The following is a 55,947-nucleotide window of genomic DNA, read 5'->3' as shown; positions in this document are numbered from 1 at the left end:
AATCTTAAAATCTAAAACTGGAAAATTAGAAAACCAAAAGGCAGTATTTGCAATCATTGGCTCCAACAAATGTGATTGAATATCTTCACCGGCTCAAATAAAGTGTAATACTTATACTACCTAGTTATTATAACTAAGCAACTCCAACTCCATACAAAACTACACTCATGTATTTATATCTACGACATTTTTAATTGAATTGGTCGTCAACTCAGTTGAGTTTTATAAGATAATAAACATTATTATAAGGTTTTTTTTTTTATCATTTTAATTCATATAAAATCTAGAAAATATACTTGATGGGTTATCGTGAAAAGTGTTTGGTTCGTCAAATCTTAAATTACGTTTTGTAATTAGATTATAGGAATATAAAATTACGAGTGGAATGTGAGATTACATGGTTTTGTTCATTTGGCTGGAATGTAAGATTAACGTGTTTGGTTGATGGAATGTAAGATTATACATTTATTTTATTATATGAAATTTTATTGAAGTATCTTATGAATTCAATTAAACCACCATTAAATCTAATTATGAAAATTTATTTATACGAGTTTTCTCCTCACCGCATGCCAATCATTTTAGGAATGACTCAAATCTGTATACGAGACAGCTTCGTCAGTTTTTGGAGGTCTGTGTTTTTACTTGTTGCGACCATTCTTAAGTACTGCATTAAAGCAGTAACTGTGACCAATTTTTTTTTTTCCAAACAAGGAAAATCTTACGATTTATATATTCACATAACTTGTACTCAAATAAAGATTATGTGTTAAAACTGTAAAATAAGATCTAATATAAAACTTAATAAACCACAATCTATCATATCAGATCACCAATATCAAAACTAAATGCAGAAGCGTACCTGAATCTATCAATTTCTTGAAATCTTTAAATCTTATGATTTTGATCTTCCAAATTAGCACCTAAGTAATTCAGAGAAAGTTACTCTCTCTTTTTTAAATGCAGGATATTAGAAAAGTTACGTGTGTGTAATTCGGGGACTATAACCCTAATATATATAATGTTTGCACATTAACCATAATTTCTAATCAGTCTATCACTAATTAAAAATTAATTACTAGAGTATCTAGATATATTTGACCCATACTATGTTTAATAATTAAAGCCTAATAAATTTTAATCAAATTATATCACTTTTAATTTTGGCTAATCTTTTATGATAGTAAATAATAACATGTAATTACTCTTATTATATATATAATTTCGTATTTTTAACATCGTGAAGAGCTGCTCAAATTTAATGACAATGATATACTTTACCCTAATATTTACCCTTTTAACCAAAATATTATTTATGTACAAGAAAAAAAACATAAAACCTTATTTATTTTAACATTTTTTTTATAAATACACTTGTTACGTAAATTTTCACCTACATGATGTACCATAATTTAATATATTTATTAAATCTGTTAAAAGAATAATAATAATAAATTACTTCAATTTTACCATTTTCATATAACATTTTATAATAGTTTACAATTAAATAAAATCATTTGATTTTTCCGTAATTGTCCATAACATATTAAAACAATCTATTTTTATCACTTAACCACCATATAAAGTTTGACGTCACATTGATAACTTTTAACATTTCGGACTAACCCTACTACCTGCTGCGTCATCGGAGGGACATAACGGAACTGTGATGTCAACTTTTGAGGTTTTGTCGTGGAAATGGCTTTCTTTGTGGAAGGGCACACCCAGTTAGGGGACAGGTAGGGGCTTAATCCCCGCTTGATTTAGGAAAATTGTCTTTTAAATCCTTAAAATTTATAATATTCAAGGTAAATTTTCTGTTTAGTACAACTCAAAATTGGCCACTGTAAAATGTTCGGCTCGCCCCTAATTTTGGCGACAGTTGGCAGCGACTCTAAACCCACGTTGGTTTGGATGTTCTTTCCCATTTCATGAGCTTATGGTTTTCTTTGGGCTAGGCTTGGATTTTGTCGGTCCACTGTATTTATCTTTGTATATTTTTTGGACATATTCAGTGTGCTTCCCTCAATAGATAGCCTTTTTAATAGAGAAGGAAAACTTTCTAAATACTTTAATAATGTATCAAAATACATAGGGTTAAAAGTGTAAATTTACCATCATATTATAGGTGAATACTGAAATTTGTTATTTTCATTGATGTTTTGAAAATACGAGTAAATTTACCATCCAACTCTCATGTGAAAGAAATTTACTACAAACTTTTGAATTTAATTTATTAAAATTTGTCATCAACTTTCCACCACTCAATATTAATTTTGATGATTTGAAAATATAATTTAATAAAATAATTGTTTTAAATATTTTATTGTAACAGTTAACAATAATTTTACTTATAATATTAAATTTTAATAAAATAAATTAGAATTTCTATTCAATGAAATAAAAACATGAAAAATAGAAATACATATATCATAAAAAATAAGTTAAGCAGTTTTGCTTAACTTTAATAGTATATTAATTAACTTATTGTTTTTATTATTTTAAATTAAAATTGAATAACAAATACCAATCAAAATGAAATATGGTGATAAATTTCAATTTTACTTAAGTTATAGTGACAAATTTACATATTAACCCAAATATAAATAAATTTATAATCTTTTAAAGAGTTATTTTCATTAATTACTTAAAATTCCATACTCAATTTACCTAAACAACATATAGAGTGATAGAAAGATTTCATATACGATTTTAATCTATATAAATTAATTTTTTCTAGATTTGCGATTGTTTCTCTCAATAATATTTTTAAAATTTAAATTCAAGTTTTTATCTTAAAAGTATAATGTATTTTATCATTACAGCCTTAAAATTTCTCAAAATTTGTAATGAGTTGAGTGAGTGGGGCATTTTAATAGGCTAAAGGCCGAAATCATCGATACGCTTTAGTTTCAGTGTATGTGGACTTTAAATGAGCTTTAATCTTATTTTTATAGTTGGTTTCATATCGGTTCTAGTTAGTGTGCCCTATTTTAGTAATAAAGCATTGAAACCAACCTTCTTTTTTGCACCAGTTAAAATTTCGGTTTGTACTAATTGCATTGGCCTGTTCCATCCAATGCCAGTTGCATCGGTCAAAACATTATACACAATTGGTGCATGAATAATATTGAAAATTATAAATTTATAACTTTTAACCGAAATGGTAATAAATGATAAAAACTTTTTATTAGAACATTGTGCATAAGCTTATGCATGAATATTTTATATTTAAAATTTATTTAATATCATTCAATTAATGTTTGTAAATATGTTCATCTACATGTATTAAATAATTTTTTAAAAAAAATATCATTAAATTTAAAACAGTACACCAAAATAAATCAATACTAATATGCACCAATTTCAGGTAGAAAAGCGGTGCATCCACCGATGCAATATTGATTACCTTACGTTATGTCTCCAACACTAAACTAAAACTAATATTTTTATAAAACTTATATTCTATATATTCACTAATAAACGTTTAGCGTAATAGTAAATTACATTATATTATCGAATTTTGTAAATGACGTTATTGAAAATAAGAGTCATGGATTTTGAAATAATTAATAACCTTAAAAGAAAATAAATATTTTTAAAGTCACAGTACATGGAAATTTGCAAATTAACTTTTTTAAGTTTTAATTAAATTTAAATCTAATCAACCAAATTCATGATATAACAACAAAAATATATAAATACATATAATATTAGTACAAATAATTGGTTGAAGAAGGATAATTTTGATAATATGGGAATTCGTCCACTATCAATTTAACCGTTACTTCAAGTAGAATATAAAAATTGAAGGATTTAATGCCTCCCCCATCTAAATGAGTGCTGTCCTGACTGCCATTCCCGGGAGTTGAGCGAAGCATGTGACAATAATTGTGACTCAACTCATCAACTCAAAGTACATTTAAGGGCACCGCCAAAACAAATATCAAGTGGGGACTTTAGATTTGAGACTAGACCTCGCCCAACTGCACCACCCACAGCCTTTAATCACAAACCATGGCCCCCCTTCCTCTTCTTCTTACAAACAAGCGAACAAAATTACTAGTGGAAATTACCAACTTTTTTTTAACTTACATAAAATCTCCAACGTCAATTATGAGTTTACTCTTTCATGCATGGCCAAACAAAATCCCCCCAATCAAAAAAAAAAAAGAAAGAAAAGAAATTCATTAGTTTATTTTCAGACAAGAAACGATTCGGGAAACTAGACAGGAAAATCCAAGTTTGACCAGTCCACCATGGAGATGAAGCCAGCCAACTCATTCAAAGAGGGGATTCACTTTGTTCAAGTTGGTACTTAAAAGGGTGGTGTTTTTGGTGGTCTTCGAGGAATTTTTATACACTAAAAAAAACAAACAAAAAACACTTGATCTTTTCTAATGAATCACTGGTCTTTTTTGCTGCTGATAAACACGTGAAGCCAATGAGATTTTGTCAGTTTGGTTTTTGAAACCCAAATAATATACACACACTCTCTCCCATCAATCGAAAAGGGTTTAACAATTTTCAAAGTGACTTTGGATTCTTATGTAACAAAAACAACATTAAAACACTCCAGTCTCTCCTTTCTCATGTCATCTTCTATCATATAATATGATAGTATCTTACAGTGTTATTTGTGACAAAAGTATCTGACACTTCCCCCCACCCCCCATCAGTTCTTTTTTTTTTCCTCCCAATGCCACTAGAAAACACCTACCGCTTAGCAGATATATTGGAGGTCGTACCACCTTGTTAGATTCTGCAACAAATGAATATCATCTTCTCTTCTCTCCTTTACTTAATATATTCATGATCTGTGAAGGAATCGATTGGGACAAATACCCATCTTCTTAATTATCTATACCCTTTCATTTTCTCCTCCTTCTTGGACCTGACCATGGGAAAGAACTCTGCTACCTCGTGGTTGTCAATGGTGAAAAAGGCCTTTAGGTCTCCAGGTAAAGATTATGAGAAAAAGAGTAGCAGAAGGAGAGAAGAATGTGGGCATCAGGAAGAGGATGAAAAGGTAGTATATAGTAATTAAAAACTTCATCATTCTCTTAAATTTATTTTTTGTAGTATAATTTATTTAATTGAGTTGGTGGTGGGTGCATGGCTTTTTTTGGGGTTGTGCAGAAGAGGGAGAAAAGAAGATGGCTGTTTAGAAGGGGCAGTAGTAATATCAATCATGTCCAACAGTGTGAAGCAAAGACACCAACACCAACAACATCGACAAGTACTGCTGCACCACCTGCGAACAATGCAGCAGAAACAGCATTGGGTTTTGCAGAACAACGGCACGCAATTGCCGTTGCAGCTGCTGAAGCTGCTGTGGCAACAGCACAAGCGGCTGTTGAGATCGTTAGGCTTAGTTCTAGACCTTCCAATTATGCCAATGTTAGAGAACACTATCACTATGCTGCTATTGTCATTCAAACAGCTTTCAGAGGTTACCTAGTGAGTGAAGTTAATTATTAAATTAGTCATTATCTGCTACAAACTGTCGGGTCTCAATCTAACAACTTTTTTTGTGATTGTTAAGGCAAGGAGAGCATTGCGGGCACTGAAAGGGTTAGTGAAGCTTCAAGCATTAGTGAGAGGACACAATGTCAGAAGGCAAGCAAAGTTGGCACTAAAATGCATGCAATCTTTGCTTAGAGTACAAGACCGAGTGCTAGATCAACAACGTGCAAGGCTTTCACATGAAGGGTACAGAAGAAAGTCTATGTTTGATGAAACCAATGCATTGTGGGAGACTAGATATCTTCAAGATATTCGTAGGAGGAAGTCCATGGTAAGTAGCTGTAAGTAAGTCTTAATCAACTTTTTTTTTCTCTTTTTTATTTATTGGTTATTTTATGCTACAGTCCCGAGACATGAGCTGTACAACAGATGAATGGGACGATAGACCACAAACTAGTGAAGAGATCGAAGCATTGTTGCTAACCAAGAAGGAAGCTGCATTGAAACGTGAAAAGGCACTTGCTTATGCTTTCTCTAACCAGGTTCTTTTTTTAATTATTATTACTATTTCATGTTGGTACCAGTGCATGTTTAATTATGAACTAATAATTTTAAACACATGTTGAAGATATGGAGATCTAGAAGAAACCCATCAGCTGAAGATGAAAAGGAGGTTGAAGAAAGAACAAAATGGCTTGACCGGTGGATGGCTACAAAGCAATGGGATAACAACAACCGGGTATCAACTGATAAAAGAGACTCCATAAAAACAGTGGAAATAGATAGTTACAAGCTACAATCCTACTCTTCACCAACAATCAGAAGACCTCATAGTTTCTTTCTGAACCAATTCCCACCCACACCTTCCCCTTGCAAGACAAAGCCTTTGCAAGTACGTTCAGCTAGCCCTCGGTGCTTGAAAGAAGAGAAATGCTACACCTCTGCAGCAAACACACCTAGCTTAGCTTCCACGTATTGCACCACAAACGGAATGTCTCGGTATGTAAATGGCACTGCCACGACGGTGCCGAATTATATGGCAGCCACAGAGTCTGCGAAGGCTAAGGCAAGATCGCAGAGTACACCGAGACAAAGACCATCGACACCAGAGAGGGAACGAGGTGGATCGTTAGTGAAGAAGAGACTATCGTATCCAGCACCTGAAAATCATGTTGTTGGCATTGGGTGTAGTAGCTTTAGCCAGAATTTGAGAAGCCCTAGTTTCAAGAGTGCATTTGAGGGTCATTATGGGATGGAGAAAGAATCACTTTACTCATCTTATTATACTGAAAGTTTTGGGGGTGAAATTTCTCCATGTTCTACTACTGATCTAAGGTGGTTGAGATGAAGGAGATTATTCATGTATGGTTTTCATTCTTAGCACATTATTTTTATCTGAAAATGCATCATTTGGGCTTAGAAAGGTGGTATGTTTTGTATGGAATTTAACAAAATTTATGATCTCAGACTCTGAGATGAGATTTGGCCCAATAGTTGTATGCCTTTGTTTTCTGTTCCCAACATCTAATCATGATAAGCCCAAATGCAAAAACCCTGTTTTTGTGGATAAAAAATTTTCATCCTTTTCATGAAAAGGTTTTACCTTTTTTGCCCTTTTTAAGGTTGGATAATTTTTTAATGAATTAAATGATGATAAATCATTAAAAACTAAGTCATAATTTTTTTTAAATGTTTAGCATTAATTTTTTAGTTTTTTTTTAAACAATTCCTAACATAATAATCATAACAAATTACTTAAAAAATAGCGGATTCTTTTTGAACAATTACAAACCCTCATTTCTGTCGAAAGTTAACTTTGCGATGCGATTAGTTTTTGTGTTCTAATTTTTTTTAAGAGACAGATGGAAGAGATTCTCAATATTTAAATTTGAGATCTGATGTCAACAAATTCAACTTAATATTATTAGTAGTTTTTTTTTTCAAAACGAGGGTGAAGGGTTTAAGTGCGTTTGTATCAACATTAATTTGGAGGAAAAAATGTGTTTTAAGTATATTCATATCTACATCCTCCTATTTATTGCAATAATAACAATTCCAATTAAGTTAAAGACTTAATCAACTTGAAATTTAATCCTTCACTTTTATGAAAATAAAGAAGTTAATGTCTTTAATTTATCAAAATTCGATTTTAAAACTTTGTAGATACTTCAATTGAATGATACTGTTAAACATGAAAAGAAAACAATTCTAAGTTGATGTAAATACCAACTAGATTGATTTCACATAAAATACAAAAATCAAATTATTTTGTTAAATAAAGAGATGGAATTTGGATTTAGAAATTTTATATATAAACAATTACATTACATTGATGAATGGTAGGAAAAAGGAATGGTTATTAACAGGAATACAATCCTAGTAATAACACCAATTAGCCAACTTGATTTATGACTTGATTGATGAAAAGTTTATCTTTTTCTTCTTCTTAAGAAAAAGGTTAAAATGAAGCAAAATTTCATTCTGACACCCATGACATAGGAAAAACATTTATGGATGATAATTAATGGATTCCTTATTCATAAATAGTACTCTACTTACTAAATGTGATAAGAAAAGACAAGTGATAGATAGTTAACATGTTCCTTCTGTAAGCTTCTAATGATGATAAATGATAGAATCATTGATTTTTAATGGAAAAATTAAACAAATCTACTCACATTCTTACACTGCAATTCAAAATCACTGATATTAATGAGCTATGAGATGTAAGAGACCAAAGCATGCATACCCCCCCTTTTTCCAAAAAGAAAAAGAAACAAAGGGAATTCACCCATTCCAGAAAGCTTAGGCCTTTGGGCTTAGCTCCAAAAACCCAAATGGAAAACCATTCATTTTAACACTAACATTCAAAGAAAGAAAACCCTTTCGTCCAATATAGCAATAAAGGAGGCTTTTTTTTTTTTTTTTATCCACAAGGTTGAAGAAAATTTTAGCTACCAACCAGCCGCCGTCCACCATGTCTCATGTGCTCTTGCTACAGCTACTTGTACTTGTGGTTTGACTAGTTGCGATGCCAAGGCACAATGCTTCAGCCAGTGGTCCACCAGGCGATGAACCCATCCATGACAAGGTACCACGCATCTCGTGATGACTGTTCTCGTCGTCTTCTTCTTGATTGTTTTCGTTCCCACCACCCGACATTGATAATGTAAGTGATGACAGTGGTAGCTTCTCGTTTGAAGAAACAGGGCGTTTGCAGCTCCCAATTCCTTCCATTTCGACCACTTCTCTTTCTGCTATTGACCATGCATCGATGAAGGCTCTTGTTTCTTGTGAATGTGTTTGGTTTAGGTTCAAGGAGCCTTCCAAAGAGGCTAAACTGGGGGTGAATTGCTCGTTTAGATGATGCTGAGCTTGTAAATTGACCCCATAATTCGTCCGCTGCCACTCGGGGTTAGAAGCAAAAGGAACGGTGGTTTCCCCTTTCATGAACCATTCCAAGCACCTTCACGGGCCAAAACATTATAAGACAACAAAATCCACATCATGCATTTATTAAATGGTCAGAGCTTACCTGGATTGATCAAATGAAGATGTGAAGAAATGAGGGTCGTGGTGGTTTGTAAAATGTGGGTTTTGATGAGGTTGGTTGGTGGTGCCATCAGATGCCATGTTGTGAAGTGTTTGTGATTTGTGATCATTGTTGTTGATGTTGATATTGGAGTGGTTTGGCAATTCCACAGGCTTTCTTGAACGGGGACGGCTCTTATGAGAGTGACGCTCACAGTATTTTTGGTCAGGCGCCACGTCTCTCGAGCACCTCCATTTCTTCCCATCTGTTCTTCTGCACCTCCATGGCTCCGGATCCGAGCTATTGCTCGAAAACCCCAATTCCAAAGAACCCTTTATCGCTACTATATCAACAAAAATATATGATTAATGCAAAGAAAAATCTAAACAAAGAAGAAGAAAAAAGAACAAAAAGAATTACCATTTGAAGGGTTTTTGGTGAGGGGGATGAGGAGTTCAGCAGGGACAGGGACAGAAGCCATCATGTACTTGTAAATCATGGTCTGTCTTTCCAGCTCTTGCCACTGAGCTGCTGTGAAAGGAACTCTAGCATTCGCAGGCGCTGCTGCCATTTCTCCTACTTTCATTAAATTTTGAGCACCATGCATTAAGTTATACTCTTTTTAATTACTTCATAAAACAGAATTAGAAAAACAAAAAAAATGGACGAAGAAAGAACAAAGAAGAGTTTTTTTTTTTGTACCAGAGAAATGGTGGGGGAAAGGAGGGTCAGCGGAAAAAGAGTGATGGTGCAGAGACTTTAACACAACTGCAGCTGCAGCAGAAGAAACAGAAGCAGAAGCAGAAGCAGCACCGACAACATCGTATATATCGCCCCTGCATGGTTCCTGATTGCTTGTGTTACAAACAAGGGGCCCACCACCACTAGCTCCTCCATCAAACCCTTCAACATAACAAGAAGAAGATGATGATGATGATGATGATGATGAAAGGTGATTATGATTATGAGAAGGAAGCATTGCCATGAAACTCGTATTTGGACAAGACTCCTCAACTTGTTGCATCATCATCAAACCTAACCCAACATCACATTCCTCATCTGTTCTTCCCAACCCTTTCTCTGTACCTACAAAAGCATTATTTCTGGTATCCATGTCTTCAAAATGTCACCTTTCCCATCTAAAAAGAAAAACAGAACAAGACAAGACAAACCTTAAACTCTCCCCTAACCTACTACTTTCACTCTTTTTAACAAGCCAAAAAAAATAAAAAAATAAAGTTACAGGAAACTGCAAATCAGTCCCCTTTGTTCTTTCTTCTCTTCACGCATCTCAAGCCAAAAACCAGTTGTGTTTGTTGCTAATATATAAAAGAAAAGTTGACAGATATTATGGTGTAGCGGTGCCGCTATTTTCAGCCATGCGTTTTGCTTTGCTTCCTTAGCTTCCAACATTCGCACCCCTTATGGAATACAGACAAAACCCACTTCACTCCTCTCTCCCCCACTCTTGACAAAGACACATCCCCCCCAAACGTTAACACAGTCTGAAAACCCGTAATAAGATTACAATAGTTTTACTGTGTAATTACTAAAATAATATTTCTCCATTTAGAAGTCAAAACAACCCTCCACTTCAAATAGTGATTTAGTTGACTGAGATGAACCGTCAAAGTTAACGGCGTGAGTGTGCATTGGGAGACGTGAAAGGAAGGGCTAGGGTCCAGTTGGGTTTCGTGTGAGCGTGTGGGGGGACCAAACCCCTTCATTGATGTGATGCCGTAACTAATTTGTGCTATCAACTTATAAATATTCATAATCTTTTTTAGAAACCAATGCATTCAATTTGGACCAAGAGTTTTGCTTGGTTTACTCTTCTCTTTATACCCATAATTTTTATTACCATCCTATTTATGTTCTTCTTGCAATTATTGACATTGTTTTCTTTTAGAAACAAATAATGTTAATGTCATTTACATTACATCCAGATTGAGATAAGTTTTTTAAACTGCCCTCTTCAACCACTTCATTTTTTTGTTTCACATCAACCTAACCAAGTCTTACTATATTTTTCATGTTTGATGGTAATTTCATTCAAATTTTTTACCATTCCACCCTACCCATATTAATATTTGCTCAAACCCAATCCAGTTGAATGCATTGTTTCACACAAACCAAGGTGTGTGCTAATTTTTTTATTTTTGTAAAAATTCAGTGCCTTAATAGATTTTAACCTCATGTGATAAATGAGTGTTCGATGACCGAGGAAGGGGTCAATGCCTCCTCCTTTTTTATCAATCTCTTTTGTCTCAATTGTTTGTCTCTTTTGTGGATTTCATTTTCTGAATTACTGTATTTTAAAAAAGAAAAAAAAATATGTCTAGATTTTATTATGGATAATAGCAGTTGTTTCTCCTGGGTTTGTTTGAATTGATAAGAGAAAAAAAATGATGTTACGGGAAATACATGAAACTTAATCATGTTTTAGTACTTTAAATGATCCATTAAGTCCAAATGCTGATGAATCTCCACTCCTTCGATGTCGTAAAGGTTCCAACTTCAAATGTCAATGATTAAACAATAGGGGAAGATATTTAAATCTCTTTCGTTTTAATAAAAATATTATTACAATTACAAATAATATATTTGAATAATTATAACAAAATTTTAATTATTATAAAATCTAATATAACTAATAATTATAATATATCTGACCTAAATCAAATTAAGTTTATATTACACGAAGAGTTGCTAAAATTTAGAATCTTAAGCAAATTTTAAATAAATAAAAATTTTAATTGGGTAAACAGTAAATTTTTAACTCTACAAATAGATTTAAGAAATCACATGTGTATTATTTATTTACTTCCTATTTTTAAAAATACAAATTAAAAATATTTGACAATTTTTAAGTTTACCCGTGGAGTTAAAAAGATTCCACCGCCATTTATCAATAACCCTTGGAATATTATAAAAACAATGGGGTTTAACTTTTCAAAGCTTGGGAATCAAATTATAAATTTAGGTAAAGAACTTTTAAGATGAGAATCAAATTATTTTTAACTCTAAGATCAAAATAAATAAAATCTAAGTCTTAAATTTAATTTATTTCACTAAAATAAATAGCACAACACTTACATCTTAACAATTTTTTTATCGTAGAATACAAGTTTTGGGTTGAAAAAAAAGAAAAAGAAACAATCTCTTAGTTTCAGATTTAATTTAATTTTTGAAAAAAGATTGGAAGCAAATTCACGACGAGATTAAAAATTTTGAGTATTTGACATTTGTTTTTCTCTCAATATTTGTGTTTATTTCGTGAAAATTTTATACAACATTTAGTTCTAAAAAAGTTGGGCCCAAGTATAGGATATACCAAACACCCAAAGTTTTCAGAGCAATTTGTCTAGGAAAAAAATAAATATTGAATATCCAAATTGTTTAATCTCGATAATCTTAATCTCTTACATTTTATCTGATTGTGAATATGCTTTCAATTTTTTCTTCAATAAATTAAATTAAATCTAAATGTAAAAGATTAGGCCAATATTTTCACTTTAAAACTTGTATTACGTGGTGAAAAGAAAAAAGAAGAAGAAAGATTGAGTATTATACTCATTTTAATGAGGTAGATTAAATATTAAATTTAAGACTTAGTTTTCTTTTTCATTTTGATTTACGAGTTATAAACATTTTAATTAATTTGATATTCATTTTAAAATTCTCTCTATAATTTACCACCACTATAAATTTACTCCTCATTTATTTAATTATAAAATATAAATATAATTTTTATATTAAATTAAGTTTTACAAATAATTTATATTAATAACTTAAAAATTATATATCATATGTTATAAGTTACCATAAATTATTATTATATTTTTACTATAGGTTAAATTGAAAATTTCTTAAAACCAAAATAATAATATGACATTTTACATTCGAGTCAATTAAAATTATAATTTAAGTTTATATATTTCATATATCATAATATTAATGAATTTGAATATCATGTAAATACATATATTATACTTTACACTATCATACTAAAATCAATATCTTATCTTCTAAAAGAAAACATATTTTTACAAAGAACGTTAAACACTTTAATATTTTCAAAAGCACTATTTAGATTTAATGGTAGACCGATGCTTAAAATATAATATTTAATGAACAATGATAAAAGCCTTTTGTTGACATCTAAATACCAAAATTCAAATCATATTGTTGTTGTCTTTTTTCGAATACTTTTTGATAATATATTTAATGAATATTTAATATCGGTACAATATTTTTCAATGAAAAAGTAGATTATGAAGTTATGTTTCCTTATTTGGATAATTTATGAAGATTACAATAGATTTGTTATGACTATAGTTGCTAAATTTTAAGATAAAATTTTCGTTAAAAAGAAAAGGGTGGGGATTACCAAAATTTGCTTCACTAATATTAGTATCTCAATAATAAAATGTCATTTTTTTTTTGAAGACCGATAAACTCCTTTCCATTAATAATCTTATAAAAGGTCAAAAGTAATACCCATGGTTTTTAACCACAATTGCCTTGAATCTTTTTCCATCTTTTAACCATAATTTTCACATGCTTTTAGTATTTTTGTATATAAAAATAATGGCACATTCATAAAACTGGGTGAATGGTGAAAATAATAATAGTAATAAAGAACAAAAAGTTAATTGACTCTATGTTTCATAATAAAGAAAATTAAATTAATGATTAAGGGTAATTATTTTGATATATTATTGTTGGAGTATTTTAGATTTTATAAACTGATTGAGAGCGTCATATATTTTCTATTTAATTATAAATTTAAATTTTCTATTACAATATTAGTCACACCTAAAATCAACTTGTAGAATTTTAAAAAAATTTTAAGTGATATATGAGATAAATTTTTTATTTTTAAAGTGAATAGACATTTATATTTTTAATTTTAATATTTGGGTGAAGACAAAAAATTGCAATTTTAAATTTTGATTTGATTTTTTTTATCAATTCTTAATTGGGTTAATATCACTAAGTCAAATTCAAAGATTAGCACTTAGTTACAATCACTAAAGAAGGTGAGGAAATTCGTCCCATAAATTGAGAGAGAGAGAGACCTTAAAAGAATAGGAAAATGGGAAGGAAAAAAAAAATGGGAAACGTGAGGATAAAGACAAATATGGGAGGTCAACAAAAAGAAACGAGAGAGATGATCAGCGATGAAAATGAAGGACAAAGAGATGGTGAGAGAGGAGAGATTTTGACGAAGGGGCCAGGGGCGAACCTAGACGGGTAGGTCTCTTAAAATAAAAAGAATTGCTCATTTAGTCTTTTGAGTATTTGTGAAGTTTTAAAATTAATTCAATAGTAAAATTATATTTTGTTCCCTTTTAAAATTTAAAATTAAATTCTGTACTTTCTAAAAACAAAAAATTTATAGTTTAATCATTTAAAATTTGTAATATTTTACTTAATACAATAACGAAATTACAATTTTAACTCTTTAAAAAATTATAATTTAAATTTGACCGCTCTAAAAAAATTTTTGACTTCACCTCTAGAAGAGGTGATAGTTGATTATCAGATAGCTAGGCAACCAATTGCAAAATAAAGGAAGGCCATAGGAAAAAACAAAAGGTCTCGTAGGTGATCATATGCCACTTAGAGCCTTAATAAGCCACTTTCACTCTGTTGAACCTGTCACCTTAAGCGCTTGGGCTCTTTTATAAATTTAAGAGATAAAACCTCAATCGAGAGTAATACTAACCCATTGAGAGATCCACGTCATCGATGAAAGGATGTGAGTTTTAATGAAAGGACCATTTTACTCCATCAATGTATGAAGACTGATTGACCTATTTTTTTAATAAAAAAATCAAAATGTAATTTAAGGTATAGTACAAGAAGTATTATGATACTTTTAACGAGAATAAACTAGCAAGATAATTAACATGTAAACCGGGATGCACTAAACTAGTCTATGGCTAGAATAAACTAGAATTTGATGCACTAAATTGGTTGATTTGGTTTTATCATTAAAAATATTTTTATATATTTTATATTTAATTAAAATAATAGTTTTTTCAAATGAATATTAATTCAATTGTATTGTTGTTGTTACAACTAACGCTTAAACGCCTAATATCTTCCTTTTAAAAATTAAAAGATTGTAAGTAATTTAGACATTATAAAAGGAATTTAGTTAATAAATAATATTCAAATTAAATTTTTTATCTAAAATCTGCCCGAGTTAAATAGAACTTGCAAGACCGGGCAGCACAAACCAGTATACTGTATGCTCATTTTATCTTCGTCTTCTATGGAAAAAAATTTACTTTTTAAAAATAAAGGGTAAATAAATAAAAAATTTTGACTTTTGTGAATGTTTTAAAAGTTTCAACTCGATTAAATTTAGAGTAGAGCCATATCGAATATTTAATTAGGATGTACAATTCTTATTTTATTTATTTATAAAACTCGAATCTATAATTTTATTCAATAACATTGAAGTGCATCCTACTTGTTTTGATTTTGATGGTATTGGAAAAAATGTGTGAAGTTTGAGTGGTGGAGTCAAGGAGAAGGGAAGGAAGAGCTAAGAGGAGAGGATGAAGGGGGTGAGGTTGGAGGTTGGAATTTGAAGGATAGAGTGTGTGTGTGTGCAATTGGAGTTGGGAGAAGTGAGATATAAATATGAGTTGACATTTCTTGCTATGCATTGCCTTTCGATAAATCGTTGGGTCATTAGATTGATGATGTGTAAGTGATAGTGAAGAATATGTTTAACGGAGTCAAATCTGATTGCATGTGTAAGAGATTTATCTCTAAATTCAATGCTATAGATCTGCACAAGATTGCTATTTCTACGAACTGCAAAGTGACTTGTGAACTAGTTTTCACTTTATATCAAATACCAATTTTAATGCACATGTGATCACCTAAAGATTCATGAATTTTCCCTTCCCTAACCTAAGGTTTCTTTTTTCCAAGAAAATGGTTGATTACTTTCATCTTTGTCAAACATCTGCACATGTCTGCCATATTACTCTTTTAAAAGAAATGAGCTTTTAGCTGTTTACCTTTATACAATGAATTCTGTGTAGTCTTTCCAACAATTTCTTTACTCAGATCTGTTCCAACCGACAAATTTTCCGGTTTCCAATTTCAAATCCTATAATATTAATGAACACGACAATTTCATATACATTCTGACACCATTACGGCAAATTACAAAAGCCAAATCATATATTTAATTTACCCCCATTTTTATAATCTTACAAGACCAAGATCTTTGAGGGTAATGGGTACTAAGTCACCCTGTTTTGAAGGAAAGAAAACAAGAAATTAACAAAATTTAATCCAGAAAAGAAAAACCCAGAAGTGAAATTACTTGCAGAAAACTGATAATATATCTTCAACTCATGATAAGGTTATTTGATCGAATGGGACTCTTCTGTTTAAGTAGAACCCTTAGCTGAGCCTTTTGACATTCAAGCTTTGAACCCCAATGTCTACTTTTTGATCCAATCGCTCGAACCACTCGTGGAAATTCAACGAACCCTTTGATCCCTCGTTTTATGTGAGGATTCTCTGTTTCTGGGGATGCTTTTCGTTGAATTGCCATGGATGAATCGTTACAGGTTGATGATGCTTTTTCACTGAAAACTAACCTCGAAAATTTCCCAGAAAGATTGGTTGTGAATGCTGCTGGTGGTTTATCTTCTTTATCAGCCGGCAATACTCGTTTAGTTTCTTCCAATTCTAATAGCTTTTCTTCAAACAAAAACTTGGCTTCGGCCAGCTTCATTTGAACCCTTTCTTCCCTTAATACTTCAGCCATTCTTAACATCTTTCTTTCTTCCTCGAAATCCCTTTTCATTCGATCAATCTCTGCTTTATCTAATGAAATCTCTCTTGCAAGCTTATCACATACCCTCTCCAATGCTTCTCTTCCTCTTCTTTCTTCGGCAAGATCCTTAGCCAGTTTCTTGTTGAGGGACTCTGCCTTTTTACGTGCTTTAACTTCGTAATCTAGCTCAGCTTGTAAATCAATGATCTGGGCTCGAGCAATATCCAGTTCAGAATCCATGGTTGAAGAAGGACCAAACAAGGTAAGATCCCAAAAAGGGTCTACGATGGTTTGAGCTGAAACAGGTGAGCACACTTGATGATGATGTAGATGCTTGCTACTTTGCCATACTTGTTGACAATGATGATGGGAATTAAAAAAAGGGTTATCATATACTTTCCAGCTAGTGCTAGTGGAAGCTTCATTGCTTTGATTATTAGGGCTGCTGCTGCTGTTGATCATCATCATCATTATCATCTCCATATCTTCTCCTTCCATTCTTAATAAATCAAACTCTTTTTTTTTTTTGCTTTTCTCTTTCTTTTATTATTGTTTGAGTGGGGGATTTTCCCTGTCAAGAAAGCAATGGGAGTAGGCCCATTTATTTATTCTGGAACTTAGCTTTGAAGATCATGTGGATTGAAAAAGTGAATGATGGATATATATATATCACATGCATCTCATCTTAATTAAAAAAACTAGTCCTAAGGGGAGGTGGTGGTCTTCATTTGCCTTTATTATCTTACTTCCACCGGTCCACATCTCTTATCTGCCCTGTTTTCTTTTTTACCACTCTCATGGCATGCCAATACTAATAGTGGGATATGTAGTTATATGGCCAAAGTTTCCAGGTTGTACGCTGACTTTTTATACACTGCGAACTGGTCAGAAAAATACCCTACAGTTGTTTTGAAATGGGTACACCGTTCATAGTTTTATTCAAATCATGTCCGGTAATCATATCATGGATTAATAACTTAAAAACAATCAAACACCAATAATTCTAAGTGGAGAGGAAATTGGGAATTAGGGTGTATTTGTAAAAAAATTTATAGTTTTAATATGAGGAGACCGTCCAGTGTAATAATGAACACATTTGGTCCACACAAAAACCACTAAATGTTCTACTTATTGTGAAAGAGTAAGGGCCTCTCTGGCTTGGAGTATGTACTCCTCTGGCACTCCACATGTTAGTGGGGGCATTTTGATCTATTCTTTGGAAATATAAGTAATTCCAATCGAACCTTAGACCTCATGTACCACTGAATTCGTGTCGTAATTTACATATATTGATTTTGATAACTAAAGTACCGAGTACATATCCCAGAGCAATTCGTCAGCCACAACAGCCCCAGATGCATATTTTATGATGCGATTAAAGTTCCTTCACAGCAGCATAAACTCTAGCAGGGATTTAAACACCTATTCTTCAAAAATATGTTGTATTAGTCACGCAATTACAAATGGGAGCTTTGCTGGTTATCTATGATTGGATTGCAGAAGATGCTGGATTATTTTAATCAGATTTTGGTTGCAAAGTTCTTTTAAGGACATTATAGGCCATAATGGAAACAATGGTGTGTTTATTCCTACAGGTTCCACGTGTATTGTCCCTCCCTTTAATGTTAAATCCAGGGTCTGCTGCAGTGTCAGTCATAAAACCTTAAGAATGGACAAAAAATAAGAGCTCTTCTGGTGTTTGGGTTAGTAAGTGAATACACACAAGCCCTGTAATCACCGACTTGGATCATTGGATACTTTTTGGTTTTGGTGAAGGGCGGCTCAAAAGGAGACAGGTTAACAAACTTCCTATGTGCCAACACAGCTTCAATCTTTCTGCTTGAATTCTCGTGGTTCATAATCAACTGCTGATGCAAGAAAAAAGATGAAAATGGACCATATTTCCTATATGGTTAAAGTGAAGTAAAAGTGTCCTCTTTTTTCTTTTCTTTTGCTTTTGCTGCTCAATTTTTTTTTAAAGGAAAATTGTCAGCATACATGAGATGAATGAATGGATCCTATGAAAGAAATTTAGAATACAGGGTATGTTCTGTCACAAAGGGAAGTTTGTAACCCATAACCTTAATGATTACATGGTTATCAATACTCTCAATATTTTATGTATCAAGTGTTAAGACTGCCGATGATTTGCATGATTTTGTCTTTTCGATCACACCCAAACTTCTGTTACGCCTATAATATATATTTCAAGAACATGGCCCATACTTCAATTTTCTATTACTATGATCTGTCAATTATAATCTGAAAATCTACCGTGTTTCAAACTGCCGAAAGAAATCTTTTAATTTGTTTAGCCCAAACCCCAAAAAATACCAACCTCAAACAACTAAAACCCCTAATACCTCAAAACCAGCCCAAAGTCGAAAATGATCCAAATCCAAAATCTAAATTGATCTGACCTAAAATCAATCCAACCCATGGATCCAACCCATGGATTTTGTAACAACAAACAAATATGTGAGAGGAAAATTGAAGGGAATAATAGAAAGAAACTCCAAGCAATAAACTCCCATATCTCAACTAATCAATACGAATTTCTCAACCACCGCTAACTGGTGGACCTTTGACTTCAATTTTGTCACGAGGTATCTGATAAAATTTAGACCGTATCTTCCCAAGCCCAAGCCAAAGCCAAAGCAACCATAAGATAAGAGGGTTCACGACGAAACAAAAGCCATTGAACTAATAAGACTGAAATTAAACAAATTCTCAGTAAGGAGGAGAACATGCCTGACTCAAATTCTAGTGTTAACTAAAACAAGCTTTCAAACAACTAATCATCGATGGTCAGGTTCGTTTCTAGTATGCCTCACAAATCAAACACATGCCATAAAAATCCAATGCAGAAAACCTAAAACCATAGATCTCCTAGCGGTAAGAAACCTCTCAAGTTAACCAAAGGATACAATCATGTCTGCCAAGGGCAACTTTTCCAACTTCATGAAAACCAATCTCACTCGGATCATTCTAATACAATCTCAAAAATTAATGCTAAAACTAAATATTCACAGAAGAAAAGAACTTAGATTTAACAGCATTGCCACAAATTGGACGAAAGATATCCATTCGGATTTTAACAAAAGGCTTAAAGCCTGAAAAGTGCTGGAAAATAAGCATGTTAAAACGGATCAATGTTTTCAAGTAGCTACATGCAAATTGCAATGTTCATCAAATTGGAATTCAGATTCAGTAGATAGCTAGCTCAGATTCATTAAAGCAGTCGAGCTCTGACTAGATATCAGAAGAACCACGTCTGACATATAACAGGCACTTCAAATATGTAATAAAAGCCCCTAAAACAAATGTACCACTACATATATTCCAGGGAGTAGTACAGCAACTACTCTTAGTTAAATGAGCATATGCTAATTGGTTCTCTGCAAATGCATGCACAATAGAACTTTTAGATACATATAAATGACAATGTTTCACAACATATTCCCAGAATGAGGAAACAAGGAATTTAACAAAAAGTATGGCATAAGTTTTGTATTTGTAGTTACATATGCTATTAAATTCACAACAAGCATCAAAGTTTAAGTATCCTAACAACTTATAAAAAAAAAAGGTACAGTAGATCAAAAGGGCACAATAAGTACTAACAAGCATCAAATATCACAATTTTTTTTTTCAATGGTACCCATTAAGATGATAAGGCTTCTACCTCAATTGCCCCAGTTTGACAACCTGAACCTTCTTCAATCATTCTCCATTTCTTTTCCTCAATGAATACTATCACAATTCAAACTCATCTTCAAGCTTCAGCTGCTCTGCTGCAGCTTCTTCCTCCTCATCATCGATCACAAAGTATGGGTTATGAGCCTCTGGCTTGAATTTAAACCCTGTAAACACATAAAATGCAAGTGTGGCTAACTCCCCAGCCACTACACTGGTCCAAAGATACTTATAAGAAGTAATCGTCTCCAAGGCATAAACCACAACACGGGTAAAGTAAATATAACAAATCACTACGATGTAGTACTGCCTAAACAGAGTCAACTTCATCAAATTCACGGCGGCTTTCCCATCTGTCTTAGCTGCCTCGCGCAAGTTCTTAATAGACCAAACAATCGGGAACAACACTGCGCAACAACAAACGACATCAACAAGCAAAAACACTTGCTTCCATGTGTTCCAATCCTGACTGAAAGGCCCAGTTTCATCGATAACAACTTGGGCAATGTTAGCAACGACTTGAAGTGGAATCACAATCATCAAAACCTTCTTCTCCTTGTCCTGCAAGTAAGGCTTCAAAAACGACCACCCAGTACCAATCAAAACGATCAGCGTGAAAAGCGTTATCCCTTTCAAGAAACTGAATATGTAAAACAATACATCCCAACCGTGAGCACTCCCTGTACGCTTAATATAAGACTTATCCTCTGCTTCGCATACCAGGTTAAACGCTTTCAAAATAACCACAGCAAGCATAAAGAAATGGATTCCGAAAACGGTGAGTCGTTTTTTGTAAAGCACGTAAATCCAAACCCCGGCGAGAGTGAAGTAAACGAGGGACAAAAGGAAGTAAACCCTAGGGAGAACCGTTTCGCCCGCCGAGAGATAATCCCAGCGATTTTTCTTGCCGTCGAGATTGTACATCGCTGATCGGACTTTCATCGATACTTTAACTTGGTTAAGGCAGTTAGCGAAGACGAGGGTGTACTGATCGGCATCCTTTTCTTCATAAAGGGAGTTGAAGCTGGATTGCCCGTTAAGAGATTTAAAGTTGGAGACGAGTTTAATGAGATCGGAATCGAGAACGCAGGCGACCTCCTCATCTTCAAGTTGTTGGAGCACGCGCATCCATGCGTCGAGTGTGCAGAGGAAGAATCCGACTTTGGACAAGTCAAGATTTCGGTTCGAGTCTGATAGCTCGACCTGAGAGACGTTGAGCTCAAGACGGCCTGTGTGGGTGAAACCGAATTTGTCGAAGGGAATTATGGGGCGGCCATCGGATCGGATCTCCGTGAATCGGATCTCAGCAGAACCAAAAGAAACAAGCAGAGACATGAAAAGAAGAAGAACAAAATAGAGAGACATCGCCATGGGAGAATTGGGAATTTGTCGGTATCTCTAGATCTATTATTTGTCCTTCCGGCTGGGGCTTTGGTGGGTTTTTGTTTTTATCTTCACCTACATTTTACTTTACTCTCAATAAATATTTGGGTAAATTTCACCCTTAGTCACTAAATTATTGGTAAATTTTTGTTATAGTTATTTAACGAAAAAAGTTATAATTTAGTTATTGAATTATTTGAAATTTTTCATTTAATTCACTAAACTATTCAAAAGTCTTTATTTAAATAATTAGGCTGTTAAGTTTTCTTTATAAAAAAATTTTCCACAAGTGAATTCTAAGGAACGGTTTGACAATCAATACGGTGGATCAATACTCATCAATAAGTAGAAGAAAATACCTTAGATCCAAGTCGATCTAGCGGTCAGTGTAGGAGATCGGAGATTTTTTTTTTAATTTTAGTTCGTAGATTCGTGATGTCTAAATTTGTTTCATGAAAAATGAACTATAAATGAGAAAGGAAAAGAGAACTTTCGATTGATGCATACAATGTGAATAGTGAACACCACATAACATCGATTTTAATAGCCTGATGACTTGAATGAAAACTTTTAAATAATTCAATGACCAAATTGTAACTTTTTTTAGTTAAATGACTAAAATGAAAACTTACCCATAATCTAATGATTAATGATATAATTTACTCTAAATATTTGAATGAGTATATTTAACAATAAATACTGCTCCTTTTATTTGTTTTGGGAGTTTTAAATTAATAAATATATTAAAGTATACTATGGGTGAAAATAATTATTAATAATTAATTTTAAATATTATTATGGTTGAAATTGTAAAGTTGGAAAAGTGTATGTTGAATGATTTAGGTTAAAGTCTTGTAAGCACGTATTTTTCTACATGTTATATAAAAGATAAAAATATTTTTAAATTTATATTTATTTCTTTGTTAAAATAAATGATTTTTAGGAATTTAATAATAGGTAGATATTGAGTTATGATTATACCAATAGATTACCCTTTAGTTGTCTTATTTTATAATTTTATCTTACGTAAATTATATGGATTCATTCTAATAATAAAATATTACAGACACTAAATTAAAAAAATTACTAAAATAGCTTTAGATAATTTAAATAAGTTATACTATTATGTGGGTAATTTTGTTTTTTTAAAAAATGCAAATATTGATATTTAAACTCATGTCACCAACATCTATGATATTTTTAACTACTTCAATTAAAATTTTATTCCAACGTTTTTATACATTTTAATTTTATTACACAAATTATTTCATCTACATTGTTTGTATATATATACTATTATCTAAGTGTTTAAATAAGTTAATATCATGAGTCAACTTATTACCAACTCAAAAAAAAAAGAAGAAGACGAAGACAATACTGTGATAAAAATTAGAGTGCATTTAGCATTCTTAATGGAATGTATTTACCTATTTAAATTTCTTTTTACTCATGATTTAAACTTATTTTATTTTATTTTAAATTTATACATTTACATATGTGTTATTATTATTAGTTTTAATGTTACGTTTTATTATTTATTGTATATTTGTATTAATTTTAAGTGATGGTATTAAATAAGATGAAACCAACAATATAGTTTTAAAGTTTTGAGTTTAAATTTCATTTTTAATTAATTATAAAATGACATGACAATTACATGGGAAAAAATAAAGGGTTAAAAATATACATGTCATTAAGTTAACTATCAACTCAACAATATGTTAGTTAGTATTTTAACGGTTTTGGACTAAAAAAATAAAGCGATAAATCAGATGATCATTTTGTAACTTTTTAAAGTTGGTCGACCTAACAAGAAATTTTCTAATAGTTAGTTGACCATTTATGTAGTTTACCCTTTTATTTCAAACAATTAGGTACCATTTTGTGCTTTCCCATGTTATGATTCTAATGTGATTCACTAGAATGTGATTGTCAGGAAAATTATTTTACAATGTTTGATATACATTTGAAGGTATTTGATTAGAATCTTAGTGAAGTTATATTATCATGTTTGGCTCACTAAGTGCTTTACTAGGAAAGTAATTATAATTTAGGAATTCATCCTTATTAAATAAAAGATAATATTTATGTATTTAATTTTTATATTAAACTTTCTTCTTAACAAATATTTGGATTAAATATTTAATAATAAAATCTAATTGATAATTTTTAAATTATTTTTATTTTTAATTTTAATTGAAAAATTTATTTTAAATTTGTCTTGCATGTATTTTCTAAATATAACGATGCATATATAAAGTCATGGATATATAAAACTTGTTTTTTGGAATAAATTTAGAAAAAAACACCTGAAATCACGTTTTGTCTTAGTTAAAGACTAACCCATGGGAATATTATAAAAATAGTTGATTCTAGGTATTGCTCTTAGCAAAACTACAAATAATTAAATCAAAGGAATGTAAAACCAACAATTCTTACACAGCTTAAATAGAACAATTCTACCTATGGGAAAGTAACTTTTTCACATTTTATCCTGAGAGCCATATTGTCATGTTAATAGAAAAGTAACTCCAAAGGAAAGTTAGAGTATAAGAAAAGTAAATAAAACTTGACATACCAAATGTTAGAATCACTTTCCAACTGATTAAATTCTAAAAAAGTGACTACTTTTCATCATACCAAACACTACTTAATATTAACTCATTATCGAAAAGGAGACTATACCTTTGTTTTCCTTGAAAGAGACCCAAAATTTGAAATTGAAATGTTGACGTAGAAATTGGTTTGCAAAAATATATATATATATATATATATATAAAATAAGAAAAATCACATCAATAGTCATTCAACTATTACTATTTTTTTTGGTTATTCAACCATGAAAAATTACAAAATAGTCACTTAGTTATTTTTTTTTTGTCACCAACGAGCTAACGGTGACAACTTGTAAATGGGAGTAATAACAACTTTAACCCTCAATATTTATGAATTATGTCAATTTAATCTTAATTCTAAAAATAATTAACCCTCAACATTTACACATTGTGTAATTTATTTATTTATTTATTTATTACAATTTTGCTTCTTCTTTTTTGTGACATTGAAGATTAAATTTAAAAGAATGAGAATAGATTTTTTGGTGCTTCTATTTTTGTATATTTTCAATCAAATTTAGTTAATAATTTTAGTTTTTTAGCTTTTTTAGGTGAAAGGGTCACAAAGAAAAACAAAACTGCAAAAAAAAGATCAAATTACACAATGTGTAACTATTGAGGTTAGATTTTTAGAATCAAGACTAAATTGACACAATATATAAATATTGAAGGTTAAAGTTGCTATTATGCCAATTTTAAAATCTATCATAGTTAGCTAACTGGTGACAAAAAAGATAAAGTTAAATAGTTAGGGTGATGGTTTTATAACTTTTCATAATTAAGTGACTAGAACATAAATTTACTAATAGTTAGGTGACTACTAATGTAATTTACCCTATAAAATATTCAACCATTAATTTTAGCAATAAATTTAAAATTTTAAATATATATATCAAGATTATTTATATTTTACTATATTAAACTTAAATATTCTAATGCTGGCAAAAAAAAAAAAAACCCTTAAATATTCCAATGAGTTGGTTGAGTTTGGTTGGTCTATCCCAAAGAATATTTTATTTGTGGCTCTCCTTGACGGCATAGATAAGTATAATGGTTGGTGATTTTAAATACCTTTAAAGCTTAAAAGAGAATTACACAAAATATTAATTGGTATGGGTATTGTTATCAATATAAGAGGGCTTGAGTTCAAGTACTCTGAAACGTATTATCCTATTATTTATGAGTTGGAAACGGTTATGAGTAGTTCCAAACATTATGTTAAAAAAAACATATATGATTAGAACCTATAATAAAATTGTTCAAAAAATTTGTTTCATTAAATATAATATATAAATTATAATTTTCAGAAAACTTTACGTGAATAATGAATTATACAATAAAACCATATATCAAATGAACAACAACTAAAACAAAATGTTTGAGAGAGTTTCGAGCATCTATACAACATCCATCAACATGAATGAGACTTTTCACAAATGATGAAGGAATTAGAATACTTGGATTTTCAAACCTTTTCAAGGCTTCAACTGCATCACTTGACTTAAACATGTTTCCCTTAACATCAATAATCATAAGAGCATATTCTTGCCAAAAATAGTAGATATTGAGATTTCTTGTCACGAAAAATGACGTAAAACTTCATTATATCCATGAAAAGCAACATAGAATTGCATTATAATATTCTCTTGTAAATTCATTCTTACTTATTTGTAAGAAATGGTGACTTGAACTTTTCGAAAAGAACAAAAAAAAAAAAAAGAGAGTAAGAAACAATGAAATATGGACGATGGTAAACAATAATTATAAATGGAGAATTTCAATGGCTACCATAGGGAAAATAAGTTAGGTGAGAGAGATGAGAGGTATGGATGTAGTATTTATATTTGATAAAAATTATATATTTTGGTATTTGAAGGTAATGGTGTTAATTTTTTAGTGTTTAAATTAGGTTTTACGGTTGATTTGACGAAGATTCATAATTAGCTAATAATATTTGCAATTAACTTTCATCAAATCTACTCTAAAACCCAAATTAAATCACATTCATTGAAATGTATTTGACAAATTAAATGTAAAATTAAACAAATTCACAACAAAACTAAATTTATTCTATTAACAAAATCATGAAAAATTCTAAACTAATAACATTAACAATTAAATTTCATCAAATCAATCTTAAAACTTGAATTAAAATTAAAAATTAACACAATTACCTTTGAGTGTCAAAATGTATAACTTTTTAAAATATAAGTACTAAATTGAATCGAAAAATAATAGAAGTACTGCATTAAAAATATCAAATTTAAACACCAAATGGTACATTAATTTTTTTTTAATTTTAAACCGTATATCATAGAATTCACTACCCTAAACTATATGATGGACACATGAATTATGGAAACTGAGCATTTTTTGTTATATAAAACCTTTTTCTTCGAATCTCAAATTATGATGGGTGTTTATATTTCTTGAAAATAATTTAGGTTCAAAATTTTAAAAATTCAAGGACACATGGTAATGTCTTATAGGTTGGTTTGTAGGCCCAAAAGCATTAATTAACACAAAACCCATACTGTTGGATTCTAAACCTGGGTTTACTTGTAGGCCGATAGCCCAAATTAACTCAACAGCGAGAAAGGCTTTAAAGAACCCATAAATAACCCAACCCCGAGACCAAGAGCGTCCCATGCAGACTGAACCCCATCCATGGCCTCTATAGTTCCTTGTTGCAAATTCATTTCCATTAAAAGTTAATAAATCACATTCATGGTATAATTTCAAATTGGGAAAATTCAACAAAGGATTAGCATTAAATACATTTGACAACATTGTGAACCTTTCCTCAACCATGCAGGCCACTAGGAATTATTGTAGTTGTAAAGCTTGCGAATATTGATTGGGAAGCTAACGCTTTCATCCCCATCTACCAATTGTTTCGCAATGATAAGATTAGCAGCTTCGGTGGGGTGATACGCATCCCAAAACACGTACTTGGATCGATCGTCGCACAAAGCCGAGGTGTTCGCGTCGCTGCTCTTAAAGCAAACGAATGGCGGAAAATACCCACCGCAACATGGGTCATTGGCGTTCTCTAAGCCTAGAAATGTCCCAACACATCAATATACGCTGTTTTTGTGTGCAAGATGATAAAAATTACGACTTACTAACCGTATTGATGATAGTTAGCAATGATGTCCATGAAAACATCGTAGGAGTTTGCAAACACGAAGATGGTTTCAGGTCCCATCTCTTGATTTAAACGACTCAAAAGCTCTTTTAATCTTTGATTATAGGCTTGAATCAATGCATTCACTGCACTCGAGCATTGTCCACTCCGCAATAGCTTGAGTGCTCGAACAAATGGTATGCAACCGAGTGGTCCAACCCCAACAACAATAAACTTCCTAGCTCCCATCTCGTGCAATCGCTACACAATACAAATTCGATATATAAAAAAGTGACAATAATATATTTATTGTTAAAAATTGTTATTACCTCAAGTTGAAGTGTCAAGTTAGAGATCATGAAATCTAGGAATGTTGTGGGCGAGACCTTGTCATGTCTTAGAAATGGTACTGATGGTTGGATATAATTCAATACATCATTAGACCCAATAGTGAGAGAAAAAATTGCCTTCTTTAAAAATTTTCTTGTATAATTTTCACCCATCGCATTCACCATATAAATTCGATTTTGTTCGAAATTACTCACTTGTTCCCCAAGTGGAATTCTTCCAATCTGCATATACTTTACATTAGTTCTCTTTTTACTTATAAAAAAAAAAAAAACACAATGAATGTATTATTGGACTCACAAAGAAAAACCCAGTTTTATCCATAATTCCTGAAGCTCCAGAGGCATAATTTATTCCCCTGAGAATGGCCTGAGCTTCGGTGTTTGGTGCCAAGTAAGGTGGTGGAAAAGATTTGGCTCCCAGATATTGACCTGATTTATATATATCATCCAAAAACAACAGTTTAAAGGGATTGAAAATATAATAGTAGCCTGCATGCCATGTGCTACATTCCTTTTTTTCAACCATTCTAATAGTGGTTCTTTTGACACCTTAAATTCCCATACAGTGGAATGCATGTAGATAAAAGACTTGAAAAGCAAATTAATGTTTACCATTGTGTATACATTAAAATAACTATTCTAGTTTGGTTAAAGTCTTATATCAATCCTAGGCATAACTCCCAACATGCTTTTAATAAAAGCCAGCGTCCTGAGAAAGCTAAAGTCAGGGTGTTTCCACTGATTTTAGCAAAGCCTTTCATAGGGGACTCAAGTATAATTCTCTAAACAATCTCTTTTTTTTTTTTAATCATAATTTAGTTTTTATATTTTATGAAAGCTGATAAGTTAGTTTAATTGTTACTAAACTTGAATTACTATATCGAAGTGCTTTACGAAGTTTGATGGGAGCGTTTAGGTTCAAACCCATGCCCTTATATGATATTATTCTTACTCACAAAGACCTTTTAAAGGTATAGGTTTGAATCCCACTAAGGCCAAAATTCTCAAACATTTTTTTTTTTGGGATTAGATGTTCCTGCCAAACCACTTGAATTTCTTTGGGTTCTTATCGGAGTGAGGAGACAAAAATTTGGGATTAAAATCAAGCATAGACACTTAAGAATAATGCCTCCGTTGAGTGTCCGAGACCGGCCTCAACATAACTAAACTTCGAAATATAATGAACTTGGTATAACTCATATACCATAAACTTAATTAAAAGTTCGAAAATTCTCACAAGTTAACAGATTAAAATAGAGGGAATTATCTTAAAGTAGAGGGAAGAAATATGCAATTAGACCCAAACTAAAACAAACTTGTATAGGACGAATTTCAGTTAAATATTGGAGGAATTTCGTAAGACTTGTTAAAGATAGAGAAGCTGGCATTATTAATATATTGATAAAAGAATTTACCTACAATGTCGGCTATTGTTCGACCATTGGTAAATCTTCCAGTAGGTTGCCCACCCGAAGGCGTGAAATCGATGCCATAAGGAGGGGAATCAGCCTTGGAGAGGGTGAATATATAATCGTTGTTTCCCGCATCTACCAATGAATCCCCAAACACGAAAGACGTGAAATTACATGAACTTGGCATTGCATGCAAGCACAGAACTATTAGTATTACAAGGCAAATTGGCTTTAAAATAACCTCAAAACTCTCCATTTTGCATTCAACCTCCAATATTGTTACTTGGCATGATCTGTACCAGCTGATATTATTACACATACATATATCTTTGCTTGAAGAAGAAGCTCCTTGAGGGGCAGGTAAGATTTTGAACTGGTCGTGTCAGATTAGGTTGTGGTCCAAGAAAAAACAAAATCTTCATATGATTGAAAGCAAGTTTGAAGAAAACTTAAGGTACTTTTTTGGTCAAATTGTGGTTTTGGTTCCTTTATTGTTCTCAACTTTGAGATTTATTTAATGTAATTTGGTATAATTTTTTTATAAAATCATTAATTAATCCAATTTTAATTATTCTTATTAAAATGCTTATATGAATTTTTCATAAAAATAACCCTTTTAACATAAAATGTAGTTAATGATATTAGGAGTAAAACATGATATTATAAAAGTAGAGGATCAATTTATTCCAAATTCTCTAATTTGAGCATGATAAAGGGACAATTTAACCTATTTTCCATTGTTAAGGAAACATAGGAGAGAGGAGGAAGGAACCATGACTTATTGAAGGGTTCAAACATTAAAAGAAGGCAAAAAGTAGAAAGCAAACCACCCTTGATATTACTTTACTTTTTTCTAGCCTACATGATACCTTATAATGCCACTAGTTAATAATATATTAAATAGAAACGTTTAAAATTATAAGCAATTCATTGATTCTTAAAACGATTAGTGAGACTGAGAAGCATTAAGAATAAGATTTGGAGACATCCTCAATCACTTCCACAAGTCATCCTGTTTCTAGATCAATTGGTCAATAGGGCATTTTGTGATGATATCAGTCCTATGCTCCTAATATCTAAGATATTCTTCTTATAAATTAAGCACCAATGGCGTTACTTTTACTTCACAAATTAGAATAATACTTCATCTCAATTCACCACGGTATTTTAGTCTTTACGATGTATAAAAATATTTAGGTTTTATTTTCAATTTTCATCCTTCTTTCTACTTTAATTTATTGGAATTTCATGATCTGAATTTTGAAAAGTTAGTGTAGTTGTGAATTTAATTTGCTCATTATTTTATTGCATATGAATTGTTGAATTGATGAAATCGATTATTTGAATGGATTGATTTGAATTTAATTCATATACAATTTTTTTTAAAAAAGTTAAATTATGCCATTAGTCTCTGTGCTTTGTAAAAGTAGTAGATTTAGTCTTTGTACTTTTCAAAATTTGAAATTTTAGTTTTGGTCCAAATAGTAGCAGCCAAATTTGTCTGGTTAAATTGAATTATCAGTCTTGTACTATGAGTATAGTTACAGATCCAGTTCATTTTCTCTAATTAGATCATTCTAAGTTCTCATACTTTTCGAATTTTAAAATTTCAGTCTTAATACAAATGATAGTTGGTAATCCATTAACTAAATTTTTAGTGAGTAATATATTAAAATAATAAGCTGACATGACATTACACATATAGTAATATATTTGGCGCATTGAATTTTGAAAATAACAGAACTTTGTTTAATGAATTTAACAATTATTGTTTAAGAATTTAAAATTTTAAGAAAGTACACGAATAAAAATGATCAAATAAAAGTATAAGAATTAAATCCATAACTTTTATTAATTACAAACGCTAATTACAAAATTTAACCTTTAAAAAAATTCTAACCACGATTCGTAAACAAAAATATTTGTCACAACCCATTTGAATTAACCACACCCTCATCCCAAATACTTGACAAGGATAGTAATGATGAAACCATGATAAGCATCTTGAATTGAATTATGGATACATGGTCCATTGGTTCTAACTAAAAAAAGCAAATTAATTGCCAAATATCACTTTAATAAATACTTTTAGTTCAAAAAAACCCTCCACATAATGCAAGATCATTTTGGGGTCTTATTAATTGCATCCCTCTTCTCATTTACATCTTGACGTAGTCCACACAAATGGGTCGTCGTCGGTTAAATTGGCCGCAAATTGTAGGTATAATGGCCTATTATTATATTTGCAAGTCAGCATCAATATCATTAAATCAATTTAGGCCCATATGGGACAACACATCAACCGTATCATTACGGATAAACAACAAAATTAGAGGTTTCGAAACAGTCCCTCACCGCCAAAAGAGGCTCATTAAGTCTTCTCTCATTGCTATCTGCCCAAACATCATAATCACTATCCCCCCCCGCAAAGAAAACTATTTTTGTAGATAAAATTGACAAACATGGCATGTTAATTAAGTAATTAGTCAGTAATAATGGTATATAATATGATCCTTGCACGTGCATCGTATTTGCATGTATCCTTACCGTCCTAAACAATGCAATTTTTTTTTTTTATTACAAGGATCCAACTTCATTGTTACAACCTTGTCCGACATGTGATTTACATGCTCTGCTATATATCAGAATGGAAACTGTAGTTTTTTTTTTTCTCTGGGGGGGGGAGAGGGGGGTGGGTTAAAAGGGTAAAAATAATAAAAACAGATTAAGATTAGTATGCCCTAAAGAGGAGGGTGGTGAGTGTCATTACCAAAGGGAATATGAGAGTCATGTGGAGAAGAAAGCACGAAATAAATACGAGAGGTTTGGACAATGACAAATTAATATTTAAAAACAGGAAAAGGAATATGTTTACTTCCCATAAAAGAAATACGTGAGTGTCATTACCAAATGTTTTATTTAATATTTGAAAGTTAAAATCCAACCAAAAAAACGTGGTATGAAAATATATATATATATATATATTTAAAAGTTAGAAAAAAATGTGAAATAAATAAAATGGAGTGAAGTCAAACAAATTATATGTTTAGTTGCAAAATTTTATGTATAAGTCTTCGAATCTCATCATGTGCAAATTATATTATTATATGTGGGTTTTAGTCGAGTTAATTTGTCGAATTTAGTCTAGATTGTATCAGTTCTTAGTCTGATGTAATGGTTTGATTCTAGATTATGACTACTTAAACAGTCCGTTTATAATAATTTGATACTTATAATTACTCGGACCTGTATTTTTCTTTGATTGTATTATACTTGTTACACTAAAAAATGAAAAACAACACATTTAGTTGCAAAATTTTTATTTAATATTTGAAAGTTGAAATAAAAAAAACGTGGTATGGAAATATTAATATTTAAAAGTGAAATAAAAAAGTCGTGTGAAAAAATTAATATTTAGAAGTTGAAAAAATATTTAAAAATAGGGAAAAATAAACTAAATATTCTAATCAATAATTAGGAACAAAATGAAGACTTTAATTTAATTGGATTTTTAATTAAGAAAAAAAGAAGACTTTAATTTAATTTAATTATTTTTAGTTAAAACTTCACCATAAATTTTACATTAATGAAAAGTATTTAATATTCCATACTATTTTTGTCCAAAATTCGCTATTCGCCACTTAATTAAAAATAAAATATAGTTACTTTCACAAAAATTAAAAATTACTTAATTGTTTTCGTGTCAAGAGAATATAATAAGTCAAACACATTATCTACAATAATCACTATATCAATAATTCAAGCAAAAATGTTAAATTTCTAATCAATATTCAAAAATATAAGAACGTAAAGACATTCAATCCTAATTTATTCAAAGATTTATATTAATTACACTCTAAAATTTATTTTCTAATTAATATATTAGTAACATAATATAAAATTAATATTTTAAAATCATTCAATCAACAAAAACTTAATTTTGCATAAAATTTTTAATCTATCACAAGTAAAATCACTACCTTAACTTTTTAGAGATTAATCAATAGAACCCAAAAAGAATTATTATCAAATTATTGAGATTCACTCAAAAGTATTAAAAGAAGGAATAGTAGAAAATCTAGAAAGAGACCTTGAGAAAATAAGAAAATTTTAAATGAAAAATGATAAATGTTTAAAGAAAACAAAAAGGAAGGATTTTAAATTTTAATGGGTTGGAAAGAGATTAATTTATTTTTATATAAAATTATTTATTTTATAAAATAAATTGTATTTAATCTTTTGTGCAATCAATTTATTTCTTATATAAATTAAATTTCTTTTTATAAAATAGTTTTTTGAATTATTGTGGGTCAATTGATCACACAATATTTAAAGTGGTCTTATCATTGTGTGGAATTCATATATTTAGAATATGAATATGTGCTTAAAAATAATATATAATAAATAATGAAACATATGGTTTAAAACTAATTAATAATAACAAATGAAATATGAACGATATTAAATTGAAAAAATTAAATTAAATTACGAGTAAAATGAAATTTAAACACATAAATACATCATATTAAGACTACTAAATAAATGCAATTGCCTATTGTGGTGTTGTTATCAATTCAAGTTAATGTTAAGTTAATTTGTGACATCAACTCAATAAAAATATTAATAATATATATTCAATTGATAGAGGTAATAAAGTGTACACAATAAAATTAAAATGTATAAAAAAATAAATTAAGGTTTTGGTTAAGTGATAAATTTATGATTTTCCGGGTTCAAATCCTACCATATACATATATATATATTCAAATAAAAAGATTAAAATACCCTTTTATAATATAACTTATTTTAAATACAAAAATATATTTTAGTAATTTTTCTAATTAAGTTGATGTTTGATTGACTTGTGACACCAATTAAATTAATAAGTGACTTCAAGAATTGATGAATGTTTTAAATTCAAAATGATATTTTAGTATTTTTCTTAACCGAGTTGATGTCTGGTTGACTTGTAGCCCCAACTTAATTAGGAGTTTAAATTAGAGAAAATACAGAACTGATGAAGGCAATAAAATTTGTATAATAAAATTAAAATGTGTAAAAAGATTATCAAATTAAAACTTTAATTGAATAATAAATTTAAAATTTTGTTAGATTCAATTGCCATAAAAGCATGGGATAATATTTAAAAGTTGAAAAAAGTGAGAGAAAAACAACGTACGAGAGAAAATTTTAATATTTAAAGGTTGAAATTTTAGTATTTAAAGACAGGAAAAGGATTACGTTTACTTCTTAAATTTTTATTTAACATTTGAAACTTAAAATCCAAAAAAGGAACGTGGAATGAAAAAAATCAATATTTAAATGTTGAAAAAAAAGCGAAATTGTCGTTTAAATAATTAACTTTAGAAATTATTAAAGGTATATGTATCGTTTACATTAATTTGAAGCTGCTACTTTTATATTATTATCATTATTATATACACACAAAAAACACATATATAACATATAAATACATATTTTTTTATTCGATTCTTAAAAGTAGAGATGAACAAAATTTAATTTGATTCGAAAAATAAAAAAAATTTTAATTTAATTCGAATAAATTTAACGATTCAACTCGAATATTATATCAGTTGATTCGATTTGAAAAAACCATATTCTCTTACACTGACAATACTAACTAAATTAAAACTCAAACAAAAAATCTTAAATTTAGGGTAATGTGAGAAGAATTGTAACATTTCTTCCTTCATTCGGTTGAACCACCACCCACCTTTTTCTAAGTTTCTTCCTTGGCCAAATTGTTGTAACAATATTTGGGCAACCCTTTCTTCTCTCTTTCTCTACTATTAACCTTTAAGAGAAGCTCTCCCACACGCTTCCATTTCATCACACAAAATGTGGACTTACATGTGATTATTGGTTTGTGTTTAAAATATTATATATTTATATCAAATTTTAAATTGATAATACTATGTCGTGCTATGTTTTTGTGTTTACGGTTATTTTAGTTTATTTTTTTATTGTATATGTATAATGTATTCCAGCACCCATTTTCAGAAAATTGATTAACCTAAAACCCGTATATATACAGCCATTTGCTTTCTATTTATGTCAGTGTAGTTTGCATATGATGGAGGAGTGAAACAGAGAAGAAGTGATGAAAGAGTTTACAGCTTTAAGACAGTTTTGAATTGTTTCCCAAATATTTTTACTTGTCAAAAGCCCCATCAGTGCCTTCACATTGTTCTTGCAACACTTTTGATTCTCTGAAAATGGCTGGAATGTGTAAAATGGGGTCCGTCTTAAAGTTCATCGGAGGGGTTTTGAATAAAGCTGTGAGCTTCGTTGTCTTCTCTGTTCTTGACCTTCTTGATTTCATCTTATGTTATGGATACAAAGTGGCTGATTTCTGTATCGAAGCCGAGTGGCGGCCTTGTTATTGCTCCTCCGCTAAAGAGGCCATCACTAGCAGCGGCAAGATCTTAGTCTCCGAACAAGGGGAATCCAAGATTGTTTCCCTGAATTCAAGCAAGTTGCAACTGGAGGATATATCGGATACCCTTTATTCACGTCCTTCGTTAGTGGCCGAGGTCTCGAAACTCACCGTTAACGAGCTGAAGAAGTTCAAGTTAGACGGTACCGCCAAGACGAAGAAAGGGTCGACGAGATCGACATTTACCATCAACTCCATCATTGTAGAAATGCTTCAAGGCAAGATGGTCGGTAGACAACTGCATCATATCCCTACATGGTCTGATTGTGATTGTAAATTTTGCAATTCTTGGACATCTTCTAGTAAAGACACACTTTATGTCAAGGCTCAGGGACCAAAGGGTAAATATGATCTCATCATATTATGATATTACCATTAACTATTTCACTTTTTCTCAAGATATTGTTTGTGATTGTCAGATAATAAAGCACGAGAAGATGTGATATTCATCCATGGCTTCATTTCATCATCAGCATTTTGGACGGAAACTTTATTTCCCAACTTCTCAAACACTGCTAAATCAACTTACAGGTTCTTAGCTGTTGATCTTTTGGGTTTTGGGAGAAGTCCAAAGCCAGCTGATTCACTTTACACCTTAAGAGAACATGTGGGCATGATTGAAAAATCAGTGCTGGAAGCATACGAGGTTAAATCTTTTCACATTGTGGCTCATTCTTTAGGCTGTATCTTAGCCCTTGCTTTAGCTGTAAAACACCCTGGTTCCATCAAGTCTTTAACCCTACTTACACCGGTAAATTTCTTTTCCACTTTTTACCAATCTTAGGTTTAAAAAAAAAAAAAGTTGGCAATTAATATGCATGAAAAATGTTGGCAGCCATACTTTTTGGTGCCAAAGGGTGAAGCAGCAACACAATATGTAATGAGAAAATTAGCGCCCCGACGAGTGTGGCCGGTGATGGCATTTTGTACATCATTGGCATGCTGGTACGAGCACATCAGCCGGACGATTTGCCTGGTCATATGCAAGAACCACCGGCTATGGGAATTTCTTACCAAACTTGTCACCAGAAACAGGTAAGCTTTAATTTCGTCAATCCTAATAATTCCTAACACCTCCTCAAGTCTAAGTCATGTCAACCCTACCAACAATCAACTATCCCCATACAATACGTACGGTAATTCATGTTTTTTTATCGTCTTTGACTGTCCAAGTTCCACCCTTGGCTTCTCTTTTCTGTTTTCAAATATATGTGAAAGTACCACCCCAAGTATTTCCGTTGAAATTTGGCACAATCATAAAAATTTAAAAATCTTTCAAAATGTTAATTCAGTTAGAAATTTAGTATTATTTTGTTGCTTTTAATAATGCAGAGATTCATTTAATAATACAACAATTAATTTAATTTTTTACTTATAATAATCATTCTATAGAGTATACTCACCTATAGATGCATATACAGATAGTCACATGCTTCTTATATTCTCTTAGGGCTAGTTTAGCATTATTTTTGAGAAGTATTTTAGTATTACTATTGAGAAATAAAATGTTCATTTTAGACATAAAGTAACAAATATGTATTTAAATAATGTTTAAATTAGTAGTTAATATTTTAATATATGAAATATAATTTTTACAAGTTTTTAAACAATTAATATTAATTATTTAGAAAATTTAATTGAATATGTAAACTAAATTTTAAATATTAAATGCAACCAATAAAATTTTAAATATATAATATTATATATTTAAAATAAATTTCAATAGGAAAGTAATTACATACCCATATAAATATTATATAAAATATTTTATAAAGATTAAAATTGTCCCTTGTTTCTAAAAGTGTTTTTGCGAAAGCGAAGTTAGAAAAAACTACTTTTACTTTTGAGTTCAAAAGCACTTCAAATGGTCTATTTAGTATTACTTGTGGCTCTAAAACCGCTTTTAATTTAAAAACAATTTTTGAAAAATAAGATTAAACTAAGCCTTAACCTTCCTTAAATATTCCTACAGAGCTATTAAAATCATTTAACTTTCTTTTCAATCAAATTTATATTGTATTACACTTTTAGCAAATAAATTATATTCTTGACATAAGATTTCTATATTGGACTTAGTTGGGTCCTGTGTGTTACTATTATTATATAAATTATTTTCTTTTTTTATTGATAATTTTGTATAAAAGAACTAAGGGTCTAAGAAGAACAACTTTGAAAAAAAAGATATTTTAAATCATACCAAATTGGTATAGTCACGTAAAATTTTTCAATGTCTAGCAATAAATTCACCAGTATCAATTTCCTTTATCACTATGCTTTTTGATACTGACCTTCATCTACAATAGCCCTTGAAGTTTAATGCATTTCTTTTTGTTATCAAAATAATAATAATAATAATAATAATTCAGGGTGAGAACATTCTTGATGGAAGGGTTCTTCTGCCACACGCATAACGCGGCTTGGCATACACTTCACAACATTATTTGTGGCACCTCCACCAAACTCGACCGCTACTTGGACGTCGTTCGTGACCGAATGAAGTGCGATGTCAACATATTCCATGGCAAAGACGATGAAGTAATCCCGCTCGAATGCAGCTTTAATGTTCAAAAAAAAATCCCTCGTGCCCGAGTTAAAGTTGTCGAAAACAAAGACCACATTACCATTGTTGTCGGCAGACAAAAGGTCTTTGCCAGAGAACTAGAGGAGATTTGGAATAGATCATCAAGAAGCCATTAAAAGAGTGCCATTTTAATTAGTTTGGAATTTATAAGAAGGAGAAAAAAAATCAGTGAAATTTGCGTAAAGATGACATGAGATTGGCAGGCTTTTTCGTTCTATGTTAATTGCTTAAGACCAATGTGAGATGGTTTGGTGTGTCCATGTTGTGGAAATTGCTTAATTAATTGTAACCATATCTATGATGAAACATAATGTCCTGGTAAACACCTACCCATATATATATATATATATATATATATATATATATTTAAATTGTTATAAATAATTAATATACTCATGTTCACACTTATCATATTAAAATTTGTATTAAATCCGTTGGATTTTTTCTAAATCAAATAATATAAAATTTATATATTATTTAAAAAAGAAATTTTTCAAAATTACATATGAATTTTGATTTACCGTCTAATTTAATATACTAATTTTGATTTGGTGTAATTATATATATGAAACTTTGATTGAGGTTCAAATGTATAAATAAACCTTTAATTTTGATTCAATCATACATATTTAAATAAATAAATCAATTTATTTTTATATTCGATAAATATAATTATTTTTGTATGCAATATATAAACACAAAATGATGTTATATCAATAAGTATATTAATGATTTGTTAGAATTAAATCAGATCAAAATTTTATGTTAAGATTATAAAAAAATCATATATAATTTTGAGATGAATCCTTTTAAAAATTATAATATATTAATTTTATAATTATATTAATATTAATAATATTACCATTTAAACCCCGGCGAAAGCGGGGATCAATGCTAGTTTCTTTTGAAAATGTTGTTTAAACTATTTAATTTTTAATTGAAAGACATGAAAATCATTATAATAATTATTTTTATTTTTCTGTTGACATCAATTGAGTGGGTATTGTTATTTTCAATAAAAATTTTATTTATAGTTTTTATGATTTTTAATAATTTTAAAATTCAAAAGATTTAATTTTTTTAATTTGATACTAAGATTTTGTTGATTTTTAGTCTAATTAGTTTTTAAATTTTTAATTTACTTCTTAATAAAAGAGTAGGGGTTAAATTGAATAAATGTGTAAAAGTTAAGTGTTAAAATTATTATCATTCCTTATATATAAACACCAAATTTAATTGAAGGTTATTTTTCTCACTCATCTAATGTATAAGAATTAATTTACTTATAACAAAAAAAATTGAATGCAATCCAAAATCTTTAAAGAATATGTTTAATTGTCTCCATAGTCTCTGTATTTTTTGGTTATTTTTCCTTATATTTATTGTGTGAAAATTAAAATTTAATTACTGATATTGAATAAAATTGGATAAAAGGAACAAATAAAGGGAGGAATAATCAAAGACAAATATTTAAACATGATAAAGCAGATGTATGGTTGGGGTGGTCGCTGTCTCAAAATATGTGGGGAGCTCGTCGGCTGTCCAACTTTTCGCATTCGTGTCATCCTCTGCCTACTCTTCCATTAATGGATTGGTTTCAGCTTCATTACTTTTTCCTTGAGTCTTTTGCATTTTCAGTCAACCAAATTATTAATGTAGTGGTGAATTTTTATCCTATTAAATTTAAGGGTAAATTGTAGAATTAGTCACTCAATTATTAGTATATTTTTTTTGTCATCCAACTATCAATATTTTTAATTTAGTCATTAATGTTTTAGACCATTTTTATTTTGTTCACTCTTCGTTAAATGCTTAATGGAAATTATGACGTGACCTTTTTCTTACTGACATAATAATACATTTAGTCCTTTATATTTATAAATCATATCAATTTCATCCTAATCCTAAATAATTCAACATATTTAACTCTCCACATTTATAACTTTTATCAATTTGATCCTCAAACACATGTAATTATATTTAAACCCATATGATTAAATCTTGATAAACTTATAAGTAAAATGTTGATTTTGATAACCAAAAACTCAGTAAATTTATGATTTTTCAAAAAAATTCAAGGGAATATTAATTATTCTTTCAGAAATTTGGGGGACCTTAGCCAACTTGGCCATACACAAATAATGATATCGTAATTGCAAATAATAGAATTTGGATAGTGAAGAACTAAAAAATTGAAGCGTGTTAATAATAAAGAAATTAAGAGATGAGTGTAAAGCAAATAAAGAGAGATTGTATCGTGTGATGTGTCTTAACCAATTCATTCCTCACACAGGTTTGATGATGATTGTCCAATTTGTCACTTCTCTTCTTCCATGGAACCAAGTATACTTGTGGATATTAGACACAAGATTTCAAATACCTCATCCTACCAATAATTTTGTCTGTTAACAAGCATATGTTATTAAATTTCTCAACTGATATTTAAGGAAAGGTGGAAGAAAAATTTCCTCATTTGGTTAGGACTTTGAGACTACAATGGAGTTTTTGGGAAGAAAAACCATTGAAATGGGTAACTGTTTATTGGCAGAAATGTTAGCTAACTTAGAAATTTTGTAGATTAAAAATTAAATCTGCACGCCTTATTAAGGTTGGTGAATTATATCGACCTAACAATTGCTAGCTGTATGAACATTAAGCTCAACACAATAATTTTTTTTTTTTTCAAATTTAAGTCTTAAATGGAATATTAGAATATTAATATAATGAAAAGCGAGAGAGAATGTTTTATTAGGCCTACAATGTTCAATTAAGATGCCATTTGGGAATTGGGTCAGTCGCTCCAATTTTTATTTTCTTTTAGTATGGGAATTGGGTCCAGTAAGCCCATTGTGCAAGAAGATAATCTATATTTAATGATGGTGTAATCACAAATTCAGCCCTTAATCTCTATTTTTTTTTTTTATCATTTTGGCCATTATTTTTCTTATTAGTTAAATTTAGTCTTTTTCACAAGTGTTAAATTTGATAAAAAATCTAATTATTATTTTTAATAAAATACTAACTAAAAGTTAATTTTTTTCAGCCAAAAAATAGTACCAGCGGCAGTCGATCACAATGACCAAAGAAAAGAAAAGCTTTCTCATAGAATGGAAAGAGTTAATTCCGCTAATCATCCCTAGATTTTGACTCTCATTTTAAATTAGTCCCTAAACAAAACTATTAAAATTATGTCACTTAGGTCATTTTGTTGCTAGGATGGTTAATTTAACAGTTAAATGACATATTAAATCTTATGTGATATAATTTAAAATAAATTTTTAATAAAATGGATATTGTGAAAATATTAATTTTGAAAATTTCAAAGCTTTTACAAAAGCTGTCATTCATGCACTCTCTCTCTCCTACTTTTACTTTATCTTCAGTTTTTCTTTTAAAATTATACGATAATGTTCTATTTTCTTTTAAATTTAGCTACATAAAATTTGACATGTCATTTAATGATTTTAATAACGAAAGGAAATAATTAATATAACATCGATAATTTAGAGATGTAATATTGAAAGATAAATTTAGAATGAGATGATGATTTAAAAATGTCTAGTAGAATTAAATCAAATAAAAAAATACTAATTAAAGATATAAAATCTTTATTATTATGAACCAAAGAGGGATACACGTTGGCAAGGGATTGCCCATTCTTCAAGCATATTCGAAACAATCACCGTTATGAACTTATCAGTGTTTTGAATGTGACCAATTTTGATAAAAATTAGTGACTAAATCATACTGGAGTTTAATTTATACTATCATTGAAAGAGTTGTAATTTAAATAAAAATAAAGCTGATGCCTGCGGTAAACATACAACACAAAATAACCCTTAGTTATAACCTTATTTCTTGATTAACATGTGTCGAATACTTGTCAAAATTAATCAGATAATAAATTTTTTATTTAATGTGCTATTTTGTAAATAAATTTGACTGCATTAATTATATAAATATGTTATTTTAATAAGTTTGAATAGGTGATAGAGTAATCAAGGTGATATTACATTGATAATTTAGATTTAAATTTTGTCACTCTATTCACACTCCTTATATTGTATAAAAAAAAGAATCTCAAATTCGTTATATATCCTTTCAATCAATAGATTCGTAGGAAAATTAATAGAACGGCTCATGCATTAACGAGGATAGCATCCTTATTGTTTTTTTTTTTAATGTTTTGAGTTTGGATGCTATTGATAGTGTAAATAGTGAAAACGCAATGTTTAGGAATGAATGTATAAAATAAGCCTATCGAGTAGGCTTTAGTTTATTTGATTTTTATTTTTTGATCATTTCCTCTAAAAAGAATAGCTAGATCATTTACTTTCTTCTTTCGTAGTCATTTCCCCCAAGATATTTGGTTATTTTATGTAATTCCCACATGAAATATCCCCTCAATTAACTTCAGCATGCAATTTCTTGATAGTTTTAGCCCAAAACTAACTCAATGGGAGATTATTTCTTGTATGCTATATATCTCAAACCCTAAATCTGCCGATCTCCAAAAGAACCTATAATTCCCTATTAAAAAGGTTTATTGTTTGAGGGATAAAGCTTTCACCATATATAAACTTATAAGAGTAATTTAAGTGATCATCATCAAGCACAGGCTACTGGCGGCCTGGATTTCGGGCTGTGTAATTGATGTTATCTTATGTGGTTAAATTATTATTTGGAACTTAACTTCGACAATTAAAATTCAAGTTAGCTCCTAAGTTTAGTAATTATTATTTCTATATTGTGGCCAGTTTCCACATTGTTCAAGCCCCAATGTTTGTGTTTGTGAGGAAACATGCATATAGCAAAGTTGTTTAAAGCCAATGAAATGATGAAATCTGATAAAAGCAGGTCGTAATTGAAACCTATCTATACGTAGAACATATATAGGAAATGTTAAATAACTAATGCACGAATAAAACAAGAAACATTGATCAAACAAAAAAACAAAAGAAGGGAAAAAAAGAAAAAAGTGCATCTCACTGCAGGGCTACCTAGCTAGCTACCTAATTCAACGTGCATCTCTGAAGGATTGCAGTACTAAGCATCTCGTCGGTTATGAATATTCCAGTAGGGACTCTGACAACAACATCCTGTAGCATAAGATCATTGACGTTTGATACACTGGCATGGTGTACTGGTAGCTCTAGGTCTCGAAGTGCATCCATCAATCGTGCGGCTGGATGATCGATATCTGGACTTCGAACCCGAATCATGGCTTCGGATCCTACTATCTTCACATCAACTTCCACTGTCTTTGGCCAATAAGTAGAGGATTGTTTCATGGTATTGTCGAATGCGGATTTGGTAGTTTGGTTTTCGAAAACATTGATGGGGTTCAACTTGGATTTTTCAGATTGTACTAGGAGTTGAGCCTCTAGTTTATCGATTTTTGATCTTAGTTCCTTGATGTAGGCTACTGCATCTGAAAGTAATGAGGCTTTGTCCATCTTGGATACGTTTGGAACCACGGAACGAAGTGCGTAGAAACGATGGTTCAGTCTCTCACGTCGTTGCCTTTCTGCTTCAACGTGGTTTATAGGGGATTCTTTCCCATTCCCTGGTTTTCTACCTCTCTTTTTCGACCGGCCGCCGGCATTGAACTCGGTGTCTGCAGAGGCGAAATCCCCATCAGATTCCGATGACGAACGGCCTAAACCTGTGGTTTCTTTCTTGGGCTCGACTTGTTGTTTGTCTTCAAGAATCCGCTCCTTTTGATCACCTGAAACCATTCCAAAATCAACAAAAGGAATACTTGGGGTTGAGATTTGGGGTTGGGAATCATGGGCAGGTTGATTTGAACCCAGGCTGTTGTTGATCCCAGAACTGAATATCGATTTAGTGAGTTGAAGGGTGCCCCAGTCTTCCATGATGATATCAGAAGATCCCAATTCGACAACCCCGAAGGATGTAGGAAGACAAACTAATGTTTGAATCCCTCGCATTCGAGCTTCTCTAACACGCTCACACTGGTACAATTGGAGTTCATGGTCTCCACCCAACCAAATATGGGAGCCTGATCCGAAAGCCTTCCCAAGAATCCCATCACCTACAGCGAATGATCGGGTCATGGATACGGTATAGTACCACTCATAATCAGTCACATCGCCATCTACCATACGGTCCACGTCCATCACTTCATTAAAATAAGCTTGCACCTGATCTTTTCCCGACCTTTTCCTCTCGAAACTGGACCCCAGTTTGGAAGGGCTCAGCCTATTGATGGATTTTCCCGTACCATCTCGGGTCCCTCGAAAATAGCCATCGCCCCATGACAAAACAACGCGACCATCAACATCCCTTGAAGCTTGCCAGAAAATGGAGTATACCCACCATTCAGGCCTACTTTGGACGATGAAATGGAGGCGTTGTTGCAAAGTAGGTGAGGCATCTTGACCTAAGGTAATAAGAGAAGACGAAGAAGAGGAAGACATTATTGAATATGATAGTGTGTACTACCGTTTTTCAAAGAGAAAAAAGAAAAAGTAACCAAAGCGGACTCAGCAGCAAGAAGAATAAATAAAGAGGAAAAAGAGTGATGATCAAAGTCGTCACTAGGTGGCTATAAACCCCATGGAGCAGATGAGAAAAAAGAGGAAAACTATAATTATTAAGTGAAGTGCTTTGGAGAAAACAAAGTATAATTTTCCGGGGAAATAAAGGACCATCAACCTCATGGTCCTATTGTCAGTCAAATCTTGACATCATTATCACGTGGAAATCTCCTGTTCCAGATTCTCTCCAAATAAGGATGATGACCGGTCTGAATTTTCTTCTTCTTTTTTGTTCTTTATGGCATGGATGGTTTACTCTATTTGCTGTGGAGTTGCGGTGCTTCTGTTGGCGTCTTAACCCCTCCACTCATGATTTTAACTTAATTCACACCAGTTATTATGGGGCGATTTCGTGATCATCTTTTATTTGTCTTTTTTCTATTTCCCATGATTTTTAACTATTTTTAGATATTAGGACCATTCCCATCCATATTTTGTTAATTATTCTGCTTATCGTGTCACCTTTAACCCCAACTCAACTCCCAATTAACTACCTTGTTGTTTTAATATTTGATACAAATGTTAATCTATTAAATTAGCTCTTCAACTTTGTTAATTTATTCAAATAACTCTTCCTAGCCTTTTTTTTTAAGGAAAGAAGAAAATAGATTATTATCAAATCGGAACGAAACAAACAAAATTTCCCAAAATAAGGATTGGAAAATTATTTTCTTAAGTTAATGGGCTTATCCTATACACTCGATTCCTCATTAGATAAAAGAGTAGGAACATCTTAAATAAGAATGGAAGACATGCAACTAAGAGAAGAATTCTAAACATAAGGATTTGCATGACATAAAGCTACCCTTGCAAGAGCATGAGCGATCTTATCAATGTTTCTACTCATTCAACAGAAGGACATAAATTGAAAAAAAAAAAAAGCTTTCAACATGAGATAACCTTCAATAATCAAACCCATCACAGAGATAACCTTCTTTTACTCGTTAAATCTTGCGGTACAATCAAACAATCCGTCTCAATGATCACTCTCTCAATTTGCAACGACTTCAACTAAAGCAATGCCTTTCAAATAACAATCATCTGTAACTTCTGGAGCCATAGTTGCTTGGATAAAACCTGTGCGACCTTTGTCAAAATCACCATTTTCATTATGAATGATAGTCGATCAGCTCGTGGCAACATTCTTATAAAAATAACCATATCGATGTTAAATTTGAACCCATTACCTAGCGATTTACACCAACTCTACTTAGAAGTAAAACAACTTAACCTGGAAGGTTGAAAACGAGTCATCGTCGTGTGAGCTCCCTACCAAGCCTCCATGTAAGAATATTCAAATTGAACAATTTGGACTACATTATGATCTTTTTTTATTCTAAATAAACTGGTTCCTATGTGTCCATATGCTCCATGCTACACCTAGCCACCAACTCAGCTCATTATCATCTTGCATATTAAGGTAGTAACAGAGAAACTCCAGGGATGAATCTTGCAATAGCCTTAACCCAACAATATGCAATACAAATTGAGCTTTGATATACATCATTAAAATACGGTCTAAGTTTTCAACAATCAATCCTTCACTAGATTCCAGAAACCCACAATTCGGGAACTATTTAGCTTTGAATATTTGACTCAGAAGAGGATTGTGAGTGTTTATAATCCACTAACTCTATTTGCCAAGCATAACAAGATTAAAGCATCTTAAATTTTGGATACTCATACAGCACATCTTCTATGGCTTGCACAAATTTGTCCATGATGCTTAGTGTGTTTTCCTATTTCCATCTATGTCTCACCCTCATCAAAAGAAATTCATCATTTTCTGTAAGGCATCACAAACATTGAAAGGGAGAAGAAAAACACTTATGCAATAAATAGGAAGATCTTGAGGAATAGTTTTCAATACAATTTCTTTACCTTCTTTCAACAACTTATTCTTCTAATTACAAAGTCATTTGCTCAGTTTCTCTCTCATAAAAGAGAATATTTGTTTCTTATTTCGTCTAATAAAGAGGAAATGTAATACCCCATCCAACGTAGTCTTGTTAATAGTTTGTATGGGATGAAAGTTAGCTAAGATTTAAATCAAGGTAAGACTGATTTATGTTGTATTTGTCAAAGTGGTAATTGTATGGTTGTACGCCATGAGTGGCAGACTGTATGATTTATAGATAAGACTGTTAATATTTGTATTTTGGGTAAAGTCTAAGTTAAAAAACCGCCAATCAATGTTTCTTTTAGAAAGTCTATGTGTTAAGACCTTCTATTTATGTACGCCAATAAAGGATTGTGGGATTGTAGATCTAAATATTGTCTGTTCGTGCACGTGTGATTTCTATTCAATTCTAGTCGTGTTTTAACTGGGATCCAGTTAGAAATACCAAAGTGTTATGATTATTTTTTATGTATAATGACCTATAATGATTATGTTGGTTAAGATAGAATTGAGTTAGCCTTGAATGTTAGCCACATGTTAACCCTAAGTGAGGAAGCTATGAGATATAAATATTGGTGAAAACCTTTGTAGTGGGGTTTTTCCTTCTCTTTCTTTTGCTATGTTATACATTGAAATCCTATTAAAAAGAGTTCGTTGGAGAAAAAGTAACAAGTTATCGAAAAGAAATAAAGAGGTGTGCATGCGGCAGTAGTGATAAAATAACAAGTTTCTTGAAATCATTTATGAGTATCCAAACCATGTGTTTCTTTTCTGTGTTGTGTTCTATTATATATAATTGTCTGTGTGTATGTGCATGATCGTGGCATGATATAGAAATTACTTCTTTGGGGGTATAAACTCGATATCTAGATAAGATAAGCCACTGGTAGGGCATGTTTATTGCAAACTAGAATGGCAGAAATGTGTAACCACTGGAAGGGCATGTTAATTGCTAACCAGATGGGGATATATGATAGGCCGCTACTAAGACACGTTAGTTGTTAACCAGTTTGGCGACCACTGGTAAGGTATGTTAGTTACTAACAAGTTGGCATGAGTGTTAGGTTTTGATAGTGCATACTAGCTGCTAACTAGCCTAACGTTATGGGTGCTGCCTACGGTAAGACATGTTAGTTGTTAACCATAGCAAATAGCCCTGAACTCATAAGAACACATAGGTGTTCTAAATGATATGATACGAAAGGTCTATTCTAATATGTGAAATCTGAGGTTCAACCTAAGGAAGGTTATGAAAGAGTAAGACAATATGTTTCTTTATGTGTTATAAGATATGTTTTGTATTGAAAAGAATAAGCTAATACGATATTGTGTATGTTTTTCTGATGTATATATCAGTTTTGATGAAAAGAATGGTTAATGATTAAGGAAGTATTTTCTAATTGCTGTTGACGCGCTAAAATCATAATGTATTTGATAAGAAATGATGAGGGATATATTGAACCCGCCCTAATAAGTTTTGAAAGTAAGTATGAGTTCACCTGAAGAAAGGTTGTGATACAAACGTACTTATGAAAAAATACTATGTTAATGGAGAAGCATCAATTTGTTTAAGTTTTACTGCTATGTGGAGGAAATGATATAAGTGCACGCCCAATGTCATGAAAGATGGTATGCGCCAGATATGTGAGTATGCTCTGAAGGTTATACGCCAAGGTTAAGTGTTTGCTAATGAGATAAGAGTGTACGCCCGTATGTCTCGACGTATAGAGTCTAATGTATAAGTCTATATTATGAACTTGTAGTGTGAATCTGTTCTCATTTAAGTGTTGATTTTTCTTTTGTGGAACTCATTAAGTTCTTTTGAACTTACCTATTTTCTTTCCTTCCTTCCAGGTGGTCTTTATTATGAGCTTGTTGAAGGGACTAAGCTAAAAGAAGCATTCTCTACAGTGAGCTTCATTTGTTTTTTTTTTCTAACATGCATATGTTTTGGGGGCGGCATGTAACTTTATTCTTAAAATTAATCTGTAATAAATAGCTTTCTCATTCAATTACATATTTATAAGAATGTGACCCCTTGAGGGATTTGTTAAAGTTTGTTAAGTTCTAATTTACGAAATTATTTCTACTTGTATACGCCAGAATGTTTTATAAATAATCGTTACTAGTAGTATTTTATACAAATGAGAGTCTTTCATCAAAAATATTTAAATCTATTTACTTTTATTCTATGGTGTATATTGTTAAATAAACTTGTGTTTTGTAGAAGTTTTCTAAGGTCGCCTAGTTAAGTTAATATGTATTTAAGTTGAACTGAAAATCAAATTATGCATATGATTGTTTTCTATATGTGTAACACTTCAGTTGACCTACATGGATTAGGGTGTTACAAGGAAGATCAAGATATGTTTCATGATCAAGAGACAAGTAGACTCCCAAAATCGAGCTCACATCTTGTTTGTCATTAAGATTAGTATTGGAGTTGAAAATACCCCCAATTTTTTTAAGATTAATTGACTGACTGTAAACTTCTTCATAATTCCTCAAAATAGACTTAACGTTTAACATTCTCTTTTTGAGGATTTAAAGAACAGAAAATTTTTGCTTGTAAAGAATAAGTATCACATTGAAAGGTTTACCCTATAAACTAAAATGCCATGGATATCTATCATTGTGCCTTAGCTTTCCTTAGCAAATGATTAAAACCTTTGATACATAATATAATTAAGTACAGGGACATAAGATCTCCTTGACACAATCCCCACTTAGGAATAATCGGCTTAATCTTGCTACCATTAAAAAACATAATAAAATTCATGGTAGAGACACGCATCATAATCCAATTTTTCCATTTCTCATTGAAACCCATTCGAGTCATGAGAAAACGAAGAAAAGACAAATCAACACTGTTGTAATCTTTATTAATGTCGATATTCAATGTTGATTCACCCACCTTTCCCTACCCTTTAATTTTCATGTGGTGAATAATCTCTAAAGCAACCATAATATTTGCAATGATCAATCGGCTTAGAACAAATGTTGATTTTAGAGGAGAAATGATCCCATGAAGTAAGACTTTGATTTGGTTTGCTAGAACCTTCGGAATAATTTTATAAAAGACACTGTAAAACCCAATGGGTTGAAGATCATTCATGTTCGTTGACTTGTCTTTCTTCAGAATTTACACTAGGATGATGTTATTGAGAGTCAAAGGGAGTTCCCCTCTATCCAACCAATCACAACAATACATGTAAACATCATTCCCTACAATGGACAACACTCTAAAAAATGTAGGGTTTATACCATTCGGACTTTAAGATTTACCTGAATTCATCTTTTAAATAACTTTTTTAAACTCATCAATAGTAAAAGGGGCAATCAAATAATCATTATCGCTATTGGTAACATAAGAAGAGACATTGGTGAAAGTACCCACATCTGACCCACTGAAAGCAAAGAACAACTCGTGGAAAAAGTCGTTGACAACCACTGCCATACGGTCTGTATCAATACAGACTTGTCCTTGCTCATTGGTTAACATAGCAATGTAGTTTATTCTCTTTCTATGTGTGGCTTGAGCATAAAAAAATTGGAATTAGTTTCCTCGTATTATTACCAAGATATTTTACTTTTCTTTCTTATCAACATATCCAATGTCACCTTTTCTTAGATCCCTTTTTCTAGTAGCAAGAATTTTATCAAGTTTACCACTACTAGCGTTGAAATTTTTAGCATGCATTGAGTAGCTGTAAGGTCCTTCTATGTATTATCCAAACTACCAAGCTTCTTAGCAAGTAAAGAATCTTTCAACTCCATTTCCTTAATAAACTTCTAGCTTTCTTCCTTGAGGTTGGAGTTCTCATCTATTAACTTTGCATTTTCCTATCAGAGTCTTCTAGGTTTTTTGAAACTCTATATTTGAATTACCATCTGATTCACTATTTGTGTCTAAGTCACTCATACTAGGAGAAATAACCTTTGTAATGAAGGCCATATCAAGAGCTTTTCATCTGAATTTGAGCTGGTAAAAGAATCATAATCACTCCAAGTTACACACAAAGACTTTTTTCTCATAGTGTTTGGACAATCGGCTTGAACACGACCATACTTTTCAAATCATTTACTACATTTCTTGTTTTTTCTATGTCAATTCTTTAATCACTTTCAAATTATTTGCTCTATTTAGATAGCTTCTTGAAAGTCTTGTTGAGGTTTAGAGTAAGAAACTCTACTTGTTTTTGAATTCTTTTAATTAAAGTGAAGTCTGTAGTAGGCATCTTATCTGTCACTTGGAAAATATTGCTCTTTTCACCTTTTTTCCTGCTTCTATTGGTTTCATCAAGATTCATCTAAAAGGTTTGCAAGGATCCAATCAACTCATCAATCTTCGTGTTATATAAAGCTTTTGCTTCCTCAAAGGTTGACTTTAATTGCAAACATTTCAAGAAAATATCTCAACACTTTTCTAACCAGTTTTTGAGTTAGAATATTCATCACTAAATGCAAATACTTAATTAGGCAAGTCATATAACCTTGCATAGAAGTTACAAATAGTTTCATTATTCAAAATCCTCAAGTCTCGAACTTGGTGGTTAACATGTACAGTTTCGATTGCTTCATTGTGTTGGTTCATTCATGGGACATCTCAAGAATTAACCATGCTTCAAGAGTAGTAGTGCATTTAGAAATCCTTTAAATTCCTGACCATCAACACCACATAAGATTGTATTAGGGCCTTTGGGTTCGCATTTGCAAGTATTTCTCCTTTGGTTGTCTAAGTAGTCTTAGCTTTGAGAGTTTTGAAACCAAAAACATCAATAATAAGGGGCTCCCAACCATTGAGAATTAATCTCCAAGCCTGCTCATCTAAAAAATTTATGAATATTTCATTATTACTTTCCAATAAGCATAATTTTCTACATCTAACGTAGGGATCGTAAAAAAAAAGAACCCTCCATCTTAAACAAGTATCAACACTAGGAACACTACTAACTACGTTAAATGAAAGGCTCTGATACCAATTATTGACCTAAACCAGTTGTTGATATGCAAGAAATAAAGTATGAATAGAAGTGACATTAGAAGTGAACACTTCTGATGACATTACAATAAACAATTTAAAGACACGGGACAAGAAATTATTCACGTAGTTTGATTTCCTTATGTTTGTGAAGCCTAACTTAGTAAGATGAATCTACTATCTTTGAAATCTGTACAATCAATGACCCTAGTTCTATCACAACCCATTATAAAATCCTTACTTTTGCACTCAAAGACTAGATCTCGCATCACTGAATTCTTTTTGTAAAATCACTGACAAAAGGTTTCACTATCTTAAATGCACCATTGCAATAATGTTCCACAATGAACTAATAGTTGTGCTCTACAGACCTTAATTTTAACTTATGCAAGCCTTGAATATATAAGAGTTTAAGGCTTGTTAAGATAAAGATCAATCACAATCAAGATCCCACAAAAAAAATAACCTCATAAAAAGTTTTTACAAATATCATCATAAAGTCTAAAATAAATCAAACTTTTCCAAGATAAGTCTTCAATAGAGTCCTAATCCAATCTCATTATTTTAAGGGATTCAATTATTTGATCTGTTTCAATCCAATCTTCAAGGATTTGTTGCTCTATAAGATGAATCTTCTAATATGGGCTAGTACACGTCTACAAAATCATTTAAGTCATTGCCCAATTGGTTTGGTTGAAAAGATTTTCGACTCCCAATAAGACAAGTTATGTTGCCTTTCGAAGTGTTAACTAACTTGGCCACTTTCTTTAGCACTTTGACAGCCACTTAAAAATATGTGCCCCAACAATAAAACATCTATCAAGGTTGAACAAGCTTTCCATATGTATAACATAAATTCATATTCACGAAATAACCTTTAATCCATCTTGATCTGCTCGAATCTCATCAAATTAGTTATTCTTAAAATAAGGATACAAAAGATCATAAAATCAGTCCATATATTCTTGGATTGCATATCTTGATATACAAGTTAAGTATATCACATAAGAATCCTTGAAAAGTAATACTGTTTTATTCAATTTCTTCCCTAATCATAAACACGAGATTGACTGCACAAGATTCTCAAAAAGATGCAAACAAATCATCAATGTATTTTGGTCAAACATGCCAATAAATAAGATATGTGTCTTGCATGGTGATAGCTGGAATGTCACCTTCCATTTGCACATAAACATTTAGTTCAAAAACTTGTATCAACATAACTAATTAATGACACGATATTTTCAACAATATTAAATATTTAAAAATACAATATACAAGATAATAACCTATTTTAGCATCATAATGTGTTAGTTGGATTTAATTCAATAGTTAAGAGTTTAATAAACCAGGCATGAAAAAATACTTAATAGAAGTATAAAACTTTTTAAAATAAAATAATAAATTTCAAGAGCTTAATATATGTACCACGCATGAGAATGCACCTAACTACTATAACTTTTGCTAATGCTTTAGCAGTAATTTTAGTTTTTTTTTATCTCATGTGAACAAGAATTTAATTATATTGGATTAAGATAAAATTTGGCTACCGCAATAAACAGATTAAAAATAACATTTATTATATAGTAATTTGAAAGTGTAATAAATCATATAACTCCAAACTTTGTGCATGGAATCAAACATTTTGATCATCAGTACGGAAATTGGGATTAAATTTTGAGGGTTTAATAAGAATTTTTTAAAAAAATTTTACCACCAATCAAATTGAGTGTTTGAAAAGGTTGGACGTGAATGGGCAAATAAAAAAAGAAATGTTGGAGATCCAAAATACAAAGAGCCAAAGGAAAAAAGCAGTAAGTTAACACTAATTAATTAACTTATCCCATTCAAAGTGTGTTTTTAATTTATCATATATTTCCAACATTAATTAATTAAGTTTCAGAGCCAAATAGGCAATGGGGGAATGTTTGTTATTAAAACAACATGTTTTAAGGGAAAATAATATGTTTGAAAAGTTTAAAACTGCTTCTCTTTGCTTCATCCTACAATTTCATTTCTATCAACACTTGTTTGACTAATTATTTTCAATTAATCAATTGCTTTGCTTATCTCTCTTTATATGTACATCATTATTTTAATGTTGTACAAATGGACCAATAATTGAACCAGATGAATTATTGGTATAAAAAGACAAAAAGATAAGTTAATAAACAAATAAATAAGATTTAATTGCACTAAACGTCTCCTAATCATACCCCTCATTTTAATTTGGTCCTTAATATTCTAATTACATCCCTAAACTATCACGGTTATGTCAATCAGATCTTTTATGACATAATTAAAAATAAAAAAAATTTAAGAAAAAATGAATATTCTAAAATCTTAGTTTTAGGATTTGAGCTTTCACAAAATTTTATTTTCCAGCTTTACTTTATTTTTAGTTTTTAGTTTTAAAAGTTATTAAATGACGTTCTATTTTTTTAAATTTATTATAAATTTAGCTATATAAAATTTGATGTGTCATATAATGGTTTTAATAATGAAAGAACTTGATTGATATGTAATTAGAATATTTTGAAATTTAGGAGTCAATTTAGAATGAGAGTTATGATTTGAGAATGTATGATGCAATTAACTCAAAAATAAGAATAGAAATATAAACCTTCATTTTATAAATTAAAGGAACAAAATAAATATTTAAAATAACTTTTTTAGTCTGATTTGTATGGATTTAATCTTTTTCAAGGTATATTAATCAATTGATTTAATCTATAATCTTAAAATAATTATAAACGTTATATTTGAACTTTTACTTATTAAACGACACCGTTTAATAGTGGCATCAATGATTTATAAAAGCTTTGCAAATAAAAACAACAAATTTTTAATTTAAAAGAAATCCACTTAGATTTATGAAGAATGTTCAAATCATTTGTCTTGAAATGATGCTTCCTATTCTTTTAATAATGGAAAGAATAAATCATTATTCTCTTTCCACCTATTCTATACATTATTAGCACATATATAATCATACATCATACCTCTTGTATTTCTATTTTTATTTAAGTATTTCATCACGTGATAATTATGTTTACAACTTCTAAAATCCATATAATTTTTTTATATATTAATAATTTATATTAGAGATTTTTTTAATTATTGTTTAACTATACAACTCACTCAACTACTAATTTTCGAGGAGTAAACAGTAAATTTTTATTTGAGGTAACTCTCTTTAGATGTAGCGTGTGCGTGTACGTGCGAAAAATGTGTCAAGTAACATAAATGATACGGAATTTAAGTTGGAATTCCAAAATTTTAAAAAAAAATAAAGATTTAGAATGATCAAATTAGAAAATATAGACTAAATCTACAACTATACGCATAAAACATGACTGGTAACTGAATTTCACTACTACTACTTAGGTTAGGACTATAATTTCAAAATTAAAAAACACAGGGACTAAAATTGTCAATTTAAAGAGTACAGAGAAAAATTAATTAAATCAAAGCAAATGAATTAAATTTATAACTTTCTCAAAATATAGGGACTAATAGCAGAATTTAATCCAATTCTATAAATGATTCAAGAATATATTCGATGATATATTTATTGTACTTGAGTATTTCTAAATATTTTGGAATTTTTAAGAATCGCACGATTATATTCTATAAATGATTCAAGAATATATTCGATCAATATACCATGTTGTACTTCCCTATGAACTATAATAATGTTGTCCTTCATTGAAATTTAATGCTTTTAATAATGAATGAAATTATTTGGTATTGCATTCAATTTTGTAATTTTAAATAATATAGTAATAATATTATTCACATAATTTAATTAAAAGAAGAAATATAATAACAGTTTTTTTTTACAGCAATATTTCATTATAACAGATAAAGTTATCGCACAATCGAATTTTTTAATGTTTTATTTTACAATTTATAACAGTTTTTCATAGTAGTATTCACTCTTTACAATAATATTTTATTATAACAATCAAATTTATTGTAAAACTGATTACATCTTTTCATTTATAACAACCTTTTGTCTCAAATTTTAGAGTTTTAGGGTGAAATAAAATAATAAAATTTAATTAAGATATT

General features: G+C 30.7%; 7 protein-coding genes across 9 annotated transcripts; 2 read left to right on the top strand and 5 right to left on the bottom strand.

Moving 5' to 3' along the window:
- Window positions 1-4,620: 4,620 nt before the first annotated feature.
- LOC108478428 (protein IQ-DOMAIN 18-like) lies at window positions 4,621-7,013 on the top strand. The gene is made up of 5 exons (XM_017780887.2): window positions 4,621-5,029; window positions 5,140-5,460; window positions 5,546-5,797; window positions 5,871-6,008; window positions 6,095-7,013. The coding sequence occupies exons 1-5, from the start codon at window positions 4,901-4,903 to the stop codon at window positions 6,812-6,814; spliced, it is 1,560 nt and encodes a 519-aa protein (XP_017636376.1). The 5' UTR covers window positions 4,621-4,900; the 3' UTR covers window positions 6,815-7,013.
- A 1,132-nt stretch (window positions 7,014-8,145) lies between these two features.
- LOC108477531 (growth-regulating factor 8-like) lies at window positions 8,146-10,566 on the bottom strand. 3 transcript variants are annotated; one of them, XM_053023203.1, is made up of 4 exons: window positions 9,701-10,566; window positions 9,419-9,577; window positions 9,002-9,338; window positions 8,146-8,932 (listed from the first exon to the last, which is right to left on the bottom strand). In XM_053023203.1, the coding sequence occupies exons 1-4, from the start codon at window positions 10,110-10,112 to the stop codon at window positions 8,449-8,451; spliced, it is 1,392 nt and encodes a 463-aa protein (XP_052879163.1). In that variant the 5' UTR covers window positions 10,113-10,566; the 3' UTR covers window positions 8,146-8,448. The 3 variants fall into 3 exon arrangements, with proteins under 3 accessions (XP_052879163.1, XP_052879161.1, XP_052879162.1); XM_053023201.1 differs by having other exon boundaries at window positions 9,002-9,341; window positions 9,701-10,565; XM_053023202.1 differs by having other exon boundaries at window positions 9,002-9,341; window positions 9,419-9,574; window positions 9,701-10,564.
- A 5,543-nt stretch (window positions 10,567-16,109) lies between these two features.
- LOC108477362 (protein BRANCHLESS TRICHOME-like) lies at window positions 16,110-17,596 on the bottom strand. The gene has a single exon (XM_017779882.2). The coding sequence runs from the start codon at window positions 17,307-17,309 to the stop codon at window positions 16,377-16,379; it is 933 nt and encodes a 310-aa protein (XP_017635371.1). The 5' UTR covers window positions 17,310-17,596; the 3' UTR covers window positions 16,110-16,376.
- A 2,698-nt stretch (window positions 17,597-20,294) lies between these two features.
- On the bottom strand, window positions 20,295-21,965 carry LOC108479600 (protein CANDIDATE G-PROTEIN COUPLED RECEPTOR 7-like). The gene has a single exon (XM_017782311.2). The coding sequence runs from the start codon at window positions 21,876-21,878 to the stop codon at window positions 20,568-20,570; it is 1,311 nt and encodes a 436-aa protein (XP_017637800.1). The 5' UTR covers window positions 21,879-21,965; the 3' UTR covers window positions 20,295-20,567.
- A 5,288-nt stretch (window positions 21,966-27,253) lies between these two features.
- On the bottom strand, window positions 27,254-29,844 carry LOC108477532 (GDSL esterase/lipase At5g41890). Its single transcript, XM_017780073.2, has 5 exons — window positions 29,398-29,844; window positions 28,281-28,411; window positions 27,962-28,204; window positions 27,635-27,893; window positions 27,254-27,563 (listed from the first exon to the last, which is right to left on the bottom strand). The coding sequence occupies exons 1-5, from the start codon at window positions 29,711-29,713 to the stop codon at window positions 27,325-27,327; spliced, it is 1,188 nt and encodes a 395-aa protein (XP_017635562.2). The 5' UTR covers window positions 29,714-29,844; the 3' UTR covers window positions 27,254-27,324.
- A 5,230-nt stretch (window positions 29,845-35,074) lies between these two features.
- LOC108477326 (probable lysophospholipase BODYGUARD 3) lies at window positions 35,075-38,743 on the top strand. The gene is made up of 4 exons (XM_017779831.2): window positions 35,075-36,192; window positions 36,271-36,602; window positions 36,687-36,886; window positions 38,218-38,743. Exons 1-4 carry the CDS (start codon window positions 35,631-35,633, stop codon window positions 38,546-38,548), a joined length of 1,425 nt encoding a protein of 474 aa, XP_017635320.1. The 5' UTR covers window positions 35,075-35,630; the 3' UTR covers window positions 38,549-38,743.
- A 4,505-nt stretch (window positions 38,744-43,248) lies between these two features.
- LOC108477252 (transcription factor MYC2-like) lies at window positions 43,249-45,279 on the bottom strand. The gene has a single exon (XM_017779744.2). The coding sequence runs from the start codon at window positions 44,870-44,872 to the stop codon at window positions 43,445-43,447; it is 1,428 nt and encodes a 475-aa protein (XP_017635233.1). The 5' UTR covers window positions 44,873-45,279; the 3' UTR covers window positions 43,249-43,444.
- Between the last annotated feature and the right edge of the window lie 10,668 nt (window positions 45,280-55,947).

This window comes from Gossypium arboreum, chromosome 12, assembly GCF_025698485.1.
Source record: "Gossypium arboreum isolate Shixiya-1 chromosome 12, ASM2569848v2, whole genome shotgun sequence".
In the NCBI taxonomy this organism is placed as follows: Eukaryota; Viridiplantae; Streptophyta; class Magnoliopsida; order Malvales; family Malvaceae; genus Gossypium; species Gossypium arboreum.
The sequence above is the reverse complement of the archived record's forward strand: the minus strand, read 5'-3'. Positions and strand labels throughout refer to the sequence as shown.

Coding starts and splice junctions, on each gene's coding strand:
- LOC108478428 (XM_017780887.2), top strand. CDS start 4,901: ATGGGAAAGAACTCTGCTACCTCGTGGTTGTCAATGGTGAAAAAGGCC. Junction 5,461..5,545: donor CAGCTTTCAGAGGTTACCTA/GTGAGTGAAGTT, acceptor GTGATTGTTAAG/GCAAGGAGAGCATTGCGGGC. Junction 5,798..5,870: donor TTCGTAGGAGGAAGTCCATG/GTAAGTAGCTGT, acceptor TTTATGCTACAG/TCCCGAGACATGAGCTGTAC.
- LOC108477531 (XM_053023201.1), bottom strand. CDS start 10,112: ATGGATACCAGAAATAATGCTTTTGTAGGTACAGAGAAAGGGTTGGGA. Junction 9,578..9,700: donor TTTCCCCCACCATTTCTCTG/GTACAAAAAAAA, acceptor ATTTAATGAAAG/TAGGAGAAATGGCAGCAGCG. Junction 8,933..9,001: donor TCTTCATTTGATCAATCCAG/GTAAGCTCTGAC, acceptor TGGCCCGTGAAG/GTGCTTGGAATGGTTCATGA.
- LOC108477362 (XM_017779882.2), bottom strand. CDS start 17,309: ATGGAAGGAGAAGATATGGAGATGATAATGATGATGATGATCAACAGC.
- LOC108479600 (XM_017782311.2), bottom strand. CDS start 21,878: ATGGCGATGTCTCTCTATTTTGTTCTTCTTCTTTTCATGTCTCTGCTT.
- LOC108477532 (XM_017780073.2), bottom strand. CDS start 29,713: ATGTGTAATAATATCAGCTGGTACAGATCATGCCAAGTAACAATATTG. Junction 28,412..29,397: donor AACAATAGCCGACATTGTAG/GTAAATTCTTTT, acceptor TATATAAATCAG/GTCAATATCTGGGAGCCAAA. Junction 28,205..28,280: donor ATAAAACTGGGTTTTTCTTT/GTGAGTCCAATA, acceptor AAGTATATGCAG/ATTGGAAGAATTCCACTTGG.
- LOC108477326 (XM_017779831.2), top strand. CDS start 35,631: ATGGCTGGAATGTGTAAAATGGGGTCCGTCTTAAAGTTCATCGGAGGG. Junction 36,603..36,686: donor CTTTAACCCTACTTACACCG/GTAAATTTCTTT, acceptor AAATGTTGGCAG/CCATACTTTTTGGTGCCAAA. Junction 36,887..38,217: donor AAACTTGTCACCAGAAACAG/GTAAGCTTTAAT, acceptor ATAATAATTCAG/GGTGAGAACATTCTTGATGG.
- LOC108477252 (XM_017779744.2), bottom strand. CDS start 44,872: ATGTCTTCCTCTTCTTCGTCTTCTCTTATTACCTTAGGTCAAGATGCC.